The 65,150-nt window shown below is 42.0% G+C and overlaps 1 protein-coding gene across 1 annotated transcript; it reads right to left on the bottom strand.

Annotated features, from left to right (window-relative positions):
• Positions 1-21,205: 21,205 nt before the first annotated feature.
• On the bottom strand, positions 21,206-63,887 carry ACVR1C (activin A receptor type 1C). The gene is made up of 9 exons (XM_054043265.1): positions 63,838-63,887; positions 44,574-44,804; positions 32,002-32,247; positions 28,830-29,060; positions 27,530-27,697; positions 26,557-26,713; positions 24,730-24,854; positions 22,492-22,622; positions 21,206-21,868 (listed from the first exon to the last, which is right to left on the bottom strand). Exons 1-9 carry the CDS (start codon positions 63,884-63,886, stop codon positions 21,743-21,745), a joined length of 1,464 nt encoding a protein of 487 aa, XP_053899240.1. The 5' UTR covers position 63,887; the 3' UTR covers positions 21,206-21,742.
• Positions 63,888-65,150: the final 1,263 nt, after the last annotated feature.

Below are 65,150 nucleotides of genomic sequence, written 5' to 3'. Positions count from 1 at the left end.
ATAATAATTACTCTAGTCTCCCATCCATTGTCTGGCTCATATATTTAGATTGACAGCTCTTTTGGGCATGGACTGTTTCTTACTTGCACAGTGACTAGAACAATGGTACCCTAATTTTGTTTAGAGCTGCCAGGCTCTACCATAATACCTACTACTCAGTAGTGTAGTGGTAAAAGAAGAAGCAAGTAAATTAACCTAACCTAAACACCACATTCACCAAATGAGAAGTGGGTAAACTCCATTTACCTGGGTTTACCCTTGGTACACTACTGCTACTAATGACACAGAAGAAAATCAGGCTACAATTTTTCCATTCAGGACCATTGCTGTTCCCCTCCAGATTTAAATAGAGGGGATTCAGCCATCAATCACAATAACTACATCCTGGTATACCTTAGGTCCCACCCCTGCAACCCTTGGATCAATGGGACTACTACCATAGTGAAGTTAAATGCGTGTGCAACTGTTTGTAGGAACGAGGCCTTCATGACCATCTCTCCATTTTCCCAGGAGTACTGCCAGGGATTACAGGTTAGGGTTAGCTATCTGAATATGCTACGGTGAATAAAAGCCTGAGATTGGGGAAAACGCCCCTAAAAATTGTGCAGGCATCTCACATACTTGGGGGCAATGTCTCACATCTACAAAGAATTTATTCCACCTAAATTATCTTCCAGTTGCAGAAGATCCAGACAAATCTTAAAGAATGGAGTCCATCCCCTTCTCAATTAAAGGATGTAACTATGCCAGAAAAAAACAAAACGATTTCTTACTGAGTTTTGTATTTTTATTTCTTGCTAATCCAAATCATTCCCATCAGGCTTTTTTCCATGCAGCTAAATTCTGTCGGCAAACAAGCCCCATGGAATGCAGAAAACTGAGAATTTACAAATCAGTCTCCTAGTCCCAACAATATCCCCAGAGGGTGAACATTAGAACCATGACATGCTGTAGTCTTCTTAGCAAGACCAAAGTGTAAACATTCTGGCAAATCAGACCGGGAGGGATGATAAAGAAAAGGACCGACCTGAACTACAATTTTAATTGCCCAGTATATGAGTTCCCAAGAAGTAGACTGACTGAATACCCAACATACGATAAAGCTGCTCTTCACATCATCGGCAATCCCTTGAGGTCGAGGATGATCTCTTTCACGGGTTTTATTTTTCATGGGTCCTTTGGTGACTGAGGAGTCTGATCCTTGAGCCACAGGCTCATTGCCAGACATTGCAGGTGGTGTCGGAAAACCAGATTGGGCCACGATTGTTGCGTGACAGTAGTCTGTCCTTTCTTTTCTGGCATTTTTCTGTGACCAGGGCAAGGCGATTTGAGGCAATTTTCCTCAAAAGTGGACATTCCTTCTCTGACAAGTCTTCGCCTGTTATCCCTATCCTGGGCTGTTGTCTCCCAGGGTGTGGTATCTATGCCACATCTCTTTATGTTTATCTTGAGGGTGTCTTTAAAGCATTTCTTTTGGCCTCCCTGTTTTTCTCTTTTGGTGAGTTGGGCATACAGCAGTTGTTTTGGTAAACGTACATCAGGCATGCACACACAGTGCCCACTCCACTTCAGCTGGTGCTGGATAATCAAGGCTTCAACACTGAAGAGTTTGGCCTCTGTGAGGAAACTGACATTAGTGCAGTGATCGTCCCACTTTATGTTGAGGATCTTCCAAAGAAAGTGCTGGTGCTGGCATTCCAGGCGTCTTCTATAGGTCTTAGCATGGTATTAATAGTTCAGATTAGAGAGATTTCTAGCAGTCTAACAAATCAGTCCTTTTAGTGCTCAGTCCTTGCCAGTGGACCAACAAAAAAATCAATGATAGGATGGAGCTGAATGAATGCTGTTCTCTCAGTAGTGCTGGATTCTACAATTATCTAGACTGTAACATCTTTAGGGCAGGGACTCTCTTTTTGTTCTGTGTTTGTACAGCACCTAACACAATAGGGTCCTGATCCATGACAGGGCTCCTATATGTTATCTTAATACAAACAGTAAATAGAAATAAAGGAAATGCTGAAAAAGAACCAGTCAAAAACTAGTGGAACTATAGGTCCATGAATGGCGGCAAACTGATCTAACAAACCCTGATTAGATCTTGATTTATCCCAGAGTACAAACATTTCATTCCGTTTAAAACCCATTCAATAATTAACGTAGTAATATTCTAATGCAGACATGACCTTTCCCTGACTATACTCTGAAAACAAGATGGAGACAAAGGATACATTTGTAGTTAAGATATAGCACTAGAATGCAGAATGAGCTGAGGTCTGTTCCTGGCTCTGCCACAGTTTTCCTATGCAACCTAGTCAGATTTCACAAGTGAAGCAGGGTTAGAACAACTCATTACTTGGGAAATTTCTAAGGTCCTGTCTAACCTATATTTTTGTGTTAATGTCTAACTCATAGGAACATAAGAATTCCCTTACTGACTCAGATCTGAGATCCAGCTAGTATCAGTTCAGTATCCTGACACTAACAGTGGCCGGCATCAAATGCTTCAAAGGAAAGTGCAAGATAACATGCTATAGACAGATTTGGAATAATCTGTCCTCCAGGAGAGTCTCCACTTAACCCCTATCAGTTAGAGATGGGTTTAAAATCTGAAGCATACGGGGTTTTATTCGTTTACTTTTATAACTCTGGATATTCTTATTATCCATATAAATGTCCAATATCTCTTTGAATCTTGCTAAGCGCAAGCTTCAGCAACATCCAATGGCAATGAGTTCCAGAGTCTAATTGTTCATGGTGCATAAAAGAATTTCTACTTATTGGTTTTGAATTTTCTGCCTTTCAACGTTATTGAATGTCCCCTTCTTCTAGTATGAGTCCCCTTGATCTTATATTAGTTAATTGTGTTAATTGATTGACCATTAAATTAACTAATTTGATTCTAAATGCAAATGTAACACTCTACAAAGGTTTGTTCCTAGTTGAGGATCACCCTTGTGCTTGGCTAGGACCGCATGAACCAAGGACCCAGAACAAATCTGCGTGTCATGGAACTAATGTTTGTAGACTGTCTACAATAGTGCTAGTTAACTGGAAATCAGTTAACTGGAGATAAAACATGATCAAAATTCTAGTAATGACAGGGCCGAAGGAAAACCCAGGTTATAAAGAAAGCAGTGTTGGTGATTCACTAGATGGAAACAGAACTCTTCCCTCTAAGTCATTACCAAAACAACATTCCAGATTGGTGCATGGAGGCTGTGTGTTGAAGGAAGTGCCATCTCTCAAATGAGAAAAAAAATTGAAGTCCTGATCACTTGTGGTCATCCTATAAATTCTTTTCCCAATAGCAGGGAAGTTAGCATTAGTCTACTGATCAAGTCCTAGTTTGGGTAATTTTGCCTGTCTAAATCCCCCTGCAGCTCCTATTGGATATCATTTTCTTCATGTCTTTTCTTAAAGGTTTGTGTAGTATTATTCTACATTAGTAAATTGAGGTGGCCAGAAATATGGTTTGTTTCCAAAGGAAGATTTTGAATTTTGGCAGAAATTCAAACACCACAAATTTCAGCGGAAAACCTAAATATTTTGTCCAATTGCAAGACCTAGTGGGAATTATCATTCAGATGCCTTAATTCCTGTTCTCCTCTATACACCAGGGTTGCTGGTCAAACTACATCTCCCATGAAGCACTATGGGCTTCCCTTTGGAGAGGGGAAATAATGCACCTTGGAGACCCTGGTCATGGTGCAAGGTGGAAGATGCAGCCCCACCCATAGAGTAGAAGGGGGGACATAAGGCAGCCAAAGAAACTCCCAGGAGCCACCTCAGCTGCATTTCCAAATTGAAATATTTTGTTTTTCAGGTATTCAATTTTTCAACCAAAACCACCTATTTTTGATATGGAAAGCAGACACTTTCCACATACACAAAAAATTCATTTAGTCTAAACCCATTTGTTGTCCCAAAGCAGTTCCAATGGAACATTTTCAATCAGATTTATAATTAGGTAGTGGCTGTGTTCAACCCTAGAGGTTGCTGCATTTCATTGTATATCAATAGGCTATAAAGTGTTTGAGATCGTTCCACGTGAAAAGCACTGTACAAATGTATCTGGATGGCTGATCAATGGCTGATGTGTAATGACTCACAGTGGTCTCTGTCCTTTTTTTAGTGGACAAGTGTGCACATTATACATAAAAGAAACAAAACATCAGATTCAGGCCCTTCACTTCTGAAAAGGGAGGTGACAGATATTAGAGCGAGCATAAAAACTGAAATAACTGAATAACTTCAGAGGCAAGAAGTAGTTTCTCTGGATCAAAATTGGGGTAGCAGGGTGAAACAGCTTTCATTGCCAATGTCCATGCTGGCCCTATTCTGTGGTTAATAGAGTTCTTCATCCTAGCTCCTTTCACCAGCACTCATTCCACTTACATTTATTAAGAGCAGTTTACACATCTTCCAGTCTTCCTCCTCCACACCACTTGATTAGATGAATGCAGCTAGAGTAAAAGGAAACAAAATTATGATAGACCAGAAAGAGCCTGTTTCTCATAATACAAATTAGATAGTATCTCAGCAATGACATCTTTTTACTTGCTAACGCAAGATAAGTAAGGTGACTCAATCCCTCTTATATTTTTCCTATTTGCCATTATTTTGCTGATTATCTCTGCAAACAAATTGTGCATTTCAGTTCCTTAAGTGATTTTGTTTTAGTCTACCTTTTTAAAATCAGGTGACTCATCTCCTGAAACACTGGAGAAAAAAATTAAGATCTCCCACAAGAAAATAAACACATAAATTAGATCAACTTGCAACTCTGGTAACTGAGTATTAACAGGAGACAACAAAGTGCCCAGTAACTAAGCAACACAAACATACAGACATTAAGATTTTCAGAATCATTTAGTTTTGTTGCTGCCACTGATGTATGTCAGGGTGGATTATGTTACCAGAATGGGATTATACAAGTAAGATGATGTAATATTAATGTGGGCGTGACGATGCTAATATGTTGGAGTCAGTTCAATGGGAACTAGATGATGCCACAAGCATGAGCAGACTCAGACTGAGCTGAGTATTTGTGCACTTAAAAAATATGCTGTGCCTTCTCGTCTCACAAACTTGAGTCCTTACTAAACAGTACATCACATTAATAAGCACAGCATGCTGTCGGTTTATGGTCTCTGTCTTTAATATATGATCTCTCATTTCTACACTGCCTGGCTGTCAAAGTCCTGATACCTAGAACCATGATTAATTTAGGAGACAGCGTGGACCAGGGGAATCAGCAGAAGGTCAGCAGTCAGGAACAGAGCTAGTCAGAACCAACAAGTCTCCTGCCAGTTCGACAAACCCAAAATTCTTTGCAAGTTTGGGTTCCTTGCCAGCTCGCCTGCCGGAGCCCCAGGTTTCCAGAATCCATGGCTCCAAGGCAGTCCCAGAGGTTCAGGACTCCTGGGCCAGCTGTGCTCAAGAGTCAGGCAGCCCAAATACCCAGCTAGCCCAGCAGCCCTGGGACAGCAGATCCTGGGAGCCCTGGCAGCTGCTGAATGCAATTGGCATTGGCGTTTTCACCACTGCAATAGAATGTCAATTTCAGTCAGCAGCAACCAGTCCCAGGAGCATATTTCATTTCAGAAACACCATGTGTCAGTGCTTCCGGAACAAAAGGTAGAGGATTTCGGGTTTGCAAGAAATTTTGAAAGATGTAGCTTTTGTTCCAAATTGGAACAAAACCAAATTTTTAAATGCCTAAATTTCTCGCAAACTGGAAATCCTGAGTTTCAGCCAGCTGGAGTCAGTGCTAAATCCTTGCTCCATCATCCTTTTACTCTGTGACCATGGAAAGTTACTTAAAACTTTCCTCTTCAGTTTCCCATCTGTAAAATGAAAATATTAGGCCCGAGCTGAACATGAACTCTAGGCCCTCAGCAGCAGAAAATCTGCTTAGAGGAGTGTATTTTATGTACTTTAAAGCAATTTCTGGCATCTGGCACTTCCTGGCCCCCCAGATAGTCTGTAGCTTTAAATCTTGCAGACTCTGCAGTGCCAGAGGTCAGAAAGTCCAGTCAGTTGTAGGGCCAGCTCTGTTTTCTGTAGCTGGCCCTATTTTGGTAAGGTTGGGGGACAAATATAATGCTGGTAAACTATGGAATCTGTGAAACCTTTGAAATAATCTGATATTGACCAGCAGCCAACTGCAACCAGTTGCTGCTCTATTGCAAGTATATCCAAAGAACTGTCATTTTCTTTCTCAGTACCAGTATTTCTATATCAGCTGCCTGTATTGTCCCATCCATATTCAATTTCTTGGTCATCCTTTTCTTACTGGTAAAATACTTTGCTTTCTCCAGCGTCCTTGGTCTTATTTACTGAGCCTTATTTCTAGTTGTTCCACAACAAAGCTGAGAAATATTGGGACATTAGAGGCCAGATTCTGCATTAAATTTCTTGGGTGCAACTCCCATTGACTTCAAGATGAGTTGTACCCTGTAACTGAAAGAAGAATTCAGCCCCTAAGTGATCTTATTGGAAAGGTAAAATAAAAATGTCCCAGTTAGTTGGTCTAGTCTGAAAAATTCCATACATTGTGAAACAGTCTAGTTTTGCTGCAGTGGATATGTGCTGAAAACTGCTGTGTAACATCAAAAAGATATCTAGTCTCCGTGTATCATGTTCTAAATGTAGGAAAACCCACAGAAGTGCCCTACAAGGTTTTGTCTATACATAAAATCTAAACTCAAACTGTCATATTTCAGCTTCAGAAGCACATTTTACAGAAAGTGGCGCCTCGTCTCTTGGACCACAAAATTTTCCATCTCATAAGTAACATATGAACCATGCAATGACTCAGAATAACGGTTTGAGTACCTAAATGAGTAAGTCAAGTGGCATTCAGTTCAGCTCCTAGCATGCCAACTAATTCTACAACCTAAATTTAACATATGCAGCTATATCTGCTTTCCCAATCAAGTTTAGAACTTTTACACAATAGATTATTATGAGACAAATAGCCGGATTTTCAAGAGACACAGAACACCCTCAATCTTATTAACTTAAATGAGAGCTGCAGGTGCTCTGAAAATCAGGTCACTAGTCGCCACATAACTCTAGCTTATGTTTACATCTCAGATTTGCAAATATCTATAAAAGTACAAGATGATGTTTTTGTCAGGTCTTTTATGGTAAGTGAATTTTAAACAGAGCTTTACATTTAGAAGGAAAGAACCAAGTCATTTCAAAATAAATCTAATAGGGGTTTTATCAGCAGCAATTCACACAACTTGCGTAATGCAGTTTTAAACGAATACAAACCAACTCTCAAGTGCACAACTTGGGGAAATAATTAAACTTGTGGGTGTAAATCATCCAGAGGCAAAAGCTGCATCAAAAACCAATCAGCCAAATCCCCTGCTGGTATAAATTGCTGTCACGCCATTGAAGTCAATGGAGCTACCCCAATTGAGAATCTAGACCAGGTGTGGGAAAACTACGGCCCTTCAGAAGTTTTCAGACTCCCCGGCCCTTGAGCTCTTGCTGGGGAATGAGGTCTGGGGCTTGCCCCACTCACGCGCTCAAGACGGAGAGCAGGGTTGGGGGCTTGCCCCACTCCACACGTGCCATGGCTCTGCTTGGATCCTGGAAGTAGCGGCATGTTCCCTCTCTGGCTCCTATGTGTAGGAGCAGCTGTGGGCTCCGCACAGTGACCTGCCCCAAGAACCGCCCCCTGCAGCTCCCATTGGCTGGGAACCACGGCCAGCACCTGCAGACAGGGCAGAGCGCAGAGCCGCTTGGCTGCGCCGCCACATAGGAGCCAGAGGGGGGACATGCCAGTGCTTCTGGGAGCTGCTTGAGGTAAGTGTCGCCCGGAGCTTGCACCTCTGATCCCCTTCCACACCCCTGTCCCAGCCCTGATCCCCCTCCTGCCCTCCAAACCCCTCGGTCCCAGCCTGGAGCACCCTCCTGCACCCCCCAACCCCTCATCCCCAGCCCCATCCCAGAGCCCTCACCTCCTCCCACGCCCCAACCCCCAATTTCGTGAGCATTCATGGGCCACCATACAATTTCCATACTCAGATGTGGCCCTTGGGCCAAAAAATTTGCCCACCCCTGATCTAGACCAATGCTGTAGAGTGAAAGCTTGATCAGTGTATCATGATTTCACACTTTATAAATGATTTTTAGAACATCTCATTGAAATTGCCAAGCAACATATGTATAAAGCTAAAGAAAGGCTTCCAAAGTGGAGCAAACTAATACTGTAACAAATCTATGGACACATAGGAATGTCACGATTGTCGTCACGGTAAATGGGTAAACCGGTAAATCTGAAGAGTAAATAGATTTATTTTTAAACTCAATATATTTGAATTTTCCCCTGCTATGAAAGTCCATCTGAACTTGAATTTCATACCAACCCCAGTAATCACTCATGTAGCTTTTCTGCACCCCATCTTTCACTTCCCATATAACTTTTGTAGCTGTTTCCTCTCCTGTAGTTTATATGTTCTAGCACCTGCTACATAACACAATATTAAGAATAGAAAATATGCAGATACTCATTTCATTACTTAGTGAAGCACTTAAAAAAAAATCGCCTTGCATTTTGTCTCCTAGTCATTTGAAGTTTCACTTCCACAGCAGGAAAGTTTATATTTGTGTCTTAGCAAATACCTCCCAGATTTGCAAGAAGGAACTTGGTATATAAAACAGGATCTGGAAATTGAAGATTTGACCATATTATCAGGAGTCAGTCAAAGGAAGAAATAGCTTTGTGTTCATGGGCAAATGCCAACAAAATGTTTTGCATATGGTGTTCAGTATTTCTTCACTTGCTGCAGTGTACCTGTTAATGTTCTTTTCTGCTGCTAGTGAATCAGACTCAGCAATTCTGGCTTAGTACCAAAAAGCGTTTGCCCTTTTATACATATTGGATCTTGGCTTATTCGACCATTACCTCTATTCCTTTCGCTGTGGGGTTGAAATGAAAAACCACATTACAGTCCAGGCTGCTGTTATTGTGGGTATTCAAAGAATGTTAATATCATTACAGAAATCTATAATGAGCATGACCTTGCACAAGCCTTACCAGTCTCATCTCACTTCTTTCCCTGTTGAAGCTAGATTGAGCTAAACTCTTCAAATGTCTCTGTATACAACCACTACTGCAATGTCTTGGTCAATCCACCAGATGGCCTGCAACTATCTAGCCCTACTTTTTTCCTACTATGTTTTTAATCCTTATGTCTCTAGAAATAAATTTCTAAATAGGAAATGTAATGCTGTTGTTGATGCTGCAATATACCTGTGCCATGAGAGCAGTTTTCAATAGACCATCCCTCAGTTTCTCAGACTGGCTTGAACCAAATCCAACTTCAAACACTGCCCCATTCCCTAAGGCTGGATCTGGATTCAGCTCTGAATTTTTCAACTCAGTCGTATCATGATTATTTATTGAGTGCCAACCATGTGCTCAGAAACCTGCCCTTTGGAGCTTATTTTATTAAAAGGTAGGTTGTGACATATCAAAAGTACATCTTTGCAAGACTTAATATAAGATATGTGGATCATTGAATTAATTAAGTTATTACAAATTCACTTAAACCTCTGGAAGAAATGAATATTAAACTTTTGAAAACCCAAGTGTAGAAAGATTTTAAAGAAAATTCCTGCCTTCTCTTTAGAGTTAGTTTTTATTTCTTCTGGTCCCGAACACGGGACAACTATGGGCCAGATCCTGCTCTTATTCACACCGGTATAAGTGAGCACAGGATCTGGTCCTGTCCCTGAACTCTGTTAGTAAGTGTAGCCACCTGCCTCTAACTTCCAAAGGCATAATAGAGTGCACTGGCTAAGAGACAAATTCATAAGATACTGTCTTGTGATTTACATTGTTGGAATAAGTTAAATTCAGCAAAGGAGACAGAGGTATTTATAGAGGCCACAGTGAAATGCTACAATTCATTTAAAAGCAAGTGAAATAAATGTTGAGGACAGAAATTGAATCCATATCCAGAGCATAATAAAGATAAAGATATTGTATAGATCCATTGGTTCTGGACAATTCTTGCTTTAGTTCTGCTCTTTTGTCCCTTTATATTTTCTTTGAAGGCTTTTACTTCATACTTTCGCTGGCACTCAAACTCACACACTTCCCTAAATCCCACTATCCATCAGTCCCTGAAAAATCCTAATAAATAAACCATACAAATTAAAAGAAAACAAAAATGGCATTAACAAGAGCCAGATTTAAAAACCTCAGGGTCGCTGACAAATACATTCCTGATTTGTGGTTGCAAAAGTGAGAACTACATACACTACTTAGGGTACACAAGTGTACACAGCCCCTTGACCTCTTTAAAAAAAAAATCTCTCTAATACCTTCCGTTTCTCTAACGCCTTCCATCACAAACACTTTACATATTATATGCAGAACCACTACGGCCAAGTCTATACTTAAAACTTTTGCTGGTATAGTAATGTCTGTAGGTGTCTGATGGTTTTTATGACATTTTTATATAGGCAAAATCCCTCATTGTAGATGCAACTATCCCACCAAAAATGATTTTTCCTGTACAGATTATTTTGTTTGAGGAGCTATACTCATCAAAAACACTCTGTACATACATACACCACAACAACATGGGGCTTCATTTCACCAAACAGCAAAGCTGCTCTTTTTTCTTCATAGTAAAAAAATATCTGAAAGAGAAAATTTACACATGCAGCTAAAGGGCAAAACTTGATTTCTTCTACACACAAGATTTTTTCATCCATCAGCAGTCTGAAAACAGATGGGGATGACACATTTTACTGTACTCCAGCAGATGGCAGACTGCTCTCACTAACAAGCAGCAGACAGTGCCTTTCTAGCAAAACAACCAAAGGCAGATTAGACACTGTTCAGAACTCCTAGTTCAATTTAAGAACTTAAAAAACTGTTTTTAAAACAGAGGCATATGTGGCAAGCAAAGAGTTCCCTAAAATATGTAGGGTGCGATTATTACGATGATTGTGTGGACAGTGCCCAGAGTGTGGTTGGCATTTTCCAGATATCAGAGAGAGCTATGTCCTGCCTTTTTGTTTTTAATATACATACCGGTACATATACATTTGTAGAGCTGGTAAATAGACACATACACACGAGCTCTACACATTTGAATTAGGCCTTTTTAAAATCATTGATAATTGCAACCACAACAGTTACTTAGGGGAACATTTGCAAAAATACCTGAGGAGCACAAATCCTACTGAAAGTCAGTTGGAAATGTGCTCCTAAATTTTGTGGCTATTTTTGAAAATCTTTGCCTTAAATGTTCTGACACCAGTTGCCTCTTTAATGTTGCTTAGTTCATGTTTGCAAGCAATTACGAAGTTCCATCATATTATGTTGTCACTTGGGAATTGTGATTACCATACCTAATCTTCAGAAGCATGAGAAGAAGGATGATGATTTCACTGAATTCCATGCTAAATGTTCGGCATTTTGTTTTGGGTGATTTCATGCCTCATGAGTGTCACACGCACTCATAGGCACAGCCACCACTGTCAGGACATCAATTCCCTTTGTGGCAAGGCACCTCCTTCATCCCACTAGACTTAGCATTTCCCCCTCTGGCAGTGGCGGGCCTGGGATGAAACAACCCAACTCTGGGCAGTGTTTGCCTCTCCCGCTTTGGCCGTATTTTCAGGGTAGGCATCAGGGTTGGCCTAAGTTAGGGTGACCAGGTGTTCGGTTTTCGACCAGAACACCTGTCGAAAAGGGATCCTGGTGGCTCAGGTCAGCACCGCTGACCAGGCTGTTGAATGTCCAGTTGGTAGTGCTGCGCAGCGGGGCTGGCAGGCGCTCTGCTAGTCTCCCACACCGTGCAACTCCCAGGAAGCAGCCGGCATGTTCCCCCTCCAGCTCCTAAGCATAGGTGCAGCCAGGGGGCTCCGCACTCTGCCCCCGTCCAGAGGGGCCACCCCGACAGCTCCCATTGGCCGGGAACTGCAGCCAATGGGAGCTGCAGGGGCAGCGCCTGTGGATGAGGTAGTGCGCAGAGCCACGGGGCAGTGCCTGCAGACTGGGCAGCATGCAGAGCCGCCTGGCCATGCCTCTGCATAGGAGCCGGAGGAGGGACATGCCACTGCTTCCAGGTGCTGCTTGAGGTAAGCGCCGCATGGAGTTTGCGCCCCTGATCCCCTCCCAGGCCACAACCCCTTGCTCCAGCCCTGATCCCCCCTGCTGCCCTCCAAACTCCTCAGTCCCAGCCTGGCCCCCATCCTGTACCTCAAATCCTTCATCCCCAGCCCCACCCCCACCCCAGAGCCCACACCCCCAGCTAGAGCCCCCTCACAAACCTCCATACCCCAACCCCCTGTTCCAGCCCAGAGCCCTTCCTGCACTCTGAATCCCTCAGCCCCAGCCCAGAGCCCCATCAGCCCCTCCAAATCCCTCAGCCCAAGCCCCACATCAAAGCCCGCACCCCGAGCCGGATCCTTCACCCTCCCTGTGCCCCAACCCCCTGCCTCAGCTGTGTTCCCCCTCCAACCCTCCAAACCCCTCATTTCTGGCCCCACCCCAAAACTCGCACCCCAGCCCAGAGCCCATACCTCCTCCCACACCCCAACCCCCTGCCTCAGCAGAGAGCTCCCTCTCATACTCCAAACCCCTCTGCTCCACCCCCAGCCCCCTCCTTCACCCCAAGCCCCTGATCCCTGGCCCCACCCCAGAGCCCACAACCCAGCCAGAGCTCTCATCACCTGTCGCATCCCAACCCACTGCCTCAGCCTGGAGCCCCTCCCACACTCTGAACTCATTTCTGTCCCCACCCCCAAGCCCACATCTCCAGCCAGAGTCCTCACCCCCTCCTGCACCCCAATCCCCTTCCCCAGCCCAGTGAACGTGAGGGTGGAAAAAGCGAGCAACAGAGGGGGGGAAATGGAGTGAGGAGGGGCAGGGGCAGCACACGGGACAGAGGTGTTTGGTTTTGTGCAAGTAGAAAGTTGGCAACCCTAGCCTAAGGGGCGATCCTCCACCAAACAAAAAGGAAACAGTCTCACAAATACAAAAGCACAGCGGGATACCTTTTCCCCTGTCTCATCACTGGGGCAGGGTGTTGTCCTGTTTGACCCTGGAGTGTCAGTCCTTCCCATAGCAAACACTCAGGCTTGGCTTTTTCCCTATGAGAAGGAGCACAGCCTCTCACCGTGGAGAAGCTTATTTCCCTGCTGCGACTAGCCTGGCAGTAGCTTGTTGCTCTCCCTCATCTCTCACCAAAGGAGGGGTTTAAAAAGGTCTCAGGCAGCCCTTAATTGGATTCAGGTGTCCCTAATTGACCTGAGGTAACCCGTGCTCAGCTTGTTGGGGAAAAGGGCCTTTAACATTCTAGGGCTAACATACTGGCCTTCCAGCACCCTCTTGCAGCCATCCAGCCTGACTTTATCACACCTTCTTTAATCTTTTCTACTTCGGGTCCTCTCCTTTCCCACCCATGGGCCTCTTCTCTGCTTCTTCTTCCTAGTCCAAACCATTTCCTCAGGCTCATATGCTGACAATATACATTTCTATATGTATTTAAATGTGTTAATTAAATCCAGGGACAATAGTGACAGAGTCCAATAAGGACTCATATGCATAGACTTTAAAAAGTGCTACTAAGTTCAGGCTAATTTCTGCTAAACAGACTCTTACTCTAGACCAACTCCAGTGAAATCAATGGAGTACTCCAGATTTACACTGTTATAAGAAGAGAGAAGAGAATGTGGCTCATCAGCTTCATACTGAAGCCCAAACAATGTACAAAACTCATGGGTGATGCTTTAGGGAAAGTAGAATACCTTGGCTAAAACAAGGAGCACCTAATGCAAGCCATATTCTCCCCTCCACTTAAGACATACAGAGAGGAGCAAAGAGCCCTAATCACAAAGAAGATCAGAGTGGTAGGTACTGCATGGAAAGGAAGGCAGATACATGCTTTGGTTTCCCAAATGTGGAGCCGCCTGTCCTCTTGATGGCCACTATACAAGCTTCCAGGTGAAAACAGAGTGGGAAAGGAGTGTCAGAGCCACGGGAACCTCGACTCTCTGCAGCACGTTCCCCCTCCCCTCCCCCCGGGGCTCTGGAACTGAGGAAGCAAAATGATAAGTTACTGCTGCTCAGGACATCAGTAAATGCCCCCCCCTCCCCCCCCCAGCATTCAGAGACCGCAGAGAGTGGGCAGAAAGGCAGCCAGTGGCAATTTAGCAGCCTTTTTAGTCAATCTGCCACTGGAGCCTGTGGAAGAGTGGAACGTCCCCATTTAGAGCCTAAAATCTATGGGTATGCACAGAGCATGAGCTTTAGGATCCAGCAGAGTGAGGTGTGTGGGGCCCACTACACAGTCTCCCCTATTAGAGAGGAAGTTGTGGCAGAGACACAGGTGACAACACTGCATCTTACGCAAACATTTTAATTTAAGTTTTCCATGCCAGGCAAGATGTAACCCAGTATGCTCAAACTCCTAAGACCTTTGTCCGCTGAGTATAGAAGGTGGTTTCCAGGACCCACTATTGAAAGAGAATGCAACAATGCAAAAAGCATTATCCAAGCTCTAGACAATACAACTATTTTTTTTAATTAATTTAAAATAGAATTTTAGGCTTCACAGAAACAATGGCGAAGTACTTAATTTATTACAATTGCCACTTTCTGAAAATCTAATATGTGAATTATGCATATAAAATACAACATTTAAACAACTATTTACATCCAGAGGCAGCTGCAATATTAAGCAATAACATTAACCAATTTTTTAAAAAATAAATATTTTTTACTTGCTACAGTATATGCTAGGTTAGATATTTTACAGTATGAAGTATGATTTAATCACTTTACCAAGTTCTAAAATATTCTGTTACTTCTAGATAAAATATGAATATTTCTATAAAATGCACAGCTTATACAGAGACTTGTACATTGCCAAACACTACACATTTCTCTTTGGGGACTGAGCTCCATAGAGTTAGTCACTAAATCTCAAGGGTTATGTTTAAAATGCATTCAGTCTATTTATCCACAAAATACATTCAAAACCTTTGGATACAATTTATTGCACGTCTCATACTGTAGAAATATTTTGTACTTTTTAATGCTTATTTCCCTGTACATTCATAACTGGTGCAGTCTAATAAAAGGAATGTTTAAGTCTTTCTAAAAACTTCATGAAGACAAATGTGTCTCAAGAGATGATCCTTACCACAGTATTTCAAATCACAAATATATAGCTTGCAATATGCAGTTAAGATGGTTTTATTTTATACAAGGCAACTAATAATTAGTTCTATTTCTTATATAGAACATACTATAGGTAGCATGGTGCTTTAGAAACCAGCAAAAACAACTTTATAAAACTAGTACCTGAACAATGGGATTTTTGTGAGCCACAAGCTTCACATATATAGAGAGAGAGATGCATTCTGCCAGCATCGTTTTCACAGTAAATTCTATTTTATTTAGGTTGCAATCCTGAACTCTTGCCTCAAAAACGTCCCATTGGGTCTGATTCGGATCTCATATGAGGCTCCATTAACTGCCATGGAATATGCTGGTGTTACTGAGATCATAATCAGTCCCACTAACTTCAGTGAAAGATTTGCCTGAAGACAGCTCAGGCCTTTGGGGCAAACCTTGCTCACTACATCTAAGTAATCTTACTGCAATCAGTAGCAGCCTGATCCCTGCCTCACTGAAGTCAATGGCAAAACTCTTAAGGAATTCCATAGAATTTGGAGCTGGCCCCAGCTGAGCAGAAGTTTACAACATTACAAATAAAAAGTTAATATGTATAAAGTTAAACAGAGGGTGTTTTAAGGCAAGTCTGAGATCTTGTTTCAAATGCTGATGAAAATGGGGCCAGATTCTGTTCAATCTGCAATGTGAATATCTACAGTATATTCTACATTCTTTATCTGCAGAGCAATACAGACCTTTACTATGGTAAGAGTCTCACACTGCAAACTGGAGAGAAGAATTTCACACTATTATTGTAAAAAGTTTTTTTCTCTTACTTAATTGGCCTCTCAGAGTTGGTAAGACAACTCCCCCCTGTTCATGCTCTCTGTATGTGTGTATATATATCTCCTCAATATATGTTTCACTCTATATGCATCTGAAGAAGTGGGCTGTAGTCCATGAAAGCTTATGCTCTAATAAATTTGTTAGTCTCTAAGGTGCCACAAGTACTCCTATTATTGTAAAAACTGTGATACAAGTTCCATATTCTTCATTCCTAGATTATTTATAATTATTGATGTGAGGTAATAAATAATTGTAACAGAGAATAGTGAAGTAACAATGAGAAGGCTAGTATTTAATAAGGGCTAAAAATATAGGCTCAACATAGGATTAATTCAGATAAATTTGGTTTAGTGCAAACAAACATAGCAAAACAATGTGAGGATTTTAGTTTGTGGCATTCACAGAGGAAACTTAAAAAAAAAGTCAGGTGCTGCAAAAGTTAAGATTTAAACCATGCAACTTTAATGTTGCATTAATGCAAGTTTTTACATTTCATTTTCTGGGTTTTTATTAAAAGGAAAAAAAGAGTCCCTGGGTCCATTAATAGGCAGCAGAAATTGGTAACTTGTGCCTCTTTATGTTGGTCACACAATAAAAAAAATTCAGTTGTGAAATATTCTACTAGTTTGAGATCGCCCCTGTCCCAGAAATGAGGAAAACCAGGAGAATCAATCACTTCTCACAAACAAGTAGTTTTCCCCACTGTAACTCAAAAATGGCTCAATACACAATCTGCTCAGATTTAAAAAGAGAGAGAATGAGCTTATCTTGGGGCAGAGACCAAAAAAGAAAAACAGGTCTCCCCTTGGGCTGGAAATTTAGGAAATCTTTTTGAAGCAACCTATACAATTCTTTAGGAGGAATAGAATTCAAATTCCAGGATGGTTCAATAATTCTACAGAAACGTTTTAAATCCTCTATTAAATTCTATACGATTTTTCCATAAGAGAAATGGAAACAAACAACAAAAGGAGAAAATAATATAAATAAAGAAAAAAGGACCTAAACTGATAGAAGCAAGAAGTAGAAAAACTGAAGAAGTAGGGAAACAAAGAGAATCATGAAAATGCAGCTAAGAAAATAGATAAACCTATATATATATTTTATAGAGAGTGAGAGCATAAAAAAAATGAAGTGACATGACTTGGAAAACCAATTTTGAATAAAATGAGTTGGTAAGAGGCAGGACAATTTATTTTGCACATTGGAAGATGAAAGCAGATGAGGGAAAGGTAGAATTATATCATTATTTGTTTTTCTTTGTAGTCAGAAAATTTCCTATCAAACTTGTTTCCTTTCTTTTACTATGTCATGATAAATTCATTTGTTGCCTGTATTTTCACTAGGGCACTAAGAATCCCGCAAGTGCTTGGCTCCATCTGTAATCTTATTCTATGAACCACTGTAATTAATGTAGTCTAAATGTTAGGATTTTGTGGGGTAGCAATTAGATTGGGGCAGGTGATATTTTCTAGCATTTAGTAGTCAATCTGCAGCATAGAATTTAAAAAGCACATAATATTTATAATAGAAATCTAACACGGGAGTTATGCTTATAGATGAAGGACAGTTACTTAGAATAGAAAATCCTTAGCAGGGATACTCTCTTTATTATCTGTAGTGATCAATGCACATCTAAGCCACACTCCAAAGAATAGCAGCATCAGCAGCCTTGTTTCTTTAAAATTCTCTCTGTGCATTATTTAATTCCAGTTTAAATAATAACGCTGCCTAGATTTGATGCAACAACAGGTCTAGCACAACTTCGTGTTACTGAAAAAAGGAAAATTGCAAGATTAAAACTTCTGAGGAAGGCAGTTGTGGGTTCAGTTTTTATTTTAGTATCAGATACTGTACACAGAAAAGTAATATTAGTACAGAACAAATAGTAGGAATCCAAAACTGCATTGGAGCCATTTTTTAAAGTTACTTAAAATAATTGGGTTTACACTGGATTTCAGAATACCAAAAGTGATTTTGAGTAAGAATATTAGACATCTTTTTAATAGATCCTTTTTGTGCTATAGACCATTTTAAATTTTTTCTCTTGGTGTCAGTGTGTTGTAGGGGAAATTCACAAATATTTTGTTTCTTTATTATATGGATAAAGCCTCAGGGAATAGTGAGAATAATACATAGGAGTTGCTGGATGCTGAGCACTTTGGAAAATCTAGCCCCAATTGCAGGCACTGATCACTGTTGAAAATACAGCCTCATATTAATAAAACCGTATCTGAAAAGTAATTGGAAGTACTTTGAGCTTGATCTAGCTCCCACTGAAGTCAATGGGAGCCTTTCCATCAACTTCAGTGGGAGGTGGATCAGGCCCTTTTCACAGAGAAATTCCTTGCATTTAAAAACAAAAATTGTCAAGTGGTTTTGAATTACAGTGTATGAGCTCAGATGCTGGATTCTTCTATTTTTTCCACATTTGCTGATATTAAAAAGATCCAAATCATCTTTAACATTTGTAAACAGATAAAACACAGGACTAAAACAATTCTCTTGTAACAGAATTGTAGTGGTTGGTTACTTTTCATTTAATTTTCAAATAAATATTGTAGATTAGAAAGTGTGCATGTGACAAAACTGCCTGGTATAATTTACACATATGGAACATATAAAAATATTAAAAATATATATTCAGTTTGACTTTAAATCAAAACATACAGAAATAAAACTTAATAGCTATTCATTAGACACAGTCTAAGATTTTTAAAGGTATTTAGGCATTGTTCTACTCAGCACTGCAATACCTAACTGATTTAGGAGCCTAGTCCCATTGACTGTCATTTTTTAAAATGAGACTTTGGGCATGTAGATAGGCCCTGTTAGTGTGCAGCAAACCCAGGTGTAAATCTAGAATGGTCTAGCCTGCCATGCTACCTCATGTTAAAAATTATTATTTTAAAAAGTGACTTAATGGTACTGGGCTCCTAAGTCAGTTAGGCATTGCAATGCTGAGTGGAGCAACACCTAAATACCTTTACAAATCTGGGCTCTACCCTTCAGTCTAATTAAAGGGCCACAAATAACTAAATCTTCACCTCACTTTAAGCAGTGTAAAGTGACTGTATAAATTCTATGAACATGTATGCTACATCTCACTAGTATCAATTTAAAGAACAAACAACATCCACTGCACCAGAAATCAACATGTCAGGATAAAACAAGGATCACTGACACTGCTGACTGAAGACTACATTCCTGGTTTTCCACATAAAACAGAAGTCAAAAGACCCAATGACAGACATTAGTCACACTCACAAAAACTATCGAGTATCTACATGCAATGTAAGATCTCTTGTAAAGATTTCTCTCTACACCATAATAAAAGACCCTATTGCCCCAAATCAGAGGTGTTGTGAAGAGATTTGTAGATCTAATTTTATATTTCCTGGATTTTGTGGGTTTAATATATATATTTTTTAAACTGTGTTTACAATGGGTATAAGAAATTATTTTTGTAATAAAACAAAATCAAAGACGTATGAACAGAATCTGTCTCAAAGTTTATGAGAGTTATTTATCCACATACCTTCTAATCCAATACAGGAAATCATGAAATACCAGAATATTTACGAACCTTTGAAAATGCCTACTGATACTACACTTTTGTAAGCTAACATTATGGTGAAAATAACTATTCAGGGATTGTTTTGATGTCCTGTTAGTTATTTACCTGATACCCTGGGGCCGTTAATGAGATGCATATTTGACCCTCTGAAGAAATCAGAATGGTCTTACTTCAATGAGCACTTTTGGACAATGATGCTGGAACCGGGGGAGGGGAGGGGGGGCAGGGCCCCCCCCCCACACTTTTTAACATGGGTGTAGTTTGAGGGGTAGGGGTGGTATTGCCCCCCCCCAAAACTGCAAGCCTTGGGCAGGCTTAAAGCGGCAACAGCAGGAGCTTCACTTTGCAGTGTGTGTCTGGGGGGGTGATCAGCTCCCCCCTTTCCCCCATGAAGCACAGCCCCTTACCTGTGCTACTCCATGCCTGCCCAAGGCTTGCAATTTGGGGAGGCAATGCCACGACAAAGTGCAGCCCCTACTAGCATTGCTCTACACCTGCCCCAGGTTGCAGTCTTGGGGGGGGGGGAGAGGGATGCTAACACTGCCCCCCAAACTATACTCATGTTAAAAAGTATGGGGGAAATGGTCCCCTGACCCTTCCAGTTCCTGCACCAGTGCCGCCCCTCCACCCACCCCAACAAAGATTCTGGCACCCTTGGCTCTTTAAATCCACAGATTTTCTTCAATTGTTGCACATGCTTATTACATTCCTGTGCTAGAAACACTGAAGAAGTTCCTGTGTCTGCAGAGTGGATTGGACTTTTAAAAAATAATTTAAGTATGGGGGAAGTGGTTTGTGGGAAGGAAATACATGCCCCAAAGCCAGGTCAGAGCACAGGAACTGCAATACAGCCATTCATGAGTACTACTGCTCCAGGCTATAGTCTTGAATGCTCAGAGCCGGCACTAGGCGTAAGCATGCAGACTAAGCAATTGCTTAGGGCCCTGAGCAGATCAAGGGGCCCCCTAGTCACTTTTTATTATGTGTTGTGTGGGGGCGGGCCAAAATATTCCTGCATAGGGTCCCCAATAGGCTAGCACCACCTCTGTGAGCACTGTCTGTACCACTCTCTCACAGTGTGGGAGCTGCTGGTTCACAGTTACAGATCTTGTGGACTTCACCCTGGCCCCCCTCAAACACAAACATCTGTGCTGGTGTATACAGCGTACAGGTTAGCTTGTATGAGTCTCTGCAGCTGGATCAATTTCACCCAATACATTGTGCCCTTACAGCAAATAACTTTGTTAGATCTCACTCCGCAAAATACCAAAAGACACTAAAACATTGACTAATGGTCTATAAAAAGGTTGATTAAAAATGCATGCTTTTTAGATTACACTGTAGCATTCCTATAACTTTTCCCCACAAATACCAGGAAATACTGCCCAAATTACTTTTCCTCAATTTGATAAAAAGAAAAACTGGTCCTTGGTTGATATTTTGAAACAGTTAGCTCAGAGTAGGTGTTTGTGGCTGTTTGATTAATCCCTGAAATAGGGGTACATAACAAAAATACCACCAAACCTTAACTACGGTGTTGCAAATGGAGCTGTTAATAACAAATATTTTAAAAGAAAGAGAGAGAGAGAGAGAGAGAGAGAGAGACTGACTGACACACACATGTTTACTTTAGCTTCACAGTATAAATTTTCAGTGGAACATTCTTATTTGTTTGGTTACTAAATGATAAATATAATATAAAAACATATAAATGCACTTTATTGTAATATATTCTACAGGATTCTATGGGAAAACACCTAAAAAGCTCAATGAATTTGGCCTGTTTTTGGTTTGAGGCTAAAACATATATGGTTTCTTTTGCATACCTGTCTTTAAACCCATACATTCCCTCAACAGTGTATTTTGGTTTTAACTAGAATAAAAAGCTTAAGAATAATAAAATAGTTTAAATATGGAATGTTGTTTCATAGCTCTTAATATCAACTTGCATTTTAAAAACCAACATGAGTTGGTGATTTGCTTTATAAAAACAGCAAAACCAACTAAAAGCTGCAGCTGGTTGTAGCCAACTTTGAAGTTGTTTTTCAGTGCTGTGGTTTGGGCACTTAAATACTGCACTGTATATATGTGAGGTAGACAGAAAAAAAAAAATCACATGTAAAAAGATGGAGAGTGATTCCTTCCCCCAAATCACCCATTTAGGCTTTCGAATCTTCACGTACGCAGAGCTGTGAAATGGTCTTCTTAATGCGGAGCGCAGTCAGTCGAGCTGCCCCATTAGCATACCAGCACTCACGCATTATTCTACCCATGATTCGGAGTGCCTTAAGACAAAGAAAAAGAGGTTTATGATTAAAAATCCACTGCTTCAGTGCAGCAATCAATTAATACTCCAATGCCAGGTGTACTCTGAAATAATATTCCAGCAGAAATGACAGAAAAGTTACCTCATTGTTTTGGTTCAGTCAAAGAGAAAAAGAATACTTTGATATTCAGTGCTATCAGGTCCATTTCACTAGATTCACCTTAAAAATGCCACTTTCTTGCACTCAGCAGGGGAGGAGTTTTGAATGGGTATCAGGGGATGCCACACAATGCCAGCAGTGGGTATTTGTGGGGAGAGTGGGAAAAGGGGTACAAGAGTGCACACAAGGCGGAGGCAGGACTACCCACCTCCCTAAGGCCTGCTGCCTTCCCATATAATAGAGAGAAGGGTTCGGGTTAGCAATTGGCTCCAGAGTGACCCAACCTGCACATTTAAGTTCTTCCAAGCTTTTCAAAAGCCCCTTGCTTCTGCCAGCTGAAAAGCTAGACATCCAAATCCCATTGAAATACAATGGAAGTCTGGCACCTAACTCCCTTGGGCTACTTTGAAAATCTCAGCCTTAAAGAATACATTTAAATATTCTCCTAAAAATGGGGGTGGGTGGGTGGGGAGGGAACTCACCTCACAACTTTGCCACTGGTTTGGGATATTTGGTCTAAGTTTCTGTTCACAAACTACCCTTCTCATATCTTCTATTGAGGGATCCGAAGGCACAACATCATAATAAGGCAACTGGTACTCCTCAATGATTCCTACAAGAGGAAAAAGAAACGATAATCTCTAACTAGGTTCCATACTAAACATCACTGTCCTTGTGCTCACTCATTTAGATACACCTGTTGAGTTCTGCGATGGAAGAGCCTTACCCCCTTCACCAGAAAACCTTTTGGATTTCAGCAGTAGTTAGGCCAAAAAGACTTGGTTGGAGGCAGCCCTAGGAAGAAGGCCACTAAAAATAACAAAGATAACACTAAAGATAACAAAAGATAAGGTGAATGGTCTTGGGTCCTTGGGAGAATGGGGCTCAGGAGTAAAGAAGATCTGGCTGAAGTGGGGAGAGAATGGAGTTTCATCTTCTTGGTTCAGAACCATATAAAATCCAAACTAGTAGAGGTTTCTTTGTTGCCAACCCTTGCGACCTAAACTCTACAGAATGTGAGCAGGTCTATTGCATTCCCTGATAATCTGAGTCCCTTATTTTCATATTGCCAGCACACAAGTTCATCATCATGGGAGGTTAGTTTTGTGGGTTTTTTCAGATCAAGATTTTGAAAGATAAACTTCCTGCAGATTGGAAACCGATCAGTAGGGAAACTGCATGGGAGGAACTGGTTTTCTAATGAGTTCTACTATATATGTTAGTTTCTTTGACAGGGGAAGTGAAAAATAATTTACTTATGTTTTGTTGCTTTTGATATTTCAGAATAATTAAATCAGCTAGGCATTAACTGCTATTTATTCACTTGTTAACTCTTTCATATCATAGGGTTACCATCCATCCATATTTCCCCGGACATGTCCGGCTTTTGCATCTCTAAATAGCCGTCCGGGAGGAATTGGTAACAAGGTTAAAATGTCCGGGGTTTTTTTCTCCCTCGCCTCCCTCCCTCCCTTCCATGCAGAGTGCAGCTGCTGATTGGGCAGTTGGACCAATTGAGCCACTCCCATTGGCCTCCAGCAGCCAGAGCCCTCCCCTGCTCCCCCCTCCCTCTGACTGCAGCCCTGTGTAACACACAAACCGACCCACTGGGCAGTGTGTTTTGCAAACACGTGGAGCCAGAATGGTAAGGGGAATCCGGGGGGGGCAGTCAGGGAGCGGAGGAGTGTTGGATGGGTCCCCGGCCTCCACCTGCCACCCCCCCTCCGCGCGTCCCTCCCCTGTGAATCCCCCCTCCCTCCCTGCATGCCTCTCCCTTCCCTGCTTGTACTGCCAGAGCCAGAGCAACTGCTGTCTGCTGCCCCCGGGTCCTAGCGTCCCCCATCCACTAATGGGAAGACAGGCTGCCCTTACCCTGCCCTTCTATCCTAGCCCTGAGCCTCTCCAATGCCCCAAACCCCTCAGCCCCAGCCCTCATCCCCCCGCACCCTAATCCTCTGCTCCATCCTTGAGCCCCCTCCTGCATCATGAACCCCTCATCCTCAGTCCCATAGCCCTCACCCCTGTATCCCCTCCTATCCCCAAACTCCCTCCCAAACGCCTCCCCCTTCCCACACACCCGCTCCTGCCCTCAAACTCCCTCCTAAAGCCTGCACCCCCTCCCTTTGCACCGCCTCCCACCCCCAAACTCCATCCCAGAGCCTGCACCCCTCACCCGCTCCTGCACACCCACCCCCTGCCCCAGCCTGGAGCCTGCACCCTGCACCCCTCCTGTACCCTAATTCCCAGCCCAGGACCTGCACCCCAGACCTCCTCCCCCCACCCAACCCACCTCCCAGAGCCTTAGGCAGGTGTGTGGGGGGGTGGGTTCTGGGCACCACCAAAATTTCTACAACCCTGCCACCCATGCGAGTGGATAAGGGTCAGGGCAGTCAGGGGACAAGAAGCAGGGGGGGTTGGGGTTCTGAGGGAGGTAGTCAGGGGGTGGGAAGTGGGAGGGAGTGGATGTGGGTGGGGCGGGGCTAGGGTGGGGCTTCCCCCCCCCAGTGTCCTTTTTTTTGATTGTGGAAATATGGTAACCCTATCATATCAGTAATTGCTCAACAGGAAATTTTTAAGTCATACAACTCTTTCTCCTTCCACAATCTGGAAAATTCAGTTAAAAATGATGTTCATAAATTGTATGAACATATTTCCTTTAAAATCCTTTAAATTATTTTTATCAAGTCTGGAATGCAACACAAAACAGCCAAAAATTTTACCTCCAATTGAGCATCTTCGTGATATCTCCCAGTACACCAGACCAAGAGAGTATATGTCTGCACGTTTGAAGGACTCAAAGATGCTGATGTTCATTACATCATCAAGTATTTCAGGAGCCATGTACCTTTAAAACAAGTTACACACAAATGCACAATTTACAAAAGTTCTAACGAAGATTCTAATATTTGACATGGAGAGGGTTGGGAACAACATGTTGGAGAGCCATCCTCAATTGCCATTGACTAGCGTCAGCGTGTCATTGACTAGCATGTCAAACAAGGGACTTTCTATGATGAAAATCCTTACATGTTGCTATATGATTAATAGCCATGCAAGTGTGAGAGGTAGGTAGCTACACTGGCCAAAGAGCTTTATTCTACCTCCATTTATATTCCATCTCAATGTTTATTTTGCTTTTCATTAATAAACTGTGCTCTACAAGACAAACTAATTGAATGTAATGAAATTAGTGTGGAAAAGCACCAAAGACTTGAGAGAGAATGAAAATGAATTCTAACCACAGTAAAGAGTGGAGTAAAGGTAGCAGCTGAGCATGCAGTCAAGGATGCAAACGTGTTGCAGTTACTACCCCCAAGAGCGCTGACAGGATGCAATGCGGTTGTAATCACTGTGGGCAGAAGGACCTAAAGATATGTGAGGTGCATAAGGTGGCAGCCCCGCCCGGAGTGCCCTCCTGCAACAGGTTGCGGCATGACAGGCATGCCTGCCTCAGTTTCCCTGTTTTAGAGTCCCTAACTCCACTTCAGGCTCTCTTGCTACACAACCACCCTCCTTAGGGCTGGTTATAACAAATGGTCCAAAATATAAGTCCCAAACATATAGTACATTTCTCATGCTAGTGCAAGCAGTCATTAAAACTCCAGACATCTTGTCTCTTGATGCCCCACATACCACACACTGGCCCCTTTGACCATGGCTGGACTTCCTGTGAGCCCTCTTCTGTCCTTGTACCATGACAGCCACTCCAGGCCTTCAAAATGGAGTACAACCCTGCTCTTCCGAGCAGGTATCCCCCACCCCCAGAGAGCCTCTCTGATGGGAGCATCCTTGCCAGGGAAGCATCCCTCACTCGCCCTTGCTTGCTCCTGACTCCAGCCTGGAGATGTCAGCAGGTAAGCTCTTCCGCTGCTCCCCCACCTTCAGCCCTCTCTGGCCTCGGCTCTAGAGCTCCAGCTTAGAGCCAGCAGGCAGGCAACTCCCCTCTGCTGTGGCTTCTGCCTTCAGCCCTGGCCTGGGGATGCCAGCCAGCAAACCCCTCTTGCTGCTCTTCTTGCCTCCAGCCTTCCCCCCAGGAAACACCTTCTGCTTCCTTCTGGGACCTTCCACAGACATCTCTCCCATGCCCCTGACTCCCACTTAGGCAGCTCTGATTCACCAGGTCTCTTTTCTCCTTGCTCTACACCCAGGTGCCCTCTTAGCCCTGGCCAAATTGCAGTGTGCTGATAAGGCACAAGTGCACAGGCCCAGCTCCCACTTAAAGGACCAATGTCACCCTGTGATAAGGTGTTTAACAACTAGTCTTTCATCTGACTAGCTTTAGTATTCATATTAACCAGATACTTAAAGTTCTCCCCCCTCCCACCCCGATTTGAAAGTATCTTCTTTCCTTATTGGTCCTTTTGGTCAGGTGCCAACCAGGTTATTTGAGCTTCTTGGGATTTTATGCTACTCTTAGCTGTATATTTATGACAGCATGCCTGCTTCATACAGTACTCAGAAATTGCACAGAAATGGAAATCACACTGAAAAGATATTCCCTAATATTTATGGAAAAATACTTATCTTGTCTATTTAAAATGTCTTACCTTTTTGTTCCCACTCTAGGATTCTGAGGTATGTCAATTGTGTTCAATACAGCATCATGTCTCACAGCAAGTCCTAAATCTGCAATGGCACAGGTTTCATTTTTTTTCACTAAGACGTTCTTAGATTTCAGATCTCTGTGTGCAATAGCTGGTTTGCCTGTTAAGACAAAAAGGCAACTAAAAGCATTATTGTGAATCTTAAAACATAGCTTGTTTACTGACATCCCCCATCTCAACATAGAAAAATTAGGACTGTATTTAGCACAAAATAGAGTTTCTGAATGCGTGCCAATGCTAACCAGAGGAGCCTAAAGAAGGCATCTTTTGTTCATACATTTCCTTTATTCCCAAACTGTAGTCATGTTTCAAGAACCAAAAATATCTTGTTCTCCATGCTTCTATTCTACTCAGATATGCATTGGCTGGTGCGTGCCTCTTATATCCCAGGTTCTCCAATGGACATGTAAAAAAACTAGTCAATACTGGAGAATCCCCTGGATTCTGTGGCACTCCAGTGGAGTGGACTGGAGAACTTGTGGCAGCTTCAGATAAATAAAAACCTCTATTGTATAATTTAATTAAAATGATGACAATGAAATGAAAATGAAAAACAGTATAATATTCCTTACACTGTTTGAAATTAAATTAAATTAATTTTATGCCACTCCAAAATTTTCTATTTTCAGTGTGCTGCAGAATTTGTACTGCTAGATGTTTTGGCAGCTGTGTAGACTGCAAGCACCACTAAAAATGTAATGTGTCTTAGTCTCTATTTATAAAGCACCATCTACATTTAGGGTTCTATTTAATTTATTTTACAATCTTTAAAGACAGCTACTAAGATACCAAACTGTTTGTAAAAGAAGTCTTTACCATTCCTTCTGACTAATAAGCTAATGCATTTTTGTAAATACCACCCAAAGTTTCCACTCATATTTCCTAAAAATGATATATGAAAGAGAAATACAAATACCTTGTGTACCAACTATCTCCATATGAAGGTGTGCTAGACCACTAGCTATTGAAAGTGCCAGCTTAATCAGACTATCAATGGTGACAATATTTCTGTTTAAATAATCAAATAAGGAGCCTTGCTCATGGTATTCAGATACAAGCCACAGTTGAGTCCAAGTTCCGTTATCTACCAAAAGAAAATAATCTTATTTAACATTGTAAAGAACTAGCCCCAGATAGATAGATAGATAGATAGATAGATAGATAAACAAAAGGATCCGAATTTTCAAGTTGAGTGGATTTAAAAAAAAGCAACCACACCTCTTTAATCACTCTTTCTTTAGCCCCCATGCCACAGAAGTGGTTTCAATTCCAGAATTTCAAAGTGGATATGCACACCCACGAAGGGAGGCCGCACTGCATCCATTTTGCATTGTGTATCTGGTATGTTACACAGCAAGAGATCCCAACAGATTAATGGCCAGAGTTTCATAAGTGCTTAGCACTAGTCTTCCCACTGAGAACAATGGGAGCTTCTGGAAGCTAAGTCCTTTTGAATATATGGCCACCAAAAATGAGCAGTGCTCTGTTTCCCCTCACAAGAGCTGGTGACAGTACCAAAAACCAGAGAACCAAAGGAAATGCAGCTCATTGTTCTGCAGTGATAGCAAGATCACCATCAACTCTTGTAGCTCTTGGAATGTAAAAAACATTAGTTCATCTTTAAAGGTTTTTGTACAGCAATCCTGAATTTCAAGACATTCTCATATCATACTTTACTTCCTTGGCTGTATTGCCATATTTAGTTCTTTTCCTGCTATGAAGGTATCTTTATAAAGTGATCTATTTTTATAGATGTATGGCTTAAAGTGAAAGGTATAAAGCACTGATGCAGCTTGATTATCAAGTTGATAGCATAAATAGTCAATCTTTCAGTAATATTTTACCAAGAATTATTCTAATTAATGAACTACCTGATAGATATAGGACTCATTTAAACTTTCACTTAAATCAGAGAGGCCCTGATCCCACACTGAACTCCATTCAAACAGACCCCTGCATCTGTGCAGAGCCTCAAGGCTCCATGCAGATTCAGAGTTCTGCTTAACGCAGGACTGCAGCCTAAAAATTGTAAACTGATCTCACAATCCTAATGATCAGATTTAAAATTAATTTTCCTAATCAGCTCCTCAAATCATTAAAAACACATCCCTGTGTTTTAGCAAATTAGAGCAGAGGTTGTGGAAAAATCAATTTCATTGGGCTGCCATAGTGCAGAGAACAAACATTGTGAAACTATGTTTGGAAATACTATATACCCTTGTTATCAGCAGCAATGAAACCCAGGATGTTTTCATGTCTCAGCATAATTGTCTGATAGATTTCTGCCTCACGAAACCAAGACCTTTCATCCCTCGAGGAGAAGATTTTCACAGCTACATCTTCCCCACACCATTTTCCACGCCAGACTTCACCAAATCGGCCTTTTCCTACTATTTCTTGAAGAACAATTGTTCTTGCAATTGTTCTTTGGACCAGTAGAGGTAAACCTAATGAACAGAATGAGGATACTTGTAAAAGAGTGCATTAGCAATTATTATTAAATTCAAATTAAAAACATATATTCTAATATGTTGTAATTACCATGGCCTTACGAGTAACATACACACACTTTCTTGTGACTATTTTTTCCAATTCTGACTAACAAAAGTGGATAAACATAGATGGCATGAATCATGCACAATCCTTGTCTGAGTGAGGGATTGTAAGTCTACCTCTGAAACATTCCTTGAACTGTATGTATATTGTTATGGTTCTTTATGATTTTTCAGTTGAATCTTTGGTATAAGAATGTGAGCAACCTCCCACATATGGACATAGGGATAAGCATGACTTCTTGCTCTAAACTATCCTAGCGATGTTACTAACTCCAGACGTCCACATGCTGAAGCAGCACTGAAGCAGCATGCTGATGCAGTAAATCATTTGGCTCAAAAATAAGTAAAGCTGGTCAGTAATATTTCAATCAAATGGCTTTTCAACAGAAAACACTCATTCGTTGATACCTAAACTTTTCATGGATACATACCAGCTGCAACAAAATGTTCACAGAGAAAGGTTTCTCATGTCCGGGATGGAATTTCTCATCAAAAACCAGAGAGAACGGTTCAAGTCTCTGCTCTGCCTCATTTAGAGTAGGGACTTAAACCTGCCTTTTCAACATCCCTGGTTGAGTGCCCAAACCACCAACCTGATGGCTATTCTGGAGATGGGGCTCGTCTGCCTGCCTGCCTCATTTTTCACAAAAATCTTCAAAAAGGTCTTGGTTGTGTCCTGGTGGGGAAAAGGAAAATTTTCTCTCTCCAGCAGCCTCCAGTGCCAGTCTCCCCTACAAAACTCCGTCTCCCAACTTTCTCCCCCTGTCACTCTGGCATGTCCAGCTCTTGTCCCCTTTGTATTCAAATCAAGCAGCTTCCTCCTCCATGTTGCCTGGGCCTAGTAGGGAAGTCATTGAGAGCAAAAGAGAAACAGTCTCCCTGCTCTCAGTGCAGGTGCCCAGACCAGCATGGCCTGCAACATATCCCAAAACTGCAACTACAGGGAAAGTCCTGCTTGGCCACAGAGGATAGCATGCTCAGTGACACAGAATCTCCTGAGAATTTATTAGCTAAAATCTAAGTCTCTGAGTATGTGCAAACTACAATTTTAACTTAGCTAAATGAGGATGGATTTTGAAGGGGATGGAAAAGGCATGTCCCTCACATAAAGGCCATGTCCCTGCCAAATTTTAAGTCCCTGGTACAAACTGGAGGGTGGGAAGAAGGGGGCTAGAGCTTTCAAAATAAAATAAAATAAAATAAAATAAAGAGGGCCACATTTTTAAAAAAAACATGGGCAAAACAATGTATTTTTCCCTAGCTGCCTTCTTGGAAGTGGCTGAACCATTTTGGCTAAAATTTTCAAATAAATCAGCCTGCATGGATACCCAGATACTCAACATGGAAAATTTCAGCCTAAAATTATTAAAATTGAGCAAAAGCTATAAGCAACCAAAAACTGGGTCTTATAATGGGAAGAGTGGGGCTACCGTAATAATAGGCTACCTGTCCCACCTATAATAAAAGAATGAAAAACTGGTCTTATTTTGGAGCTAGAATTAAGCAGTTTTAGTAATCTAAAGCTATATTTATTTCAACACAGTTTTGGTTGTTTTGCTCAAGAAACACCCAATAATCACCATCATGAGACTGACCTTTGAATTTAGGACATTTATCCTTGATAAACATAAACATGTATACAAAAAGAAGAAGCTTACAAAGTACCTTTAAATTCTATTATTGTTTGGATCATCTAACAGTGACTCCTGCTTCACTTGGTTTATTGTCAGATTGCTCTTGAATTATCAAAAAATCCACTCTCTTCTGGCAGCATTAATCCAACTAACCTCAACGAAAAACTATATTTTTGTAGGAAATACACATAAGAATGCTTCTAATGTGTTAATATATTTTGTACCAAGTATTCCAATCTTTCCATAGGAATAGTATCAAAGCCCTGTTTTTAGAAACAGTGACATTTAGGTTTAAACAACTGTAATTTTTAACTTGGTTCAGATTATCTTTCTTCTGGCTGTTCCCTGTTACCCCTGTATCCCACTCTTACGCCATAATGGCTGTGGCCTTACCTACACACAAGATTTGCCCCCTGTTACAGCTATGAGTGGGCAGCTACTGAAGAACACCCTATAATATGAATAAGCAAAAGCACTATTTGTTTGAAACTGTGCTAAGCTGCACCAGTGTATATTGTGGTTTTCTCTCTGTTAGGGGTTTGCAATAATAGTTACACAACTAACTAGCCAAAGATGGCTGTACCTGTGACAAATCCCCAATGTAGACAAGGCATACGTCTATTGACTGCACTCAACAAAGAGCTATCTAAAATATATGTTTTATTAATTCTGGTTTTCTTAAGCACTGTTTATTTTCAATTCTAAATAAACCATTCTAGTTACAGAAATCTGGCCCATATAGCCAACAGCCCAATATGATAATTATGAAGTATGGTGTTTGCATTGTGGCATCTTTTCATATCACTTTAACTTAACAAGATCCCCACATCAGTTGACTCATCATACCATGCAATTACCCTGATGAACATGAAAATCTCTTTAGGCAATACTTTGTCTTGACAAACTCCTAAAGCTATGACACAAATCTCTTTCCATAAGGCAATACATTTCATGCAGTTGGCACAGTTTTTTAATCTCTTTATCATGAGAAAGACACTATAGGTTCTAGTAGTACTTCCCATTCTAAGTGTTAGGAATACCCACACAAACCAATAGTACTGTACTTGACAGTGGAAACTTTAACTGCCATCACTTCGCCTATTGAACTAAGAAAACTGAACACAATGTTGTGATTCAGTTCTCCTGGCTATTCATTAATAAATGTAGAAGTTTTAGTGTGCTTAGGAGTGCATACATACCAGATCCAGACCCAGATGTTGTCATATCATAAATAAGATCTTTAAGAGTTTTTCCAGAGTTTACAAGGTTGCACTCAGATAGAGGTTCTTCAATATTTTGTCGCTTCTTCTTTCCGAATGTACAATGACGGCCTTGACATGTATATACAATCAGCATTACAGCTATAGATAAGATACAAACTGGCACAGTAACTATCACTGTCAACACCACAGGTCCTAGGTTTGGTCTGCTTGAAGATTCTGAAGCTTTTAAAAAAAAATACATTACAACAAATCAATATACAGTGTATTGTAAATGTTTTAAAATTTTACTTTTAAGGCATTACCCAAAATACACTGAAGTCAATAGGAATGTCTTTCCAAATTACTGAATACACAATAAATAATAATAAATGGAGATATCCTATCTCCTAGAACTGGAAGGGACCTTGAAAGGTCATTGAGTCCAGCCCCCTGCCTTCACTAGCAGGACCAAGTACTGATTTTGCCCCATATCCCTAAGTGGCCCCCTCAAGGATTGAACTCACAACCCTGGGTTTAGCAGGCCAATGCTCAAACCACTGAGCTATTTCCTCCCCCCATGGACTGTGGGTAAAAGCCCTACTTTCTATGGGTATATCTACACTTCAATGGAAGCCCAGGGTTCAAACTCAGGTTCAGACCTAATCCCCTTCTGTCTACACACAAATTACACTGACCCAGGGCGCAGACCCAGGGTCCTAGGACTCTATAAGGATGGAGAGCCAGAGCCTGAGCCCGAGTCAAGCCCTATTGCTTTGCAGTGTAGATGCAGCCCCACTGGACTCGTGTTCTGGGAGTCTACCAACAGTATCCCACAGTTATGCTGGCTGACTTTTTTGGTCCTCTGGACACTCAAGTTTGGTGGACAGTCAAGTTCTCCTACATTGCACTGCACAAAAAAAGGACTAGAGCAGTCACATTTTGGGAGGGCACTAGAAAGTCTTGGAAATGGGTGGCTAGACTCAGGCCTGCATAATGAAGTGTAGACATTGGAACCCCAGGATGGGACCCAGGGTTCAACAATTCCTGACATGAGGTAACTTGAGTTCTACTAAGCCAGGGTTTACATTGCACTGTAGACTTATATCCTATAGTTACATCATCACAGGTTAATGTACATTCAAATCTAAGGGGGCAGAAAAGTTTATGTTAAATTATCGTCACCCATGAGGTAAAAAAGTAAGGTGAAATTTAATCTCTCTCCCCAAACACTATTTCCATCTCCTATTTTGGATCAATGTATTAATCATTTTTACTCCAGGAAAATATGTATCTGTTCTCGAATTTACTCAGAATCAGTGCAAATACTACTCTGGTTTCAAAAATAAATAAATAAATAAATCCAGTTCCAAATACAGAGGCAATGTCACAATTTTGCACCTTCATAGGTTGTAGTTGTAACTCTAGAATTATACAAATTCTGGTAACCACAGTAAAAAAAAATCACTGCAGCATGTGTGTGCAAGCCATCTGTACAGAATACTCTCAACAGCAAAATTCTAACCCTTGTTCCCCGCAAAGTCCTTTAATGTAGTGGCCAATTCTGACCTTGGATGTATTTACACAACTCCCTTCCAAATCAATGAGATGCACCTAGCAGTAGAATGTGTCACACGGAGTATGTCTACACTGCAAATACCTTGCAGGTTACTAAAGCCTGGACTCCAGCCAGAGGCTGAACATCTACACTGCAATTAAACAGCCCCTTAGCCTAAACCCCAGACGCCAGATTCAGCTGGCATGGTTCAGCTGCAGGAGTCTAATTGCAGTGTAGACATATCCTAAGCCAGGGGTCGGCAACGTTCGGCACGGGCTCGCCAGGGTAAGCACCCTGGCGGGCCGGGCCAGTTTTATTTACCTACTGACGCAGCAGGTTCGGCCGATCGCGGCCCCCACTGGCCGCGGTTCGCCATCCCGGGCCAATGGGGGCGGCGAGAAGCGGCGCGGGCGAGCGATGTGCTGGCCGTGGCTTCTCGCCGCCCCCATTGGCCTGGGACGGCGAACTGCGGCCAGTGGAGGCCGCGATTGGCAAAACCGCGGTCAGCAGGTAAATAAACCTGGCCCGGCCCGCCAGGGTGCTTACCCTGGTGAGCCGCGTGCCGAATGTTGCCGACCCCTGCCCTAAGCATTCAGATACTGTGAAATTTATCTCAGAGCAAAAGACTGCACCAAGCACTCAATGAAAGATGCAGTTTACAGGCTGTTGTAATATACTAAAGCACTGTTCTTATAACTTCTAAGAGCCTGCAGATTGGTAGGCTTTATAAACTTCCGCCTTTATAAATTCCTTACAATAGTCACAGAAAAAAATCTCACCAAAATAAAAGTTCAAGATATTGCATCTATGATAAATCTTTAGACTTGCACATAATTTTGTACAGAGAGAAAAAGCAAGCTTATCATGAGAAGTTGCAAACACAGAGTATATGTTCACAAGAGGAAAATGTTATACATGCTACTGTAGTGTATATATAATCTTCATAACAATATTTAGAATACAGTTAAAATTTATAAACTGCACGTTTTCATGAATGCAACACAAATATGGAGAGACCAAAGTGTTATAGGCCAACTTACTTTTCAAAGTACAAGAAGTCTAGAAAATACCTTGCTACAGTTACACCTACTACTCTAAATCTAGCAAATTACTTACTTGCAGCAAAGTTTAGTCAACAGCTCAGCTTTTGTAAACAATGTCATCATAGATAAGCTAATCGCTGAATTGCAGAAGCAAAGCACTGATCAGACCCCCAGAGATAGAATTTGACAAAGAGCACTGAATGAACCAGAATCTTAAGGCCTTACCCATTTAATGAATTTATACCATTTAAAGTTTTAGAGACAAAAGTCTTGATCTCAATTTATGAAAATGTTAAGGTACACATACAGTACAGTCCAAATTATACCTCAGGGTTTCAGGATACAGTATATCCAAAATCTTGGGATAAAGGGGAAGAGATTAAGATAGAGGGAGATAATGGCTGGCCCACTTTGAAAAATATATAATATCTATATTGTAGGTAGCTATGAGAGAGACAAAGGTAAGTTATAAAGCTTTTTGAATCTTAATATCTATCATTAAATAATTCTCTGATCACCCATAATTTCCCACAACTGTGAAAACTGATAAAAATAGAAAAAAATATTTTAAACCCATAGTTTTGTAGGACTGAAAATTTAAAGAGAGAAAAATCTTTTAAAATGCTTAATAAACCTCTATATTATTAGTCAAAATTATAAAATAAAAATAAAAATTGAATTCTGCCAACTACACGCAATTGCATCCACACTAACGAGGGAGTGCAAAAGTTACCAGTATAGTTAAAGTGATACAATTTTCTAGTGCAGACGAGCCCTTATTCTCTTCTGCTTGTTGCATCAGAGAGAAATTAAACTAGCCTCTGCCACCAACCAGGAAGCAGGGGATAGGAAGTGCAAAATTCAGTCTGTTATTAATTTAATGATTGGCAGGAGTGCCGCCAGCTTTTCTGCCGCCCTAGGCGGCGGAAGGTTCCCGTCCCGAAATGCCGCCCCCCCCCCCCCCCCCCGAGACAGTGGAGGGTCCTGCCGCCAAAATACCGCCGCGGTCGCCGCCCCCCAAATTGTAGCACCCTAGGCAACCGCATAGGTCGCCTAATGGGTTGCGCTGGCCCTGATGATTGGTTAATTATTTTAACCAATGTAAGCCCAAACACACAGTGAATCTATCAGACAGGTCCCAAGAAAAGGAGCACAGTGGGTATGAACTCACACAAATGGGACAAATAATACAAAAACTTTCAAAATATACGTTAAAAAAAAAGAAGGCACAATCAGCAATTCTAACCTAAACGGACAAAATAAATGTGTAATGCTAATCTCTTTGGGAACATAAGAAAAGGATTTTCTTCTTAACTATTTAAAGCCATCAAGTGAACATTAATCAAAAAGTTTAGCAACCCTTATTTAAAACAATCAACTACTTGCTATATAAAAAGAAACTGTCTCTAAATTAATATGTATGAAACAGAGCAGCTGCCTAATGATTTCAAACTACAGTATGAGGCATCTTCCAACTTTTATTAAAGGGTATTTTTAAGCAACAGAAGAGAATGCTATTTTAATATTAAACAGTTGACAATACATAATTTTTATTCTTATACTTTACAAAGTTTACTTGTTTTTAATATCTATAATGTACCTTTGGAGAATGTCCACAAAACCCTGAGGACTACAGGATTGGGCCCCAAATTTCAATATATGCAATATATCAATTAATTAAAGTTAATCAGTCCAAAGCAGCGGTTCCCAAACTGGGGTTTGTGAACCCCTGGGGGTTCGCGAAATGTTACAGGGGGTTCTCATGAAAAAAATTCCTCATGGCGGACAAAGCTGTCCCTAGGGACCGGGACAACTTGGGACCAGCAGCCTAGAGCCCCTGGACTTCCAAGAGCTAAGCAGATCAAAGCAAGCATATCTATCACACTGAGGAGATTTAAACTTCAAGACTCCTTATAAGAAGTGGAAAAGGAGGTGGATATTTTTTGCTGTTTTTAAAATTAAATAGACAGCTAGTATTGTTTTTAAAATTACTATGAAGAACAAGTTTAAGCTTTGTTGTAACGTGCGTTGTTTGCCTGGACTGCTCAAGTCCTGAATGCTTGTGTAGGAGGAACTCTTTGAGTTGGCTTCTTAAATACCTTCATGCTGTTTCACATCTGATACTCTTTGATGAAACATAGGAGCCTTGTCTTATAAGAGGCTTATTCAAAATGATACAATCTACAAAAGTGAGATCTTGGAAGAGTGTTGCCATTTCATAAAGTAATAAAAACACTGTAATGATAAATAATAAATAATAATAATAATAATAATAGTGTGTAATAAGCTTGTCATAAAAATAAATTTTATATTTCCAAGATCACTGCTTTTATAATTTATACCCAGGTAAAGGAGAAAATCCCTGGAAATATTCATTTTTAGGAGAGGGATTACGAGACTTGACATTTTAGTGAAAGGAGTTCACAGGTTGTTAAAGTTTGGGAACCACTGATCCAAAGCACTGGCTGCATGTACAAAAAGTTCATTAAAAAATCCATGCAACACAAACTAACAGTCCACAAATAATAGCCTTCCAACCCCCCACCTCATGCTCACACACTCCCCATCTCATTCTGTGTATAGAGAGTAAACTAAGTAAAAGATAAAATCTCAGGAAACTCAACACAAATGGGTCCACTGGAGCCACAGCTAGAAGTTTATCTGAAGAGCAAAAGAACTACTAAATCAGCTCTTTGTCCCCAAAACCAACACCTCACTGTTCCTTTAAACAATTGGACTTCTGGAAGTTCCTTGGAATGAGAAATAGGACCCTATAAGAAATGCAGTAAATCCAGTCACAACATTGCTGGAACTGGATATTTCATGGGATCATCCATACATCAGTACATAAAGAGCAGGAGCATTCCCTACAGTATTCCATCAAGACAGACAATTAGAAAACTAGACTAATGGCACATCTACCCTGCAATAAAACACTAGCGGCATGGCTGGCCAACATCAGCTGACTTGGGCTCACAAGGCTTGGACTGTGGGTCTAAAAGTTGCATCTACGGGATCAAATCGGTTTTCCAGAAACCAGCAGACAAAGAAAGAGCTTTTGACATAGAAAAGCTGTGTTTAAACTGACTCAGGGGCTCCCTTCTAATCCAGCAAATGGTGCAGTTACCCTGAAATTGTGACACTATTGTTATTTTAATCTCATCCAATAAATCCTCGTTATTCTATTCCTGGATTGTAGTACCCGAGATACAGGGCAGAAAATGTAATTTCTACAAAAAGTCTGTCCCAAGCACAAAGTCTAAATAGATATCCTGTCTCCCTTCAGTGCTTTGATGTCAAGCAACAAAGTGCATATGAAAGCTGTCAATTTTTTCTTCATTCTTTCTCCTAGTTTTCCCCCTCTTTGAAGCTGGAATCCCAGAAACATGTCTGGGGAAGAACAAACTAAATCTTTAAAAGTAGAGTCTGTATCTCATCATATGTATGAGTTTGTCACCAAATCATAAATGAATAACATTACAAGCTGCATATATTGCCTAAGACCAATCTATCCTATTACTATGAACACAAGTATATTAAGTTAGGAAATACTAATATTGCTTACCATGCCAATAAAGTTATTGGGTTTTTCTTCATTGTCATCATGGAAAAGGGCAAGCCAGTCAATTTTGCACCTAGGCAGATAAAGTTTCATGACAATTTTGCAAGCCGGTTCACAACTCTGTGCATGAGTTTCTCCATCTGTAAACTGGGGATAATGGTGTTTACCCAGCAGCTTGTCACTTGGAAACAGCGCCCACGGACACTGGGGGGAAATATCATGGGTGCAGCTTGCCCCTGAACCACAGCAGCATGAGAAGTTACCTAAGCCTTGTCTCAGTTAATATTTCAAGTATATTTGATGATAGGGAAAATGGGTTTTATTCAGTGAACACATCTCTAAGTACGATCAGTCCATGATTTGGTGACATATTTAGTACATTTGAGATGCACATTACATGGTTTCTCTTTCCTTCTCCCATGTCACAAATATTTTTCTTCCTCAATTATACATCAACCTGGCCAAAAGTCTCTCCAAATTATACAATAGCCTAGTAGCTGTACATCAGCTACTGCAAAGTTGGAATATGACCTGATAAACTAGGAAGGTCAGTCACCTATTAACTGAGTTTGCAACCGGGGGGGAGGGAGGGGGAGACACCTCACAGATTTTATCAGCAACTCCTCAAAATAACCAGTTACACACTGGAAGTACATAGAGCCATTTCCCCTGCTAGACATAGAAGCAAAAGAAGACCCATCAGGAAGCAGTGTACCAAGATTTGTTTGGACTTTACCTATTGGCAGAGAAAGGTAATCAAGTCACAGATTTGTGCAGGAAACACTAGAATTAGAAACATTAAGCAGAAGCAAAAAACTCCAAGCAATATAAAAACCTAGACAATACTGATCAATGCAAATTAATTTTGCACTCTATTAACATTAACCCAGGGCAAATTTTATAAAGGGATATAAATCAAGTCACTGCCAGGAGCTGTTATTTTGTCAAAATTTAGCTATCCAGACTGTGTTCGTGTTTGCATATTTTTATTGTCGCGCCTTTCCACTTCCTCAGATGCAAAATAAGAAATATTAGTCTTGGCTCATGCAAGAAAATCAAGTTGTCTGTCTCAGCCAAAAGGAGGGAAAACAATGAGAGAATTGACAGAAAGATTCTGTTGTTGAACAGTACATGCTGCCATTTATGCTTTTACTAAGGAAATTCATGAACAGACAAATTGCACAAAGTAAACAAACTGCCTTCTGGTAAGAATCCCTCATGACACCTCTGTCAACAGTTAACACAAACTTTTTAAAAAGCCACTTTTGACATATGCAGAACATGAGCTTTTGCTTTTGGAAGTAAGGCATACCCAGATTATCAGTCAAAACTTGTTCTTCCTACTGAACTAATCTTACATTTGTGGGCAACGTTTATACATTTCTTGTGCTCTGCTTTAAAAATTTTTGTATAATGAGAATTTGTTCACCCCCATCCACCTTGATCTGAAAACATACCCATCTATGTGTTTGTGAATTTGCATGGTTACAAGCAGGACTATAATTTCAAAGAACACATTTTAAGTTTTCAATAAAGTGTAATTAAGCATGAAATTGTGCACACAAATATTTGCATGCAGTAAATGCCAAATGCCAATGGAAATAAGGTCTTGTGGATGCACAAGCTGGGCACTAAATCACATTGGCAAACCATTAAACTATCCCCAGTTTTGTTTTTTTTTATTTTAACACTGTGTTCATAATTTCACAGTGATGACAGATTGATCACTAACATGTGCCTGCTCCTGATTGTGCTCTCATTTGCACTAATGCAAACAGCTTCTTTTCCCCACTCATTTAATCAATGGCCTTCATAGTCAAAAAGAAAATTAGTAGCAGACAATGGCCAATTCCTATTGATGCTGTGACCAAAATGTTAATTATCTTCAAATATATTAACTTCTCACCAAACTCCCTTTAAACCTCTCACAAGTATTTGTAAATTTTCAGCCCAAATGTTTTGCAACAACTTGTTCCTCAGAGTTAAAGTTCTACTCTTTCAGCAGTGTAGGTTCTGCTGTGCTCATGGGAGTAAAGACCAGTAATGTTTATTTTAGTCATGGAGGCAAAACAGATATTGCTTTGCATTCAGAGGTCTGCAGATCTGCTGAGTAAGAAGAAGCTATTTTACACAGTAACTGCCAGTGGTCTCAATGTGCCATTATGGCAGCTGGAAATAGCCAAGATTCAGGGAAACTCCAGCAACATCCTTCCCCTGGACACACTCATATCAGCTGCAGGAACATGGTTGGCACAAAAGCCATTATCCTGGCTCTTAGACAAGCCTGGGAGCTTAAATTTGTAACTTTGTTAGACACTAAAAACCATGGTCTTAATAAAGATACAGGTTTAATGACTTATTATAACAATTTGAAACCCATTAACCCCCGCCCTTTTTGTCCTATGACTACAGGGATGTTAATGGGCCACTTCACCTTGAATGGTCCCTTAGGATATGCCTACACAGCAAAGAAAAACCTGCAGCTGGCCTGTGCCAGCAGACAAAGGCTCATAGTGCTTGGACTGTGGAGCTGTCCTGAGTCCAGAAGCCTACACAGCAAAGAAATAGTCCCACTGTATGAGCCCTGCAAGGCAAAGTCGGCTGGCACAGGCCAGCTGTGGGTTTTTCTTTGCTGTGTGGACATACCCTTAGAATACATGCTAACTACTTATGCTAAACTATCTGCTTGATCTTGTATTTAGCTGTGACACTCTACGAACCGTTCCCAGACCTGAGAAAGAACTCAGCTCGAAAGTTTGTCTCTCTCACCAACAAAAGTTGGTCCAATGAGAGATATTGCCTCACCCACCTTGTGTCTCTAATATTTCCAGGGACAGACACACCAGCGTCAGGGACACTTTGCACCAGAAATATAGGGCAAAGCAGCCCTAAGGGATCCAGAGTTTGGGGCCTACAAATCCAGTAATTTCCAAGAAACCTGCCTTCACTTGGACCTAGGCAATGTTTGTCCTGTAATATGAATAATATGTAAAAGGACTGTCAGAAAAGATTAGCAATCAAGTAACCTTGGCACTTCTGCAGTTCCATCTAGCATGAACTCTCCCAAATGTGTAGGGCAAAGGGCTCAGTTTTTAGCCCAAGCAGATTACCCTCACTGCTAACAGTAATAGGAAACCAAATGTTTTGCAACTACCCGTTCAAATGTTGGAAAGACACAAAGCTATAGAAAGCACATCTATGAATAGATTGTTAAATTTGTTCCATTTTTCCACTAGCTGCACATTTTATTAAATCATGAGTATTTTGATTCACTGTGCTATGTATTGTATGTATGTAGTAAAGCTGCTGACCAGAACATAATTACTACTAGTATCTGTCTGCAAGTGTCAACTGAAAAGGATCATTCCTGCAACATGTCGGTATTTAAGGGTTGTAAAGTAGATTTATCTCAGACTACCAAGAAGGAATATACTCTTCCTTCCAGAGATTCTAATTTGAGTGATCGACTGGGAGCTGAGAAAAGTATACCCATATATCATTTTCCCTCTTGCAGTCAGTCAGTCTCACCTCCCTCTCCCAAGTCTTTTTCCTTCTATCAGCTCCAAGTGAGAGTTCTCCCCCTAAACTACTGGGTAAAACAGCACCTCCCTCTTGCAAGCCTCCTGCTTCCCTCCAGAATTTTCTGCAGAATCCTGCCCCATCTTTCTCTCTTCTGCAGGTGCAAACTTCTGCAACAGCATCTGCTTTCATTGTTGTGTGCCCAGACCTTGTCTCTTGGGAGAACTAGACGAAATGGAGAAAACATTCTATACAAGACATCCCCAAACATATAGACTACAGCTATGAGCCAGAAAGATGGTGGAGGTGGGGAAAGCAGAGGAATAAATGCTGGGGTGGAAAAGGCAAGAGGTCAGATTTGCTTATTATATCCTCACACATCTTTTTGTAAGAAAACCATGAAATACTCCCACTCGCCTCAAGTCTGTCCAAAATACTGCTGTGAAAGTTACCACACACATCCCTTTTGATTCTGCATCTGCCTCATCTTACTGAATCAAATTCAAGCTTCTCATCCTCACTTAGAAGGCCTTGCCTCTGGTCTCATTTCTGAGTGTCCCACTTTCTCCCAACATTTCTCCTCTTACTACTCCCATCTTTGTCACACACTTTCATCTTTGTCTTTCTATTATGTTGCTCCCTATACATGGAGTTCCCATTTCTCATTTACCAAGTCTCCCCCGACACCCATCTTACTTCCTTCATACTACATCTTTAACCCACAGCTTTCAGGAATCTTTCCCCCTTTGTTCATGTCATCGGTAATTCCTCCTTCCTCTGCCTTCCCTGAACTGCTGTCCCCTATCTCATTTTTGTAATCCACCATAAATCTTCGGAGCAATAGACATATATAACTTGCTGAGTAAAGTGCTGTGTAACATCACAATATAAATGACTAATTATAATACAGACTATGAATATGTTAACTTCTTGTATAAAAATAACAGGCTTTGCAAATAAATGCTATACCACCTGAAAGGTTATTGGAATAGGAATGGATTGACTAAAAACTGCTGAAGGGGAAAAGTGCAATGTTTTTCTGTAACTAAATCCCAAATGGAAAAAGCAGCAAATAATCTTTTCACTGTTACAACTTTTGAGAACGCCAGACTCAAAATACAGCACCAACTTTATGGTATAGAGTTCCTAGAAGAGTAAACCCTTTTCTCACACTTGCCTCTCTAATTGGAACCAGGAATCCCAACTTACTTGACAAGGTTCAATGACACACCAATATAACACTGGCAGCTGTTACAATCTTTTTGCAGAATTTGAAAACTCAAGATTTACAAACAATTTTGCTGATGCTATAGAAAGAAACGATTTTACTCTCATATGCTACACTATGTACTGAACAGTGAGGTCTTAGAATGTAAGGTTATCCCAGTGTCCCAAATAAACATGATACTCAAGACTGGCCCTGAATTGTACAGAAAGCAATACTACAGACTTTCTTTCTCCCATCTTTGTCCTTCTGATCTTTATATTAACAGACTCCAATATGAGCTTTACTAATTTCTCAAACCACATATATCAAAAATGACATGCCACTTAAAATTACAGGACTCTAGAAGTAACTAGTCAAAATAAGAAGAAAGATGTTACAAGTCATGACAGCTGCCCGTACCAATGGTTAGAATAAAAAAAACAAATGCAGATATCCCCCTGCCCACAGGTGGGAGGGGAGTTTCAGTCACAGAATTAACAACTAGCAAGATAAAAATGGGTGTGTAATTATCCCCCTAATTGGAAGTGTACAAACGTTTTCCAACCTCTCTATCCGGTTTGCATATCCAAGACATTTAATTCCAGACCTCAACCTTTAAATATTTGTATGTCCAGTTTAGACTATAAAATCCTTGGGGGCAGGAACTTGGTCTTACCATTTATTTGTAAAGCATCATCACCTGTGACACTATCAAATGAAATAATTTCTGCAGGGCCCATTCCCTTGGCAAAACACACACACAGCTCTCTGTGACCAAGCAATCTTTAATTCACAGCCAAAATGTATGTTTCTTCGCTGCTGATACACAGTACGTCTCCATTATAGTGGTTACAATTTTGTGAAAGGTCTAAATAGGACACCAGGAAATCAGTTTGAAGTCTAAACTAAGGCTAGGTCCACACTACCCGCCTGATTCAGCGGGTAGAGATCGATCTTCTGGGATCCATTTATCACGTCTCATCTGGACGCAATAAATCGATCCCCAGAAGCAGTCCCCCGTTGACTGCAGAACTCCTGCTCACCGAGAGGAGGAAGCGCTGTCGACGGGGGAGCTTGCATGCGCCGTGTGGACCCGCAGTAAGTAAACTTAGTTCAATCTAGGAAACGTCGACTTCAGCTACGCTATTCCCCACCCCAGTGTGGACCAAGCCTAAGATACTCCATTAGAAAGATTTTTTAAGTAATCAAATTTCTTTTACTTCCTTCACCAACATTCCACTGTCAGCTGTGCACACACCTTCCACTGACTACAGTGAGAGCTATACGAGTGTCCAAGGGAAGAATGTGGACCTATGGATGGATCTAGACTGTTCTCAGTGGTAGCAGATGACAGAACAAGGAGTAACGGTCTCAAGTTGCAGTGGGGGAGGTTTCGGTTGGATATTAGGAAACACTATTTCACTAGGAGGGTGGTGAAGCACTGGAATGGGTTACCTAGGGAGGTGGTGGAATCTCCTTCCTTACAGGTTTTTAAGGTCAGGCTTGACAAAGCCCTGGCTGGGATGATTTAATTGGGGATTGGTCCTGCTTTGAGAAGGGGTTTGGACTAAATGACCTCCTGAGGTCCCTTCCAACCCTGATATTCTATGATTCAAAACTGCAATATATCTTTGCTCCTGTCATGATAATTCAAACACAGCCTAATCGTGAGATACTGCTTACCTATAGGCAGGTGGAGTGTTATATTGTTGCAGAAGTCGGTGTAGCAGCATTCTGTTTTTGTAATGTTTTTAGAACTGTGACAGAAAACTTGAGCATTCAGTTCTGGTAGGGATACACATGACTTTATCACCTCTTCTTTGCCATTAGTTAGCATGACTGAAGCCCAACATGCTCCTTCAGTTTGGCAGGTGAAGTTTGTATGCTCACACAACTGGCACACACATTTCAGACCTGAAAAATATTTTGAAAGGTATTATTTTTCACTAAAAACAATAAAACTTCATAACATACTATGTACATTTATTTAGTAATTCAGAGTAAGGAAGATTGTCTTTTGTTTAGATAAGGAGACTGGGAGTCAAGACTCCTGAATTCTATTCTCAGTTATGCTATGGATTCATTGCAATACTTCTGCCAAGTCTTCTAAGCCATCACTCAGCAGAAGACGTAAGCACATGTTTAGCTTTATACATGTGCCTAACTACACTCACATTGAGCAAGGTACTTAAGCGTGTGCATAGATGACTGGTGCCTCCCCATATTGGGGAGGACACGTGACCGCCCCACCCCCAGCCTGGGGCCTCCACACTCTCCCTGCCCCACATTACCTGGTTGGGGGTGGGGGTGGGGGGAAGTGGGAAGGGGCTCTGTCCTCCCACTGCGCTGGCTCCCCCATGGCATGTTCAGCTGCTCTCCTTGGCAGCCGGGCCCAGGCAGGGAGCAGGATGGAACTCCTCTCAGTTGCTGCTCTGTGCAGCATAGCTCCCTGGGAGAAAGCCTGGCTGGGGAGGGGCAGCAGCAGCTTCTCACTCTCTGCCGGGGCTCAGCTTCTGGGGACGGGCTGAGCATGCCAGGGGGAACAAGAGGCTCTGATTCACTTAGCCGCTGTCCCCAGAAGCTGAGCCTGGGCAGGAGGCAGCCCACAGCAGCCAGACACTCTCCCAGGCAGCCACTGCGCTGAACCAGACAGTGTCCCAGCAGCCAGAAGAGGCACTGGCCCCACCTCTTCCACTCTGGCTCTGGTCCCACCTCTTCCCCTCCCTGCCCAGACTGGCTGCTTGACCCTGCATGTCTCCTCCCCTGAGCGTGTGCCTAACTTTAAGCAGGTGAGTAATCTCACTGACATGCTGTAGTGCTTTCATGGACACAGCATGTATGTGCCATAATACATCCGTAACGCCAACAGACCCCAGTCATCGTCGGCCAGGATCAAACCTGGGACCTTTGGAGCTTAATGCATGCATCTCTACTGCATGAGCTAAAAGACATGTCTCTTAGCCAAGACTGTAGCAGGCTCAATCAATGTCTAGGTGCCACTAAAGGGGGACAGAGTGCCACACCAAGCAGGCATGGGTTACATGTCCAACTGCAAAATGATTATGACATACCTACCTTGCTGGGGTATTGAAAGGCTTAAATTAATTTCTGTAAAAATAAATCTTTGATACTGTGAATGGAGGTTTTATAATAGTACACTACTTTAAAGAAAAAAGTTTACATGTCCATCCCTGTAGACCAAATACAAGTAATAGATGCATTTGCTGCCTTTTACCTCAGGCCCAGGCATTTACAGGAATAATTCTGCCCCCAAATCAAGCTGTCATATGTGCATTAAAGTTTTGCTTGTTTTAAAGAATGCCTAATAATTAAAGATCACAGTATGCAATTAAATATGAATTAATTAATGAAGACTATATTTTGCAAGCTCTATTGAAAAGAAAAAATGTCATGGTCACGCTGAGTACATGCTGTCAGTTTTAATGGTAGTTTCTCCATGACATTGGTCTTCCCAAGAGAAGGAAATAGTTTCTACCCTCCTCTCTCTTCTTTTCAACAAGGGGTACGGCTATTATTCTGACATGTAAAGTCAGACATGTAAGTCTTTACAAGCCCATGGAACAGGTGGTGTCATAATACCCCAAGATTGGACCCAATGTCAAAAAGAGTCAAAAACCTTCCCTTACTCATCTGCCATGTATCTCCAACATTTTACGACAGTTTGGTACAGTACATATTTAAGCAACTCTTTTAAACAGACAGTTTTGGTATTGAACCCCTATTTTCTAAAAGCATACCCAATTTTCATTCAAGATTAGAACCAATTATTACTTATTAATCATGAACAATACAAGCAAACACCATTTATAAAATGGAAACTAGTCCAACTTTTTAGTATTAGAGCTGCAAAAATAATTCAGAGTGACTAATGTACTCAAGCTCTGCCTGTTTTTGAGAGCAGAATGAAACTGATCAATTCTTCAAATTCACAAATTTCTTAAAGAAAACTTTCCCATATGAATTAGCTTGCAAATTCTTGATATTCAAACTCACAAAGATGCTGTATTGTTGGTTATATAAATCATATGGTATAGTTTCCATTTCCTAATTAGACATAACTAACCAACTCAGTGTGTAAAATTTCACACATCACAATCAAATGTACAATTTGAAGTTTGCTTTCTTCTACATATTGACATTTGAGCTTAAAATTTCCTTTTTCTCTGGCAGTCTGTCTAATAAAGCTCTGCAGCTCACGTTTGTAGAAGATAAATATGACAGGCATGAATTAAACAGATTTTTTTTTAATTTGAAAAAGTATTTGCAAAAAAACTAATATTATTCACTCAGCTCTGCTATTTATACCATTTTATACTTGAGTCCTGCTGAAAAGACCAGCAAGAGTAAGGAGAAAAGACATCCTAAGTTGCACAATGGGCAAATGAGAAAGACAGGAAAGTGCATCTGTGCTTATATGAAAATCTCCTTTCTTTAAATAATAAGGTCCACAGGGCCATTACACTGAGCTCTTCAGCTTGCTTGTAGCTTGGGGACAGAACCAGACCTGGCACTGGCTGAAGAGGAGTCCCCCGCACCCTGAAGTTCCCTCCAACTGAGTATTTTCACAGCCAGGATAATTCAATTTTACTTTCCTGAATTACAGATTGTGTTAAATATATACAATAATTTCTCCTACTGCAGAGCATAGGAAACTAACCCTAACAAACAATCCCAAATCTTTGGATGTCAATTTCCTTCTCTACTCTGGATGATCCATTGTCTCCAGGGTGGACCAAATCTGTGGACCTTATTACTTGAAGAAAAGAAAATTTCAGGCAAGCACATAAATTTTCCAATTCTTCATTGTGCTAAGGTCCACAGATCATTACAGTGGAATTTACACAGCAGAGTGCCTTCAGGGTGGGAAGCAAGATTAGCCTTTAAATACAAACATAAAAAATGAGGTATATATATATATATATATATATATATATCCTCCATCTTCGTCTGGGCACCAAGGCACTGAGAAGACTTCTGCCAAAAATGGCATTGACTAAAGACTGGATGACCAAAATGCAGAATAGATGAATTTATGTATTGGTAGCCATGTGGCCACCTAGCAGATCTCAATATAGGAGACATGACTACTCTGCTCTGAGATTGACTGGACTTTGAGATGCTTCAGAGAAGGAAGAATATTTCTGAATTTATTTTGGGAATGCATGTTCCAAGTTGCGAGGACTACTTCTGTGAATAAAAAGTGCAATGCTAGCTCTCATCTGAGAAAGCGCCCAACTTCAGAAACTTGCCTTATTGGAGACAGTAGCTATCAGGTCATCTATTTCAATGGAGAGGAAATATAATGACACCTCCTGCAGGGGTTCAATCTGGTAGTGCTCTAAGGAGTAGAATGAAGAGCATGACCTTGGAACTATCACCTTATGTGTCTAGAATAATGGTTGTTGCCCAAAGCAAGCATCTAATGTTAGCATTTGTACTAAAATTCTTTTTGTCAAACATGCCGATATTAACCACAGAGACTTGACCTTTTGGCTTGGGCATCCTTATGGAAGTGCACTGGTTGTTAAGATATGCACTTTGTACCACAAGAACAATACGTTATGTTTACTGACTTCCTTTTAGGGAATATGAGAATGAATCACTTCATCCATGTGTCCATTTTGAACCTCTCTGGAGGATTGGTTTTTGTATAGCGGGCCTCTGAAAGAAGGAGACCTCAGAAGGTCCAGGGCTAAATTAATCAGACCTGAGAGCCATTGCCTTTTCAGCCAGAAAGAGTACCACTATTTCTCTCTCTCTTATCTTTTGTATGGTCCTAGGGAGGACTGAAAAGGTGGGAAAGACATACAGCAGAGACGTTGCCCATCTTTGCAAGAGATCATTCACCACATCACATCCCAGATCTCGACACATGGAGAAGCCATAGGGCTTTTTACTGCTGTGTCAAAAAACAGAAAGTCAAATCACTAGCCCATCAAATGGACTTACAATGAGTGAAGATAGTTCGGAGTAGAGATTCCATTCTGCTTAATTCAACATTTACCAGGTAGGTCTTGGTGTTCATCTCCTCCTCTATGGGCACTACACATAGAGATAGCAACCTTTGCTGTACTCAGGGCAAGAGAAGTTGATTTTTCTCAGTGATAGGGCAGATAGGGTTATTCTTATTTTGTTTATGAAAACTCCATCAGATCTTCTGATTGTGCCATCAGTGTAAGTCTGTTAAACAGGGAAGGAACAATGCACCGAGACATCAATGAATCATTAGGTTAGGGTGGATACTGTGCTCTTTCTGACATCATTTCCTGGACTGAACTGGGACTCGAATGAGCCCCCTCCACTACCCCCAGTTGACATCTGACATAAGAATAGCTCTGCCTTGCTCACTAAAGGATGGATCCATTACAAAAAAACTAATAATCAGAACATAAAAGGGATCTTGATTTCTGACAACAGAGGTGATATGGTGAGAGGCAAAGGAGATAACAAGAATTGCTGGCTAAATTTCATATGAACTCTGGTTCATTGAAGCAGGTCTGTGTGAGATCAGCAATCTTAACAGACTTCAATAAGAACCAGATTTTTCTTTCTTTTATGTCTCTTTTCTTTTATGGCCACCTTCATTTTCTGTTAACATTCTTCTGAGATGAGACCTTACACCTGATAGTAGTCATCCTCAGTCCCTGGCTATAATTGACTTCCTTGGCATTATATGTCTGTGTTTGTCCTGAATTCAAGATACTCCAAGAACACGGTGTTTTCATTTCAGTGTTCTCTCTGTATGGAGGGCTGATCAGAAAAATTGTACAGGAGGAGAAACACATGAATTTCCTTCTGCCTTAAAGCCAATATTAACTCGACCATAATCTTGGAAGAGATCCCAGTAGCACTTATCAGATCAAGTGGTAATGACTGAAACTGAAAATAAAAAAAAAGATGGCCTTCATATGCAAAATGAAACAATTGTCTGCCGGGTTATAAAATGGGAATGTGAAAGAAAAGCCTCCTTTAGCAACTGATTCAGATGGAGCCCTGCTCTGTTTATTCCTAATTCTCTGAAGCTAAAAATAGGATGGGAACATGTTGTATTGCTCTAACCTGAAGTAGATGATGGATGGTTTCGTTCATGTCCCGGCATTTTCATGGTTGCATGATACTGGGAATGGGACAAAGCTGCTCCTGTGATTCTTGCACAGTTCCCTTTCTGGACAATGTCCAGTTTCCTCCTTTTGACCAAAGACCTGGCACTAGCTGGGGTCTGACTCCAAATGCAGCTGGTTGGAAATCATACAGATAGTTCTGAGGGCAGCTACAGATCTTGCCTGACACTTGTTCTAGCTACTATTTGCAAAGTGGTATTTTCTACTGCCATACTTCAGGTACTGCTTCAGTCTGCTATCTGACCAGAGATATGCAGGAAATTGTTTTCCTATCCTGCAAAAATTTCCAAGATTCCCATTCCGCAGAGACAAACCAGAGACTTTCCAAAATGTTTCGCAAAAAATCAGAGAGACTCACCCCAGAATAGCCAATAGCCTGTGGTTAGGGCACATACATAGGATGTGGGAGATGCAAGTTAATAACGCTGCTCTGAATTAGGCAGACTTGTCTTCTGACTTGCCCTGCCTCCATTTTCCCCACACTGGTTCCTAGTCCCAGCCACTCCCCTTCTATTCCCCCCATCTGATCTCAACATTCTTACCCCAGCCAATTGGATCCCAAGTTCTCCTCCCCAACTTATTTTCCTCACTGGCTCCTGTCCCAGTCTCTGCACCAGCTTCTAGTTCAAATATCTTTGCCAACCAGTTCCTTCCCTCCCTTCCCTATCCAACTCCCTGTTCCAGCCTCCCCTACATCTCAGCTCCCCTACACCTCACCTCTCCTCCAGTACCCAGTCCGAGTCTGTTTGCACAGTCAGTCCCAGTTTCTCTCCACCCTCTCTCCTATCCCAGGTTCATCACACTTCTTGTCCAAATTTCCTTTTCCTCTCCCACAGTCCAAGTTTTGTGCTGAATTCATTCCAATCAGACATCTTTCTCCTCTATGCTGCCCGTAGGCCAGCAGGGGGGTCATAGAGATCACAGAAGAGAAAGGAACCCTGCCCCAACTCAGCCCAGAGTATCTGGGAGCAGCCATTACAGGGAAAGTCTGGGTTCACCTGTGAAGCCCTGACCTGGAGGAAGTATGTTCAGTCTCTCTCTGGGGATGGTGCATGTCCAATCATACATAGGAGCTGTGAGGTGAAGCACAACCAGAGAGGATGGAAGCTTCAGAGATTTTAGCTGATGAAATCAAAGATGTCTCTACTGAGCACGCACAAACTGTGATTTTTCATAACTTGGGCAGATTTTTAGGGAGATGGCAAAAGATACATCCCTGACACAAAGGCCACCTTCTACCAAATTTTAGGCCCCTGCTCCAAATCACGGGGGTGCTAATGCTGTTCAAAGACAGGGTTGCATTTTTTAACATGGGCAAAATAACATATGCTTCCCTAGCCTTGTTCTCAAAACAGCCAAACAATTTGAACTAAAATTTAAAAAATAAAAATAATTAAAAGAAAATTCTATACCCACAGAGACTGAGGCATGCTGGCATCCACATTTTCATCCCAAATAGTTAGTTTGGCAAAATTATAAGCAATTGAAAACAGGGACTTATAATGGTAAGTGCCAGGCAACCTTAATAACAGGCAGTGCAGCAGTCCCACCTTGGCCTATAATAATAATTCAATAGAATTACTAAAGGCCAGTAGCCCATAACATCTAAAATTATGGAAGAAAGGTCAATTCAGCTGACACCACTGTAAAGCCAAAAAACCAATTTCAACATCTTCCTGTTCAGGGAAGGGGAAAAAATATCTGTGTTCTTGGTAGAAAACAAGATTCTAGTCTGTAGCTCATCCTTCACCACCCACCTCCCTTCTTAAAGGGCTAGGGGGATGTTTTTGTTTTATACCACAATTAATGTTAGTTTTTGCTTTGTCTTCTAGTCACAGGATTGTTGACTAGAATTTCACAAAATGCCCAGATACCAAGTTGACACTTGTCATGGATACTAAGGGCTGAAATTCTGGTCTCCCATGCAACGAAACCAGACTAAATGACTCTAGGAGAGGGTGAATTAAATCCTGCCATCCAGGTTAGGGGCAGGGGGAAGACATTTATGTGGCCAGGCTTTAACTATTACTAGAGCCAGCTATTACTACAGCAATTGTGACCTGTACTGATTCACGAGACCTACTTGATATGTTCCAATCACTCCTCCAGTTCACCGATGACTCCCGGCATCCTTCTATGCCTGCAGAGAAAGATCTCGCTGAATTCAGTTCTATAATACATTGGGGATACAGAGTCCACTTGCATGGTGTCCACATTACCAGGACCCCCATGCTGCATGAAGCAGGGTATGAATGAGCTCTCCTCCAACATCTAGTGATGCACTGGAGAAAAGAGACTTCAGGAATATAGATATGCCTACTCTGCCTAGGTATGCAGCATGATGGAACTGCTTTCCCAAAATGATCAATTTTGGCTGGCTTTAGTTTACAAATCACTCTAGGATTCGAATGTAGGGGGTAATGAAATGTTATCCTTATTGTATAAGTAAAGTAAAGAACTCTGCCAAGGCCTGTCCTGATTGAGGTCACCCTAAACTTAGCCTCACTTGCTAAGCGGGGAACAGGGATGCCAAATTCCAGTGAAGATGAGGGAGTATGGGGACAGGTGTTCCTACCTGGTGCTGTGGACTCTGGCTAAAGAGTCCTAGACACCATTTGACCTTCTCCTCTCCAGCGTTTAAAGGTAGAGCAGATTAGACTCAATTGATAGTCACTGTTTCTGTTCAGTGATTACCAGAGCTGAAATCCCTGATAAGCAGGTCTAGGGGCTATGCCTTAGACCTGCTGTAGGATAGGGGTGAAATGAAAGACAATGCAGAGGCAGTACTGGCAGTGAGATTCCCTGCTACACAGTGAAATCACTAAAGACCTGAGTTAAGTGGCGGAACCTCAGAATACGCACGCACAAGTGGCAGTGAGTGTCCAACAGCAGCAAGCAAGCAGCAGCTGACCAAAACAGCAGAGGCAGTGGCAAACAGCAATTGCAGAGGCATTCAGCGATCACTGAGACATTGCTCAATGCCCACCCCACCCCTTTCTGAGTTGGGAGGTCAACTCCTACGAACACACCTCTGAACTCTGGGTGAAACCAAGGACAGCCAACTGTGAGAGGGGTGCACTGGAGGGAGAGGGGAGTGATGTGTTAAAGGGATATTCATTTGTCAGACTCTCCCACCGCAAGGTGGGAAATTGAGGCAAAGGACACTGCCCAATGCACTGCAGGGTCGAGTTTTTGCTTATGATTGCATGCTTTTGAATGTGGTAGTAGTGTTTTCCCTTTCCCGTCTAATAAAAGTTCCCTTTTGTTCTACACAGGCTAGTGCCTGTGGGGGGAGGTGGTGATAAATTTTCCCAGATTACTGGGTTGGGGCTCAAGCCAGTTCTGTTCTGTATTATTCTGTATTATTAAGAGGAACCCCTACATCAGGGGTAGGCAATCTATGGCACGCGTGCCAAAGGCGGCACGCGAGCTGATTTAGGGGCACTCACACTGCCTGGGACCTGGCCACAGTCCGGGGGGGGGGCTCTGCATTTTAATTTAATTTTAAATGAAGCTTCTTAAACATTTTAAAAACCTTATTTACTTTACATACAACAATAGTTTAGTTATATATTGTAGACTTATAGAAAGAGACCTTCTAAAAAGGTTAAAATGTATTACTGGCATGCAAAACCTTAAATTAGACTGAATAAATGAAGACTTGGCACACCACTTCTGAAAGGTTGCCAATCCCTGCCCTACATATTAAACCCAGCCCTGTTGCTGCCAACTCCACCTGGCAGAAGGGTTACATACAGAACCACAACAATTCTGCTACAGTTTGTATCTCCTACTTCATAGAGAGGCTGGGGAATTTTCAACACACATTTTCTTTTAAAATTCTGGGGATGAGGAAGAAAGGAGAGAGAAGAGTTGTCTTCAAAATGGTTTGAACACGATGAAATACATCTTGCTTATTTCCTCACTCCTAGCATCAGCTATATCTAGCAAACCCTGCACAATCATCCCAAGAAGAGCCCAAACGAATGCATAGCATTCCCCTACCCTACAACACAACTGCTTTCCCATAGATACTGATATGCACGTTGATGATGGTGCACTGATGGAGATGTAAGCAAAAGAACTTTCACAACATTAGAACCAATTTAGCAAAATAAAATTCTTGTGAATTGGAAAAAGACAAAATAATCCAAAGGGGGAAAATTGTGTATTTAAGCTTTGATAGAAAAGATTATGAATTAGTAATGGAAAGTGAGAAAGAAAGCAAAACAATGTGTCCTTAAAACTTTACATTCTCTTGTTCTTGGGAAATTAGGAGAAAAGTGACAAGACTGAAATATGTCCTCAAGCAGCTATGTTTGGCATCCAGTCCTGGTTGCCCAATTCCTTAAGGATGCAATTCTCTAGCAGCACTTATCTACCAAGCCCTACACCTTTATGCAAATAAGGAAGTGCAGCTGTCATATAACGTGCCTGTGCATCCCCCTATACACCACATGCAGATTGGTACTATGGCCCTGCAAAGTCTGGTGGACAAGGCCACCATGGGGAGCCGGCTAGAGAAGCATAACATCATTAATTACTCTCTGAAGGACAACATTTTGTAGTCATTAAATATTTGTTCTTCAGAACAGAATTACTAATTTTATGCTTCTGGTTCATCGAGGCTAAAAGGACACCACCAACTTGAACTCTAGTTAATTTAGAAAAAAAAATAGTAGTTCATATACACATCATCAACTTCTCGATACCTCAGCCATTTTTTGCAGTTTTACAATAGCATTTTTTTTTATTAGAAATTGTGTTTCTTCTAGATTGCTCTGTGAAAGACCCACACAAACAATGGAGAAAACTGACTACAGACCTACACAGGATAAACAGGGAAATTCAATACACACAAAATTCTGTCACATGCAAAAAATGAACAAAAATAGAGAAAAAGCTCTCTAATCTTTCAGGTATAGAACTATTGGGGGAACTTTTAACAATAGCAGGGAAATATTTTCAGATAGAAGTATGACCTTTAAGGCAATTGTGTCCCTTTAATTTCAATGGGAGTTGAGGGCACGCAACCATTTGTAAGCAAGACACTGCTCTGGCTAAAGGAAAAGATGATTCCCCCTTCAAAATAGCAAGTAATCTTCACAGTTTACATACACAAAGACAATTTTTTTTTCTTTTAGGCTTCAGTGTGACCAATGGTAATGGTGGGAATAACATGTAAATGGTGGGACTAACATAGCCTAGTGAAATGAACACATACACATGGGCATAGCCAACTGCGGGTAGGGGACTAAGCCCCTCACCTCCACCCACCAGGAAAAAAAACAAAACTAGGGATCACATAAATTAAGGAAGAAAACACAACTTGGAACAGAAGCTCATTTATCTCACCTTATCACAAATGGAAACATTTAATCATGGTACAAAATGACTAAAAGTGATATTCAGCAATTACTTTTAGCCCTAACTCCCTCAAATAAAAAGTTGTCCATGCTCCTGCATATAGTAGAAAGATCTAAACTAACAATTAGTTTATTGATTCAAAGGAAAGCACAAATGGATAATACATTTTTTAAGCACTCTTCAGTTTTACCAGTAACAATTCAGATCCATTAAACACGATATACAATACTCCCGTGGGAATTCTGCACCAAAAAAATTAAAATTCTGCGCACAATATTTTAAAATTCTGCAAAATTCTACGTATTTTATTTGTCAAAACAACACAATATAATCACACCATTTTCAATTATTTGCTGACAAGTATTTTGAAATAAATAACCAAAGTAATTGAAAATGGTGTGATTATATTGTTATTGTGTTTCTATGTTATTTTGACAATTAAAATATGCAGAACTTTGCAGAATTTTTTAATTTTTTGGTGCAGTATTCCCTCAAGAGTACTAGGGTTCTGTGTGGCACAATATGGGTGTGGGCAGCTCGGTGGGGAGTCTGGGTGCAGGGAGAATGGGTCTCTACAGGGCAGTCAAGGAGAAGGTAGTTAAGGCTCGGGGGAGGCTGGGGCAGGCTTGGTAGGTTGGGGGGGTCAGGGTGCAGCTGGTTAGGGCTCAGTGGGGTGGGGGGTTCCTAATGCAGGGGGATGAGGCTTGGCGGAGTGGGAGTTTGGAGGGCTCAGTGGGGGGTGCAGGGAGCTCCTGATACAGGGGATGAGGCTCAGCAGGTAGGGCTTTTGGGGGAAGGGGTCACTGTACAGGGAGTTGCTCCCCCTATCCACCCAACCCCCATGCATCCAGACCCCTCCCCCCAAGCCTCACCCACCCCCACACCCAAGCCTCCCCGACACTGTGCAGAGCTTCCTGCAGCCAGGGGAAGTTTCTGGGGCTTGATCTGTATAACCCTGCGCGGATATAAAAATGTGGATCTGCATCTGATCTGCATCCACCAGGCTCAACCTACAATCCGACCCACGATCCACTAGCCATCTTTTACATGTATCCGCACCCACAACAGCAAGCTGTATCACAAGGGAGAGGAGGGGGGGATCAGGGGTGGGGTCTTGCAGGGAAGAGGCAGCATAAGAGTGGGGACTGGGGGAAAGGGGCAGTGCAGGGGCGGGAGAAGGGGCAACACAGAGGGAGGGGCTGAGGGGGAAGAGGCGGCACGGCATGTGCTGCTCCCAGGGGCTCATGAGCGACAGCACATGGCAGCAGCAGTGCGTGTTGCATCACAGTGGGGCAGAGGGGTGGGGCCCTGGGGCCCCACCTGCTCCAATCCCCATGGCTGGGGGCAGGGCTCGGGACTGGGAGTGTGCCCTGGCCTGGCAGCACTGGCGATGCTGGTGCTGCCCGCGTGGCCCGAGCTACTGGACAGGAAGCAGCGCAGTGAGCAGGTGCTGGTCTGCCCCAACTCCAAACTTCCACAGAGCCCCAGCCAGCAGCTGCTGCCACCGGCCCCAAGCACACTGTGCCCCCCAGGCTGCCAGAGCCAGACACCACAGGCCAGGCACCACCAGTGAGTAGAGCCCTGCACGGTTGTATCTGCATCTGATCCACTATCTGCAAAAATGATCTGCCGATATATGTGTCTGCAGATGCGGATACGCACGGATATGAAGCAGATATCTGCAGATTGGCAGGGCTCTATTGATCTGACCCTACTCCGTGTAGGGAAGGGGAAGGGGCAAAGGGAACTCCGTCTCCGTCCTTCCACCCCCCATACTCAGCTGGGACTAACATCCCTGGGCTGCCAGGGCATCCCCTGACCCTGCCACCCTCCAGTGATTTACCACTAGCCCCAGCTGCCTGAACAGACACATCTGAGCTGCCAGGGATGGGTGAGTGAGTACTGGTGCAGATTCTCTTTACTTCCCACAGAAATCATTTTCTGCAAGGAAGCAAAGAAAATCTGCAGGGGAGGGGGGAAGCATTTTTCTGCTGTGCTGCAGTGGCGCAGAATTTCCCCAGGAGTAATACAAGGGCCAACCCAGATAAGTGAACAACAGATGGAAGATCTGATGATTTGGGACTGGGGGGGGGGAGGGAGAGTTTAAAAATTTAAAAGAAACACTTAAATGCCACAAGTATATAGGACAACTCCAACAAGTAAAAAAAAAAAAAAAAAGCAAGAGTACATTTAGCATACGCTGGCTAACAGTCTACCGCAAACTGGAAAAAGAAATTAAAAACTGAGGGAATAAGCAAACTCAGTACCATTTATGAACCATAGGGGGTTTCGCACTTCACCGCCACGCCATTTTCACTGTACAGATACAGATTACCAAGGTATTAGCATTAGGATTATGATTTAAAGGAAGGTCATCTGTAATACCCAATAGCTTCAGGGCAGTAGAGTGCATCACAATAAAATTGAAATTGGGTTACAAATTAAGTGTTTATTTTGTATTATTGTAATCAGAATCTCTGTCCTTAATCCTGATGAGAGAAAAAGATAAATCCTGATAAAATGTTTCTATTTGGAATAACTTCATTTACTGTGCACTTAAACTTTTACTGTCACAGTTGTTCATAACTATTTAAAAGAAAAAACGAACCACATTTTACCCCAAAATGAAGCGAGATTTTGGTCTCATTTAGCATAACTGCCTGGATTTCCTGTTTATGGTTACTTAGGTCATAGTAAACTCAAGCATGCCTCAAAGAGCTTCCAGTACACAGACATGGCAACATTACTTCATGAGATGGTGAAATTTCCCAACTGCACTGGCTGGCATGTGGTGTGTATACATAGCTCTGCTTCCTCCCCAACCCAATTTAGGGCACCATGAGCTCTAGCAGGAGTAGGGAGTGATTAGTCCCTCACCCACTAACTGCAGACCTTTACTCAGATAGAGAAGCATCTTATTGCCATCTGTAACAGGGTGTAGCAGTTCCCCCTTTGCTCCTGCCTCTGCTCTGTTCCAAAAGTCACTCGGAGACTTTCTAGCTCAACAATCACCGGCGCAGTTTATTTACAGGGTGCAATCCCACCACTTTCTCACCATCTACAGCTTGGGGGTTTGAGCCTTAAGGGCTTCTCAATCTCTGCAACCAGTAGGGAAGAGCTACCCCCTCTCCTTCCACTCTCTAGCTTCCCCCTAGTTCCTTCCTCTGGGCCTGGATATAGCCCCCGGCTAATTAGGCTGGCAGCTGTTTCTCCTTCACCAATCAGGCACAAGTTTTTCTAGCCAGCCCAATTTACCTCTCTTAATTGGAGCTGGCATGACAGAGGTCTGGCTCAGGACTCCCAGCCCAGCACCCTGTCACACTTCCCTATCACTGCACACGTGCAGAAGGACCAGGCAGAATGTGACTCTTATCAAATAACTATACAAAAGATAAGATGTCAAATAAAAAATTGCAAAACTGGGCATTCCAGTCAAAAACTAGACACCTGGCAACCCTAATACAGGGGTAAACATGTGAAATGTAATGGCCTATGACTAGATCCAGTCAAACTAGATGATCTTATGGTCCCTCCTGACCTTAAAACTCTATATATCCATGAAACGAGAGCTACTGAAGGGAAGAAGAGAAGAGACATTATAATGGAGAATTATAACAAGATGCTGCCAGGTAAGCAGCTAAATTTTATTGATTCAATAAAATTTAAAATGGCTTATATAAAAAGGTAGGTGAAATAGTCTCAATGAGAGATGAATACATTCAATATTTGAGTTCTTTTGTATTAATTTAAAAATTTGAAAATAAAAAAACCTGTGCCATATTCATTGTATTTTAATTTTAAATGGGCTACTTTCCATCGCAAGAATGCTGTTTTGTGAGAAGAAAAAGTGTTAGCTAGTTTGTCAAATGTAACATAAAAGCAAAATATGAAGGCCCCAAGATAGCCTGAAATGAATCAGCAAAAAATGCTGTGGAGAATTTTCCAATGTTTTTGTGCACCTCTAGGTTATACACTTCAAAAGTGAGTGCATAGAGGAATTGACCAGGAGAAGACTATTATGCTAGACTCAAGTATTAAAGTTCATTGACAGGACAGCTCCAGCCCTTCTTTTAGAAGTTCCAACGCTGTCCTCAGAGTCTGGTGTCTCCGGACTTGTCTGCACTGACACGCTAAATCAGCACGGCTGAAATCAATGTAGTGGCATCAATTTAGCAGATCTGGTGAAGATGCAGTAAGTCGATGACAGAGCACTCTCCCATCAACTTCAGTACTTCACCTCCCTGAGAAGTGGGAGCTAAGTCGGTAGGAGAGCCGACATAGCGCGGTGTAGACACCGCATTAGGGCAATATAAGCTACATCGCTTAGTGGGGTGATTTTTTCACACCCCTTAGCAACGTAACTTACATCAACTTAAGCAGCAGTGTAGACCAGGCCTCAGTGTTGTATCAAGGAACTCGGAGGCTAATGATACATCTTTGCAGTCTCTCTCACAAGAACATTGGAATTGACCTGCAAGAACACCAAATGGCCTTGTGGCCTCCAATATTGAGCTCTTCAAGAGGTTTCAAAGAAACAAAAAACTGTTCTTCCAAGCTGTCAATAAAAATATTTAATATCAATGTTAGCAGTAGAGCTACTTCAGATACTTATTGTTAACATCTACTCCAAAGTCAGACTTGGCAGCCATTTATTCCTATTTTGATTCCGAACATTTAAACAGGTTTTTATTCCACGACAGGTCTACCTCTTACGCTCTAGTACTAAGGCTATGTCTACACTGCAGATCTTACAGTGGCACAGTTGTTGTACTGCTGCAGCTTCACCACTGTAAGGTCTCCCACGTAGCCACTCTATGCCAATGGGAGAGAGCTGGTATATGGGTACAAAGGTGCGTTACAGTACTATAGCTCATTCCTCTTTCCATTCTATCTTCTCAACTATTTTCTTACTGATGTAAGGCTCAACTCTCGATAGTCCCTGGCTCATCTTAGCTTTTTATTAATTATCTATTATTATTATTAATGATTAAGATTGGCACTATACTGACCACTTTTAAGGCCCTCAAGGTAGTAGCTGATTTTAATAGTAAATTACATTGTGTGAATAGCTCAGCTACTTGGTTCTTTAGTTTCTTTCCTTCTCTCTAAGTACATAAAGAGAAGGACAGGAAAAATTATATGGGTGTGTATGTATGTGTATGTGTATATATATATATATATATACACACACACATACACACACACACTATATTTGTGAATATACCATATATAAAAAAGCACAATACAAGTTAGAAATTACTAATTGTGCAAGTTAATTAACAAACTGAATGAAAGGTTCAGTCACACACTGTACATACATTCACCAGTCTGTTCATCAAATTATACAATATTTTCTCCTTGATCAACATTTAAAGCTTGTATTTTATCATTCAACTTCTTGGTAACACTGTGCAGAACACAAGGAGTATGACGGAGAATTCAGCCTCAAGATTCTCTGTGTTTGTAGCTCACTATGACTGCAATCTTGTGACACAGAAAGATTGTCACGTGATAATGCTTCAACATAGCTACTTCTTTCATAACGAACAGATTTTCTCTTTTAGTATTTTGACATGTGTCTCTTATTTGACTATTCTCAACAGCAGCTTATCTTACCTCTGGTCCTCTCACACAGAAAGCCAATAACATAGCTATTCTGAAGAAAAAGCTATTTTAGATCATTACTGTGCACCAGATTCCAGCTGTGTAAATTGACCAACTGAAGAGCTGCTCCTGTATGTTTGTTTTACACTCAGACCTTCTCATATACACACAGAAAATGACATCCACCACAGAAACACACATACCTTTCATAACATCTACAGGGATGATCTTGTGGTTTTCACATTTTATTATTAATTCCCATAAAGAAAAAAACAATTAAAAAAACAATGTGTCTTAAGGAAAGCATGTGTAATGCTGACAGACCCTGGGCATCGGTGGTGGGATTGAACCTGGCACCTCTGGAGCTTAATGCATGAGCCTTTACCACATGAGCTAAAAGCTGATGGGCTGTTAGCTAAGGCTGTAGAGCAGACTCATTTTATTTCTCTCGCTAAATGCCACCAGATGGGACAGAACACCATACCCAAGAGGTGTGTAGGTTACACATACACTTACAAACTCTTAAAAGACAGGAAAATCTGGTTAAGGTACCACTTTTTAATAAATACATTATATTCACTTCTATAATTAAGTCCCGTACACTGTCAACATGTAGTGTATGAATTATATTACAGTACATGCCTCAAAAACAACAAGGAATCCGGTGGCACCTTAAAGACTAACAGATTTATTTGGGCATAAGCTTTCATGGGTAAAAAAACCCCACTTCTTCAGATGCATGGAGTGAAAATTACAGATGCAGGCATTATATAATAACACATGAAGAGAAGGGAGTTACATCACAGGTGGAGAACCAGTGTTGACAGCGCCAATTTGATCAGGGTGGATGTAGTCCACTCCCAATAATGATGCATGTCTCAGACACTCTATAAACCCCAAATATTAACAGGTAGCTGACTTTGATTTTATGTACAAATATTGGGCCCAATCCTGCAATAGGCTGGGTACCCCCCACTCCCACCGAAATAAATATTGACAATCCAAAGGTTGCTGAAAGAAGACCAATAGAGAGTCTGGAAAGGCTAATTTATGAGGAGAGACTAAGCATCTATTCAGGTTGTGAAGGAAGAGGGGAAGGTAGCTAACCATTTCTAACATTTTCAAGTATCTACCATGGATGGAGAAGATTTATAGGAAGTTGGCAATGAGTGGGTACAAGAAGGAGTGATTGGATGAAATGTAAGAAAGGAGAATGTAGATGAATATCAGAAAAAAATATATAATAGATGCCCTCAGTGCTCCCTTCAGTGTCACCATCTGAGGGGGGTCTAAAACAGGGCCAGCCTGAGGTGGGAGGTACACAGAGAGGATGGGGGAAGGTTCATCAGGTCAGCAGCATGCTTCATGCATTATTCTTCCTGATCCCGTAGGGTATGACTACCCTACATCTAGGAGTGAGCCTCCCAGCCTGGGTAGGACAGACTTGTGCTAGCTCTGCCAGAGCTAAAATTGTTGTGGGAATTAAAAATAGCAGTGGGGATGTTCCGGCTCCAGTGGAGATGGGCTAGCCACCCAAGCTCAGACCCTGGGGTCGGTTGGCTGAGCTGGAGAGCTCAGGCTGCCACTGGAGCCACAACATCCACATGGCCATTTTTAATGTGTTAGCTCAAGCCCCATCAGCATGAGTGTCTACCTGGGCTGGGAGACTGGCTGTCAATACAGTGTAGTGTACAACTGAGGTGAATGGAAAGAGAAAACCAGCTTTTGTAACTGATGGCACTATATTTTTCTGTGTGCTTAAATAAAAAACGTATGAAATATTTCTAGAGAACAGATTGGGCCCCAACCTGCATTTGTCTTGTACCCAAACCTCTCTCTAAAGTCAATAGGAACTCTGGGCTCACATAGAATAGATGATTAGGCTCTTTGTGCATATCTGCTACAATCTGCACTGCAATACAAAAGTTATTTAAATATATTTTTCTCCACTATAAGTAACTGTACTAATCCACATTTGAAAGAATAAGAAAAACTGATAAACACTGGAAACAGTATGCACAAATTCTCAAAAGTGACTACTAAATTGAATACTCAAACTTGAAAATTATAAAAGAGGTCTGATTTTTCCCTTAGTGCTGAGTTTGAATAACAGGCTTCTTCAAGATGTCTCAGGTTGGGCACCCAAAAATCCCTAGTAACTTTTGAAACATTGTGCCGTAATATACATACACAGACACTCCCACATGTACCTCTACAGTATCCCAAATGAGTGCACACCTACGACTTGCAAACTTGTGATGTCCTGAAGTTCACAGCGCGGGGCCACAGACAAACACACACAAAACTCTGATCGCCAGGACAAGCAATTCGCTTCAAGTCCCCTTTTGAAAATCGGGGCGCACTGGCAGTGACTTGGCATGTGCAAATCCCTGCACACAAGGCAATAGTTCTTGAAGCCACAGGGCGCAAACTTCTCAGTTACCAGAACAGTTCTGGACTGAACCCGTCAATTTAATAGCTTTGGACTCGTTATTCCAAATCCGAACCGACCTAGCTCTGGTGCGCACACACGTTGATAATGATAATAATGAAATGCATTAAGCTTCTTATCTGCCCGCGAAACACTAGGGGCTGGCCAGCTGTCAGCGCGGCACGGGCAGGGCTCGGAGCTGGCGGGGAACGCACCAGGACCAGGGCGGGTTTGTCACTCCCAGGTAGTGGATACATGGGCTCGAACCATGCACCCGTGCAGAGCGAGTCTTCGGAGCGAGCCCGCGCAGCGCAGCGAAGTTCGGAGGGCGCGCGAGCGCGCACCCAGCCGCCGAGCGGGGACAGGACCATCCCGGTTCCCGCCCCGTCCAGTCCCCACGTACCTGAGCAGAGCGAGGCGGCGGCGGACAGGAGCAGCAGCGCCCGCCGCATGGCCGCGGTGCGGGGCTGAGGGCGGCGCAGGGGCTCCGCAGCGGCCAGGTGCAGCGGGGCTCCTCGCGGTGTCTGCCCCCCTGCTCCCAGCTGTGCGCCTAGCGCTCCTCGGGCACCACTGGCCGCGACAGCCTGAGCCGGGGGAGGGCTTCCCCGCCAGCTCCTCCCCGCCCCAGACACACCTTCCCGCCCGGCCTGCCCCCGCTTACACCGGTGCTACGTGGTCAGGTGCTTGTCACCACCCTGCCAGCACGAGGGTGGGGGGCGTCCCCAGGAGCGTCCTGTTGCACAGCCCGGGCCGCAGGGAGAGCATCTGCTACACCGGCTTGCGGGGGTTGAATAGTCCGCTCAGATTTAGTCTGCGTCCTGCAGCTCGGCTTGATTGTTGTAGAGGTAGGTGGGTGAGACCATTGCCCCGCAGACAGTTATGGTTCAGCACGTGTGGTTAGCCCGCAGGTACTCTGCTCTCGTTCGCTAGCAGGCCTTACTATTCTGTTACGAGGGGAAATGCCCCTACCCCTTTTAAACAACACTAGTACTGGTTCTCGGCTTCCCAGCGTGATCTTCCACCCTCAGAAGAATCTAGGGGCTGGCCTTCGAAAAACCAGCAAGAACTAGTGGTTTAACAGCCCCTTTCCGAAGTTGTAAAATTATATATATCCCTCCCCACCAGCTCAGTAGTTTGAGCATTGGCCTGCTAAACCCAGGATTGGGAGTTCAATACTTGAGGGGGCCACTTAAGGATCTAGGGCAAAAATAAAGATTCATATGCTTCTTCACGTTTTAGGGCAACAAAAATGACTAGGGGTCTGGAGCACATGACTTATGAGGAGAGGCTGAGGGAACTGGGATTGTTTGGTCTCCAGCAGAGAAGAATGAGGGGGGATTTGATAGCAGCCGTACCTGAAGGGTGTTCCAAAGAGGATGGAGCTCGGCTGTTCTCACTGGTGACAGATGACAGAACAAGGAGCAATGGTCTCAGGTTGCAGTGGGGGAGGTCTAGGTTGGATATTACTAAATAGTGGAAACACTATTTCACTAGGAGGGTGGTGAAGCACTGGAATGGGTTACCTAGGGAGGTGGTGGAGTCTCCTTCCTTGGAGGTTTTTAAGGCCCGGCTTGACAAAGCCCTGGCTGGGATGATTTAGTTGGGAATTGGTCCTGCTTTGAGCAGGGGGTTGGACTAGATGACCTCTTGAGGTCCCTTCCAACCCTGATAGATCTATAGATATATCTATAGATCTCTCTATAGAGATGTATAGAT

Source organism: Malaclemys terrapin, chromosome 11 (assembly GCF_027887155.1).
Source record: "Malaclemys terrapin pileata isolate rMalTer1 chromosome 11, rMalTer1.hap1, whole genome shotgun sequence".
Classification (NCBI taxonomy): domain Eukaryota; kingdom Metazoa; phylum Chordata; order Testudines; family Emydidae; genus Malaclemys; species Malaclemys terrapin.
This window is presented reverse-complemented; position numbering and strand designations above follow the sequence as displayed.

What these genes read in the sequence shown, in the direction of transcription:
- ACVR1C (XM_054043265.1), bottom strand. Translation starts at nt 63,886, where the DNA reads ATGCGGCGGGCGCTGCTGCTCCTGTCCGCCGCCGCCTCGCTCTGCTCA. An exon ending in AACACTCCACCTGCCTATAG is followed by an intron (nt 32,248 to 44,573) that starts GTAAGCAGTATC and finishes TTTTTTTAAAAG; the next exon opens with CTTCAGAATCTTCAAGCAGA. An exon ending in AACATCTGGGTCTGGATCTG is followed by an intron (nt 29,061 to 32,001) that starts GTATGTATGCAC and finishes TCTGTTCATTAG; the next exon opens with GTTTACCTCTACTGGTCCAA.